This window comes from Phoenix dactylifera, chromosome 2 (assembly GCF_051530095.1).
Source record: "Phoenix dactylifera cultivar Ajwa chromosome 2, Ajwa_hap1_PhDact_Kaust_v1.1, whole genome shotgun sequence".
Classification (NCBI taxonomy): Eukaryota; Viridiplantae; Streptophyta; class Magnoliopsida; order Arecales; family Arecaceae; genus Phoenix; species Phoenix dactylifera.
In genome coordinates, this window is record NC_143191.1 from 40,926,869 (window position 1) to 40,998,422 (window position 71,554).

Here is a 71,554-nt window from a genome sequence, read left to right on the forward strand (position 1 = left end):
GTGCCGGGCACGGCCCATTTGAGAGGGCCGTGCTGGGTCACAGGGTACTGGCCCGCGGGCCGAGCCCGGCACGGCCCGCTTCGGGCCTGGGCCGGCACGGCCCGCTCTAGGCCCGCGGGCCAAGCACGGCACGGCCCTCCTCGATCTCGCCCTCCACGCCCTCCTCCGCCGCGACTTCCCCTCCGCCCTCAAGCCCCACCTCCTCATCTTCCTCGAGGACTCGTTCCCCCTCCTCCCCCTCCCGTCCCCCGCCGCGGCCCTCCCCCCACTCCTTGACGCCCTCCGCGCCCTCCTCCAATCCCCATCCCCCGACGCCGCCGCCGTCCTCGACCAGGCCATCCTCTCCGCCACCGCCGTCGCCGCCCTCCCCTCTCCCCTCCCCCCTCCGCCGCCTCCCACCTCGAGTCCCTCACCGAGGTCCTCCTCGCCGTCGCCAACCGCCCCAACCACGGCCCCGACCGCCTCTCCCGCGCCCTCGCCTGCGAGTCCCTCCGCGAGCTCGAGCGTGCCAATCCCCTCCTCCTCTCCGACGTCGCCGGACACCTCTGGGTGCTCGCCCAGGCCGAGCGCACCCACGCCGCCCAGAGCTATCTCCTCCTCCTCGCTGCCGTCGTCCGGAACATCGCCCTTCACGGTCTCCTCTCCTCCCCCTCTTCCGTCCTTTCCACCTCCACCCCCCTCGTCCCCTTCTCCGCCCCCCAATCCCTCTTCTCCCCTCCCGACCCCAATTGCGAGCCCGTGTGGTTTGGAGCCGTTGCGGGCCGTGCCTGGCACGGCCCGTTTGCGCCCGTTACGGGCCGTGCCTGGCACGGCCCGTGGCGTGCCGTGCCCGGCCCGGCCCGCCAATAGACGGGCCTGGGGCCGGGCCGGGCTGGCGTTCCGTGCTGAACGGGCCGTGCCTGGCACGGCCCGCTTCATAAGCGGGCCGGGTCAGGCACGGCCCGTTTAATCCTCGAGCCCGGTGGGCCTGGGCCGGGCCGGCCCGGCACGGCCCGTTGCCCAACTCTAATAGGGATCTTCCAATTATAAAATGTTGTGACCACATGTGCCTCGAAGTTTCTATCATGTGGTTGGGAGCAAAGTGCACTGCATGATTCACCATTCGTGTGTCGATGTCATAGCATTTTCCTAGGCCCCATCTAACTTTTGGTTTGAAATCCATGGGGAAAAAGAGGGGGTGTGTGGGATGACTCCAGTTACAAAAGAAGTTGTATTTTATTTTTGCAAAGTTAAAAACAATATAAGGTTCTCATCTAAGAAAGGCTAGTCAAGAGAGATTATTTTTGGTCCTATATAAATACCTAAGATCTACCTAGTGCATAGTCGATATGAAACTAAACACACGCTCATATGGATCCTCACATACTTCTCTCGTTTAAGCCTTGGTTAAAAATTCGAATCTAATCACAAGCACTACGATCGGCTCGTGGTCAGCCTCAATAGGCCTATACTATAGCGTTTCTTAGTCCACATGAGCCATGGACTATATTCGCTCTGCTACTATTTGTAACAATTCAGATCTTCATCTAAAAATGCTAGCCAGAAAATATTATTTAATTTTTTTTTTTTGGTATAAGTATCTAAGATCTATACAGTGCATAGTTGATATTCAGGCATGCTCTAGTGAAAGGATGAGAGAGCATTAAAAATAATGATGTTGGCTTACTTTTTTTTCAGTGGGTTCCTAAACAATGCCCCGTGCGTTTCCAACGTGTTGTCCTAATTCTGTTATCATGTTTGAAGCCTTTTCCACCACCTCATTCATGCTTTTACGTCAGAAACCATTTGTATGCTGAAATCCTTAAGCGGAAAAGATTAAATAATTAAGAAAAAAATATTGATTGACCAGAAAGACTTGGGTTGGTTGGCTAGGGGATTGATCATTACTTATTAACTTTCCCCTCTCCCCACTTTCTTTCAACCATCAAGCTTGTATGTTTCATCATCTCCCTTCCTCCACCGCATTGCCTTACACCACCGCTAAAGTTGCACTTGCCTTAGGTCTATGACAACTTCATCGTAATGTTTTAGCAATTTCCACCATATATTTCTTACCATGACTATTTTTGCCTCATCTCCTTGCTGTCATCTATTTCTTTCTATAATATTTTAGGAAAAAAAGAAAGGAAGAGCAACTATGCGAGTTATATTAAAACATTAATTAATACTTAACTTAATGTGCCATTCAATTGAGATTTTTATTCGAAATCTAATCTAGATTATCTATATATCCATATAACTAGATCCAAATAATAGGTTAATTCGAGTGTCCTGGTGGATCCACCAAAGATGTAAACCTAAATTGGCTAAAACAATTAATATAATAATAAAATGCAATCCCAACTTTACATCCTTGCTTACTCATTTTTTGCATCCGAGAAATTAGTGCTTTCCACCATAGGCGCGGTGCATGCAGCCAATCACAGTTATGGCTGTAACCTGTAATTCTTATTCATCCAACATTTATTTTGAAGCATCATATAAAAAAAATAAATAAATCAGTAGCTGTATGCGCGCCAGGTGGTGCACCCAATGAGTCACCGTCCCGTTTTGGGCTCCAACCACGGGCCTCTACTTGGTCAATTACGCACCGGGCAAAGACACGATCGAATAGTACACCTCCAACACACAGCACGGCAAACAAGTTTCTGTTTTCTGCCACGTCTTAATAGAGCGGGCCCCACACAAGAACGAACCCTCCCTGCCGTCATACATAATCCGGGTGTCAGGTTTTATATTCGGACCCCTTATATTTATCAAATCACCAAAAAAAAAAAAAAAAAAACCGATAGAAATAAAATATTCAAAAGTAGCTAGTCAAATATTTTATTTTAAAAATCAATTCGATTTTACCATTTTATCCTTTCTTTATTTAAAATATTTATTTATTCAACTCTCCCCTTTCAAGATGGAGCTTGAGCGGCTTGAAACTGAGAGGAGGAGGACGGTGACCTCTCGGCGGCCCGCCTTTCTTGACTGCAGCCTTCATCCTCCCGGCCCTAACCTTAACTCTAACGCTGAAAAATAGCGCTAGTGGTAGATTTGGTTCTCGTTTCCTCTGCGGATCGGCCGCCGGGAGAATGGGGATGGCCTCCCAGGACGCGATCAAGCAGCTCGCTGCGCTCATGGACCAAGGTTCGCCCTCTCTCCTCCCATTGTCGCATCTCTTTGGGGTTTTTTGAGCTCTTTCCAAGTTTGGCTCGGTTTCTGTTCTTCATAGCAACATTGATCCTTTCTTCGTTGAATTCTTGCAGTGGAGGAGTCGCTGAAGAGCACATTTCAGGTTAGGATCACTGTGGATCTGTAGATCCGTGCCTTTCTTGCTCTATTTTCGTATATTTGACGGATCTGGACTTTCTTGTATCTAAATACGGGTTAAAGTTTAGATTTTGATCAGGTTTTTGGGTTCAGGCAATCGTAAAAGCTGTAATCGGATCCTGATTCTTGTCATAATGTTTTTGAGTTTCAGTTGTTAGTACTGCTTGGAAGCAATACTTGTTTCCTGATCTAATTAATAAATAGGACAGTAGATTGACTTGGTTGACTGCAGTTCTTTGTATAGTGTTTTAGTTTGAATTGGATTTTTATGAGTTCCGTCTTTGTGATTTCTGCTAAGATTAGGATCATGCATCACAATTGAGTGGTGCAATGATGGGAATTAGGGTTTGCTGGCATGAAGTATTGCAGCTGTTGCCAGTTGTCGTGGTTTTGAAGGGAGAAAGTTGTATCTTGGTGAGATCTCGAACAGAAAGCATTACGGAGTTCTGGAATTCAGAGTGGGGAATGATGGGCTTCTGATTTCAACTGAGACGAGAGATTCTAATTTGTCTTCAAGTCAATGCAGCATCTGGATATGCTGGCAGTGTTGGTTGTCACATTGGTTATGCGACATACAAACCGTTGGAGTTCAGTTGCTTTTGTCATTCTGGTGGATTTTTGCATGATATTTTTTGACATATTGTGGTTTGATATAATTTCCTTGTTGTATGCTTGATGCTGTTATAAAATTGTACTTGATGACTTAGGAAACTGCTGCTTCTTCGTCCTCATATTATGTTAGATCAGAATGTAAATGATCCACGGTTACGGTATGCTGTTTGACATCTAATGTATCTTAGCCAATTTTTATATTGCCTTTTGGTCAAGCTTAAGCTTACAAATTTATATCAGTAAGGAGTGGTTCTGTATCAAGTTTTTAAAACCCAAGATATTGGTCATCGAGGTGGGTGATTGAAACTGGGATGAACTAAGATCTCGGTTTACCTTGGTTGAAATGGAAAACGGAAAAGGGAAAGATCGAAGACCTTTGGAGTTCTCGGCCAATATTGGTAAATCCAAGATTAACAACTATTTTGAAATTTATTAATTGAAAAGTTATTTAAGGAAGTGAAAAGTTGTTTGAAATATATTGGCTGATATGTTTATACCATATCAACCAGTATCTCAGAATTTATTGGTTTAATATTGGCTGAGGTTATAGGGGTCAAGATTTTCTTTATGTTGCATTGGGGAGTTTTCCAATATGGATACAAACCTGGATTGTGGCTGAGATGAAGACATTGTTCTGGATTTGTCTAAGGTTTTCGATATACTGGTGGCATTGCTAATCATATTTAAGATAATGAGGATGCCAAGCATTGGATTTTCATTTTGGTAGTTTTTCCCTTGGTATTGTTTTGTACAGTAACTGGTGGGGTAACTTTACTGGCTGGAAGTTTGGAAGCATCCACTAACACCTACTTTTGTTGTGTTTTGCTGGCTTCATTATAATTTTAATTCTGTAACGGTGTTTAAATTTGCTAAGGCGGGCCTTGATGAGATAGTAAGGTTGCTCCATTATGACCTGGGTGTAATATGGAAATAGCTTATCCACACACAAGGGTAAGAATGTATACGTTGACCCTCCTCAGACCCGTAGTGGTGGAGCCGCATGCATTGGGTTGACCTTTTTTAATGGTTTGAGAAATTTGAACATGTAGGAACATCTGTGTGAATTAATAAACTAATTTTATATCTTGAAGTTTTTGAACTTTATTCAAGAAAAAGATCACATGGCTCCTCGGCTTCTTCATGCAGGAGGAACAGAAAATGATGTTGTAGCACTTGGAATGATTTCTCAAACCATACTTTCACTGTATTTCATGTAATTGGAAAGTAGATGCATGTTCTACTACCATGTGTATGTCTAGATGTTGGTTTACTAGGAAACTGGTCTTGTTTTATGCACAATGTAATTTATGCTAACAAAATTTAGAAGATATTGAGAGGTATTGAAATATATGCTAGATGCCCGAAAGGTGAAAGAGCTTGAGGTTTATTAGCACACAAATAGCATGGGGAGAAGAAGCGTCACCAATGATGAAGATTGATAGTTATCAATATAAATGATTGATATATAAATTCCATGATAATATTATCTGATCCCTCATATGGACTCCTAACATGGGGCTTGGAAAATCAGCATATGCCAAACAATTTGTTAAGAAGAATTTGAATATTTTTGTTAATTATGTTATCAAGAAGCGAAATTGAGCTATTTATTAAGGCCTTGTGGGTATATGAATTTGTAACTTTTGAAATTCAGGAATGATCTGACAGTTTTCAATGGTCCACTATTACTGGCCTATGGAAGGAGATGGATGGGAGAAAAAGGCAATGCGAGGTTGGCTTTTGTCTAAGGAAAGGATATATTTAGTACCAAGGTTCGCTGTCTCGATACCGGCCTTCGTACCGGTGCCACACCAGCATAGTATTGGTATGGTATGGTATACAGTTTTTTTGGCGTACCGAGTGTCGGTACGTCTCCGGTACCGAACCGGTATGGTACGGTACGTCCAATACCATCCGGTATGGTATGGCATACCATGTTTAGTACAGTCTGGTACAACTTGGTTTAGTGGGGTCTTGTGGAGTCATCTTCATATGTGTGTCAAAGTCTAGGGGCATAACACTTCTCATTATACTGCTATCTTCTCATGGTCGGTGGTCATGCACAAGGCATTGATAAGTAGCTATAGACAGTCATTTGATTTGTCATGGTACTTCTTGTATTCCTACTTTATTATGGGGCTTTTCCTCCAATTGCTTAATGCGGGAGTTGTCTGTCCTTGAGACTCTGGACTGGTTGGGTATTGTTCTGGGACTGCAAGGGAATTTATGGCTCTGTTGCAGTTTTGGTCATATGAGAGTCTGTATGATAATGACTTGCAGCCCTTATTGATTAAGGGAAAAAGGTCATGCTAGTTGATTAGACGAAGGCATGGCTCCTTACCTTTGCTTCATTTGCAGAACATGCACCAGGGATATCCAAATGAAACTTTCGTGCGCTTTCTCAAAGCAAGAGAGTGGAATGTCGGTAAAGCTCATAAAATGGTAAGACTGCATTTCAGTTACCTTTATCGAAATTCTGGTTTTAGCACATGAGTAGATATATATCATTTATTTCTTTGATTTAAGATGCTTATCCCTGTTGCAGTTGGTGGATTCCTTGAATTGGAGAATTCAAAACAGGATTGACAACATTTTGTCTGTGAGTATTTCCCCCTTAATGTAAAATCCTTTGTGGTTGAAATATTAATATTTTGATATAAATCATCTTCTCAGCATATTTAAGCCTGATATCTATAAAAAAGTTGATTAAGAAAAGTTTTTAAGGAGAGCTTATATCCCTCTGAGTTTTGCAAATTTGGCAGTTGTAATATCTAATTTCAAATAAGGTTCTTTTCCTGTCAATTCTATAATTGAAATGGACCAATAACTGCATGTTAGCTCTGGTTTCCATAGATTCCAGAATTACTATGATGCAAATCCAGAAGTTAACATACTTGCTTATGTCGTACTCTACAACTGAAAAATTTATCCGATGGCTCTCAGTTAAAATGAGGCTAATTGTCTGTCCTTCCAAGGGTGTTTAATTGTCAAATTTGTCAAATATGAGAATCACATTTCTAATGTGACGGTCTTAATGCAGAAACCCATAATTCCAGCAGACCTATATAGAGCAATACGCGATTCACAGCTCATAGGATTGTCTGGATATTCAAAGGAGGTACAACTATCCATCCTGTATTTATAACAGTAACCATGTTCCTTTATTCTTGTTCTGTTATTACATTTCAATATTGTTTTTTTGATACTTGGATAGCCTTATATCTGCAAACCTTTATTGTATCGTGATCAATGAACTTTCTAACGCATGAAATGCCTATGCTGGTTTCAGGATCAGGGATTACTTTGCAATTATTTATTTATTTTCTTTTTTCTTTTTTTTTTTATTGGGGGGGGTGGGTGGGTGGGTGGGTGGGTTGCATTATATTTTGGTACATATTCTCTCCTTGATCAGAATGATTCATTCTAGATTGGAACATGTACACTATATTATGCTATACTCTAGAATAGGACTAAGGCACCCTCTTTTTCATCAAAATACAATCCAAAGCAGGACAAATGCTTCCTCTTTTAATTCATGTGCCTCCTTTCCTCTTTATGTTCTACATGCTAAAGATCAGTAAAATTATAGTTGTTGTTAGAGATAGAGAGAGATGATGATGGTTGTTCACATGTTGCTTCTCTCTCTCTCTCTCTCTCTCTCTCGTCTTTTATAGTGAAGCATAAAGACTTTTCAGTTGCTACTTACAGAGGCTCTATATTGCTCTTTATTTCCTTACCTATATTACAAGCTAGATGCTGTTTGTTAAAAAAAAAAAAATGAAAAAGACAATTTTTTTCTGTCTTTGTTTTTGATAAGGTAGTGCTTCTTAATTTTTGGCATTTCTAGAATGGGGAGAGGGAACTAGTAACTTAGGGTTGGATCTAAGAGTCCAGGGTGTGACCTCTTTCCAGAGATCAAAAGGGTAGCACAAATAGCAAAACTGAACTAGCATTGTTTTTGGCGTAGGGTTGGGGAGGAGAGAGACTTGTTTATGATATGTCAAGGGGAGAGGTTATATGCATAGGATTGGAAATTAGTTGCCAGAAGTAGGTGCAAGAGTAGATTTGGGTGCGGTTATGTAGAAGTAGGTCTCTTAAAAATTTATTTGAAGATGTTGACGGTGCAAATACATTCCGTGCTTTTAACCAAGAAATTTCAAAATTATCAAATTAAATTACTAGATTTAATCTACTCCCATTAAAAAAATGGAAATAAAATTTATATAATAAAAAGAAATCGATCAAAAAAGGGACAACAAAGTGATACAAAAAGAACTCTGTTCTTTGTTAGTCCTATCCATAAGAGGAGAGTTTTTATCAATCTTTACTTCACGTGTCACATCACATAAAAATTTTCCATTCTTAAATGGGGATGGGGAGTGATGGCTGAGTGGACTAAAGCGGGCAGCCAACGACTTCGGACGTACTCCGTCTTTCGAGCCTCTATTTAGCTTCAAAAGAAGGCGCTAGTACAACGAATGCTGCTTATGTCATGTTTAGGAAGTGGGTTTCCGCATAGATTTGAAGCAGGTGGAAGATTTCTGCTACTGAATATAGAAACGCATATGCATATATATGGTAGGATGGAAATGCCTTAGGATAGACGAAACCTACATGAATTTATTCAAATTGGTTAGTCTTGTGTCATTTTCTTTTTAATGTGTGTTAAAAAGTATTGGGTCAAGCTTTATTGAGTGTATGACTGTAAGCATGTGAAAGGTGTTATCAGATCAGCTAGGAGTTGCCCATCCCTGACCTATCCTTTTTTACCATGCATGATTAGGGATGCAAATGGATTGCGCTATTTATGGACATCATGATTTTGGCTCACTAATTAGCTTTTCCATGTTTATTGGATTAGAAAGTGAGACGAGCTCAAGGCACATTTTGTGCCTGGCTAATAAGTCAGCCAATCTTGAACAATAGTCAGGTCATGAAAACAAGTGTTAATTTAGGCTAAATTTTGGCATGACTTTGAGAGCTCGCTCATCTGAGTGACTCAAGAGCCAATTTTGACAAGTAGCTGGGCTCAACTCAAGCTAGACTATTGGGATAAAATAGCTTAAGGATGGGTTTAGCTCGACTCAATAGCAGACCTTGGCATGCTACACATGTTTAAAATACATTGATTTTTCATAAATGTTCTTTAAATAAAAGATATAGGCACTTGTTTTTAATAAAAAATCATGGACATTCAAAACCTACTATGTAAGCTACCATGTTACTTGTTGTTTATTATTTTTAGTGGTCTTTAGTTGTATTTTTAACAGCTAATTGTCATAACACTTCGTTGTTAGACTTTATTAATCAAAAGCTGATGCTTTATCATTCCCTTTTGGTCATATAGGGCTGTTCATAGGTTCATATATATTGAACTTTTGACTTTTCGTTGGGTTGTTTTTGAATTAGATTGGTCTGAAAGATTTTAAGGTGCTCTACATTTTAAATAAATATATTTCTTACTAATGTCTTATATAGACATAAATGATAAAGTATATCTATCTCTTCCATAACTGCATATTTATCTGTAGTTAATATTTTTATTTATTTTGTTTTTCCTATTGAAGTTTAGGATTATATAGTGTTCTTAACCTGATCAAGCATTTCCCCCTCCTTTTGGTATATTTTATTGAGTTGGCTTTTTGTAGAGATTGGGATGCAAAGCCAAATTGGGAATGACCTGCGTTGTGCGAGTGGACGCTAGGGATTAGATAGCTTAGGGTTTAAAATCCTGAGAACAGGACAACCAGTAATAAAATTGAATTTAAGGCAATGATAGATCAAAGTAAAGATGTTGTTTAGGGTTTTGAAGTGAGGGAAGATGTAGAAAGAGGTTCCTAACATATTTAAGCCTCGGTTGAAAACTTGGTTGTACTGTTACAATCAGGTTTCAGCAAATAATAATTGCAGACATAAACAGAACATGACAAACTGAATTTAGCAATCGATAATACAGAATCCATAATAAAATTTAGTGGGAAAAGATTGATATAATTCAACCTAGAAGTTTATAAAGCAAAGATGAAGTTTACTGACTCATACCTGATGACCAATTAGATAACATGGGCAGTAGCTTGTAAATAGAATAAAATGAATAGAGATGAAGAGCAGAGTTAATGGAGAGAATAGAGGTAATAGAGAAAGAAAGGAACGATATAGAAAAGAAAGGGGAGAGAAGGGTATCCGAACCAGGCTCCATAGAAACTTTTCTTTCATTCATAAAAAAATTCTGCATATAATGCTCTTTTCGATGACTCTTTTTGGACCACAATGTGCCATACCGTACCGTACGGTACCGGACGTACCGTACCATACCGGTTTGGTACTGGTACCGGTATGGGTGGCGTACCGACTCTTGGTACGAGTGGTGTACCGACTCTTGGTACATCAAAAAAAACTCTGTATTGTACCGACACTATGCTAGTGTGTCACCAGTACGGGGTCCGGTACTGGTACGGCGAGCCTTATTTTGGACCAAGGTAGGTTGAACCGGTGCCGGTAGGCGTACCGATCGCCTACCGGACTGGTTCGAAATCGGTTCGTACCATTCTCGTGCCTCCTTTTTTTTTCGGTTTCCGTCTGCGCGCGGACGCGTGGATAAAAACTGGCCACAAAGTGGCATTAAATGCCACTTTGCCAGAATCGGTCCGGTACGTACCGATCTCGTGCCTCCTTTTTTTTTCGGTTCCAGTCCGCGTGCGGACGTGTGGATAAAAACTGGCCACATAGTGGCATTAAATGTCACTCTGTGGCATTTATGACCCCTGCGGGCGGAGGAACTTTGCACGGGGTGGTTCCCGACACGGGGAATTGTGCTCGTGCGAGGTGGAACCGCGCGCGGAAGAGCGCCCTGCACCGCGCACGGAAACGCGCAGGGCACTCTATCCCGAGGGAAAGCGTGGTCCTTTCGGGCCACGCACTCTGACACCACAGCGCGCACGCTGTGGTTAAAAAAGAAAATCGGTACTGGTGCGAACCGGCCGGTATGGGCCAGTACGAGGCCGGTACGCAGCCAGTACGCATGCGTACCGGTTAGTACCAGCTCGAAAACGGCTGGAACCGGTTTCCACACTGTCCGGGTACCAGTTCCAAACCGAACTGATCCGTATCGGGCCGAACCGGCCGGTACGGTCTGGTTCGGCAGACCATGTTTTGGACCCTTTATAATTTCAACCATTTGAGTCGTCTAGGACTCAATACAAATTATAGGAAGAAATCCCCTTAAAATCCCATTAACTGCCACTTATTTGTCTCTTGGTAAGACTCCTAAAAGATCATGATATCTGGAGCGCTACTGTTCACACTGCATTAGCGCGAATAATAACTCCTAGATACTTTTCTATCTAAAACACATCCATTGTAAAAATAAAATACATAAATTAGACCTAAACAATTTCTTAACCAAATAAAATAGAAAAGTTTGGAATGTTGGATTTTTAATGCTCCTGCATTATTTGCTTCCACTGTGTGGATCTCACCCCTGAGATCTTTTTCCAGAAGCTTGATCCTCCATTGAGTCTTTATGATTCGATGACGGAGGCCCACATAAAGTTCTCTTGCAATTAGATTGTTCATTAGTTGTTTTGATATACGTTGTTTTATAAGCAACAAGGTGTTGTTTATGGCGATCTTCGAGGAACCAACAAAACAATAGGGAATGGATCTTCATATAGCTTGATGTTGATCACTGACTTAGATTAGTAACTTGATCTTGCTGTATATGCTTCTCACTTGCATCTTCATCATTTTGATATTTTGCCCTTGAGAAGTCCAAAAGATCATCAAGTTATGGATTCTCAATTAACATTATCTTTGATGATGGCCTTGTTGCATGACAGTTCCTCAATCATAGACTATTCACATGATAAAGCATCAATTACAGGCTTTTCAAGCATCAGTTCTTTGGTTTCTTCACCTTTAAGATCTTTGATCTGTAGTTCAACCTCAGGGAGCTTTTAGCTGCTGCAATTGCTTACAGTATCGCCTGCATTGACATCACATCATTGTTGACAGATGCCAATTTATTGTCCATCTGGCAAATGATCTTATCATAGTTGACATTCTCATGGAGATCATCAAGTCTGAAACTCATCTCCCCATATGATAACATGATTAAAGGGGAAGAAATGATGAGAACTGAAAGGGATCGAGAAAGAATGGAAGAATAAAGTAGGACTCTTAAGCTCTGATAGCAAATTACTGGACCAAATTGGGATGTCCTGTATTGCATGAGGGGACCCTAGGGTATAGAGAGCTTGGGGTTTAAAATCAGCTTTATTGCTTGCAGTTCAAGTCCTGATAACAGGATAGCAGGTAATAAAATTGAATTTAGGCAACAGTAGATCAAAAATGAACATATTATTTAGGATTTTGAAGTGAGGGAAGATGGTTGAAAGAGGTCTCTAACAGATTTTAAGGCTTGATTGAAAACTCAGTTGTAGAGTTACAATCAGATTTCAGCAAATAATAATTATAGAAATAAACACAACGTAAGAAACTAATTTTATCATAATAGCAAAATTTGTAGTGGAATTTAGGGGGAAAATATTGATATATTTAAACCCAGGAGATTAAACAGTGATAAAGTTTATTGAATCAAATCTGATGACCAATTAAATAGTATCATCAGTAAATTGTGAATTGAACAAGATAAATAAAGGAAAGAATAGAGGTAATACAGAAAGTGATAAAAGATATGGAAAAGAAAGGGGAGAGAGGTAGCTGAACCAGGCCCCAAAGAAGTTTTTCTTTCATTCGTAAAAAAATTCTGTATACAATGCTCTTTTTGTTGACTCTTTTGGGACCCTTTATAATCTCAACTGATCTCGTAGTTTGAGTCATCCAGGACTCTTATAAATTACAGAAAGAAATCCCTTTAAAATCCAATTAACTTCCAGCCTATTTGACTCTTGTTAGGATTCCTAAAGGATCATGATTAGTGTACTGCATGCTGTTCATGCTACAGTGGCATGATTGGTAACTCTTAAATACTTTCGTATCTAAAACACATCAATTACAGAAATAATATACATAAATCAGACCTAAGCAATTTCTAAACCAAATAAAATAGCAAAGTTTGGACTTCTGGATTTTTAATGCTCCCGCATCAGATTGCATTATATGCTTTTGGATTAAACAAGGTGGCATGTATAGTGAGCCATACTACATATAGACTGTTCCACTGGGACAGTTATGAGGCTTTGGTCTTTGACCCTTTCCGCCAACCTTCCATTGGTTGCTATACATAGCTTTGGAAGGTGTAAAGGACTAAATTAGTTATGTCGGGGTGATATTTTCAGTATTTTTAGTTTGGAATTAATTTATCGTTACCATTCAAAACTATCTTGGAAGCTGGTTTCTTTATAAATTTATGCTTTATTGCTTCATAATATCTGCTTACAACTTTGTTTATAAAATATTCATGCCAAATTGAAATCAGTCTTTTTCCCTATAAGTAGATGACAAAATAATTAGATATGTTGGTTAAACTAGCTACTAATGCCTATTCTGCTGGTATCATATTTATTTGCTCTGAAGAAATATCATAATATTAGAATAGTAAATATAGTTATAATAAGATATCCTAGAAACTTTTTATCATTGTGCTTACTTTTTGACAGGGGCTTCCAGTGATTGCAATTGGTGTTGGACACAGCACCTTTGATAAAGCATCTGTAAGCATTATAGTGTTTTTGGTTCTGTTGATCACTAGTTTCCTGATGACTACATAGTACTAAGAGAACTGCAGTGATGACAGCGATGTCTCAAGCATGCTATCTTTAATGTGCTGCAGTTTTGTCATTGTTCTTGTGTCATTGTTTTACTTGACACATATTTGATGCATAGTTACCAACATGGTTGCTATACTGTTGCCATGTCCAGTAAAATTAGAATGAAGGTATTGCTTATCATGTGTGTATGTAAAATGATAGGCAGGTAGTCTTTTTAGGTTTATTTATCTTGAGCTGTATTTTTTCTATGGCACCCCATATTGTTACTGGTATCATTTCTTCTGCCATATCTAACCAACTGCATTATCAAGACTTTTGACGTAACTTAGGCCATAGTATTTGCCTCTCATGTACTTCATAAGGTTATTCATCATGGTGAATACCCTTGCTAGTTTCCATATCCAATGCTTATATGAGTTGTTTCTGTTTGGTTCTTGTGCTATACTTTCTCATTTTATTATCCTTCGCAAATTTGGTTGCCAGTTCTTAATGAAAAGTTGGAAACAGCAACTGCAGCAAAAGGGTTTTATTTATGAAACGTTGCCTATTTAACATTATATATATTTTTTCAGAAAAAAATCTCTACGATGGAACAGAAAATTGGTAGCATAATTAGGTAAAAATATGAAAGAAAATGTCATGTTTTAGATAGTGAAGATAAATACACCAATAAGAAATTTAGATCTATGACACACATTCCTATATTGATTATAACATTCCGATCTCCATTCTTTAAGCCTCATATATATGCTCCTGCATGGCAGTGAAAAGGAGTTTCACTGTAAACAAGAACTTCTTTCATAATATGTTTTATTATTTGTTGTTTGTTGTATTGACAAAGCATTTGATTATGTAGACATGACTGCCCTAAGACATGTTGCTTGGTACTATTATGGGTGTTTGTTCTGGACACTAATAAGGACGGGCAGGTTACCCAGACTACAATATGTAATATTTGACAACACATCAAAATCTATTTCTAGGTATGGTATGTGCACTAATATGTGTGTCCTTTCAATTTATATCAATAGACAAGTTAATTTAGGTGTCAAAATATGTCTCATGAATTGCATACAATAGTTGAGAGGGATATAATTTCTCGAGAACCTCTATAGCTAATTACACCCAAAACTAACTTTTTTTTTTCCTTTAAAGAAGCATGCTGTATAGGGAAATATTTACTTATCAAGTCATAAAATTATCTAGACCTTAGTGGATGTGATTAAGCATGACGAACTTATGATGTTTCCATGCAATTGCTACAAACAGTTGCTTTTGACTAGTTAATTGCAAGAGAGGGTTTGCTTAGTCATGGATGATAAATTTACCTTCATCATTAGCATTATACATAGATTTGGAAAATTTTTAAGAAAATTTCGAGAAGTTGGTACTTTGGCTTGAAAAAGTCACTAAAAAAATTGTTTTTTAAAAGGTATAAAAGGTTTTTTGTGGGTCTTTGAGAGACTATTTCAGGGTAAAGAGGAGAAAAGATGCCTATTGTATAGATTGAGCCCACTGGATAGTGTATAGCACCATTTAATCTCAGGTTTGCTGGTTTTTTACATAATTGTTATTTGGAATTTAGATAAGATATATCTAGTTGTAGTCTTTATATGTTTTGCTAATTATGAGTTATGTTGGTACTAGGTACTTGATATAATAATAATTGTTATATCAAGTTGACAATAGTTCTATAGTCACAGAAGTTATGTTATTGAACAATAAAATGTATTTTATTTTTTTAACATTTTCATTGGGTTAAAAAGGAAAGATGAATGATAAGCCTACTCATGCTGTAGGCTTGCCACCTGTCAGGGTAATGACCTTCCCTGGTTGGAAGAAGTTTCTTTGTCCAGGAAGGGGTCACATTAGATGTTTTCAGCAAAAAGTTAGGAGAGGAGTTCTGATGGCTTTCCTTGTTGATCCAGCTCTTTTTTCTGGTGGATCACTGGCATCAGCTTCTCTTTCACTGCCATCAGCACCAGCCTTCTGATGGGCAGTCTTGCTCTTGTCTTGAGTACGAAGATCAGAGAAGGTAATCAATGAAATGAGTATCATAACTTTGATTGGCAAAAGTTAAAGATATCTTGCTCGAGCATTAAGATCAGAAAAGTTATGAAGATCAGAGAAGTTAATCAATGAAATGAGTATCATAACTTTGATTGTCAAAAATTAAAGATGCTATATTTAATGCTATAGGAATTAATAGAAACTTACAGAGGGATTATTGCTGCTATTTTTCTTAAGCAAGTTAGATGTAAGAATTGGCTTGAGATGGAGGAAGGCATCTGAAAAAACAGTCATGATTCAATTCTGGAACTATAGGTTCAGATGTTTAGTGAAAACAAAGCAAAAGCAAAAGCAAGTGTGAAAATGTATCTGCTAAAGCAAGGTCCTATTCTGTCATCACGTTCCCATGATACAAAAGAAGTTGGAGAACCTTGAATTCACTGCAAGATTTGTGATTAAAACACTTCATTCTCTAAATGATCCAACAAATAAAAGTTTGATGAGATCACAGATTTACTGATTGAAGAGTTAGAATTCTATGGATGAACTAAATTATCAAAACCAATTAACTTAATTTGGATTGGATGCATTTCACTGAAGTGCACGAGCTGCATTTCACTGAAGTGCATGAGCATACAAGGACCTTATAGGTTACCTTTTGACAGACTGTCAATTTGAAGACACCAGACTGTAATTTGTTAAAATTTGCTGCTGCTGCTATCTTTGCCTCTTGGAATTTTGTATCAGAAACCCAAAGAAAACTCAAAGTTGGAGCTGCGACCATCTCCCTAAGCATGCTGCAAGTCCCCATCGTATTTCAACTGTTACATGTATCACTTTTTGGTCAGCAGAGGCATTGAAATAGAGGAATAGAATGAATTTCACCTCTCTATGATTTATTTTCCAGAAAAGCTTTGTGGGGGGGGGGGGGGGGGGGTGCGGCGGGAGCAGCACCCCTCCCTGTGCATATAGCGACAAATTGGCCTTCACAGGTCAAGTATTGACCTGATAAGCACACAGGAAGGCCAAGGTTTCAGAAGATGGAAGATAGAAAAGAGAAAGAAGTGAAAGAGGCTTATATTCATTGACATGATGAGCTCACAGAAAGGCCAAGGTTCCAGAAGATGGAAGATAGAAAAGAAAAAGAAGTGAAAGAGGCTTATACTCAACCCTTCCCAACTTCCCAATTAGTTAGAAACCTCTCCTAACTGGTGAAACGGGTTACCACAACTGGTTGCAGGCCTACAGTGTGAGTACACCATTGAGGCCTACATATATGTGTAGGCCTAGTGCTTTTCTAACAGAATGTGTGACTTTTCATATTTTTCAGACTCGATGAAATTGTGAATCCAAAGATTACGTGAGACAGTATGCTCATTTGTGTGATATATAATTCTTAGGCTTGTTCTATTTTTCTCTTATATCTTTTGTTTTCTATCTTTGGCCTGAAATTGTGAAACAGCCAAAATTGAAAGTTTTTAAGCTCAGTTGAAACCAAAACCAAGTAACTGCATTTTTTTGAAATATGCACATCATTTTCTACAAACCTTTATAAACTTTTAACACTTATCATGATCCTTTTGTCCAATTTTTAGTTACTCTATTTTGCATCATTTAGGTCCACTACTATGTGCAGTCACACATTCAAATTAATGAGTACCGGGATCGTGTAGTTCTGGTAAGCAGTCATTTATATGTTCTCCATAATTTAAGCGCTTGCAGTTTCTTTTTCTAATTTACTTGTTCCTCTTTTAGCCTGCTGCAACAAAGAAGTATGGGCGGCATATAGGCACATGCCTGAAGGTCTTGGATATGACTGGGCTAAAGCTTTCTGCATTAAGTCAAATAAAGGTATGTCTTTGTATTTTTAAAATTTTTATGTATAAATGTATTCTCCAAAATAATGTTTGACTTGTGCTAATTGTAAATTTTCTCTCATATCTGTTATGATGGTTTCAAGTTTTAGATGCTAATGTTAAGATCCTTTACTTAGGAAGACAAGAACTGTTGTTTTGTTTTCATGTGATGTTGGATTATATGTTTATTATTGGTACTTTCATTTAGAATGAAATAATAACCAGTAAAGATTTGAAATTCAGATTATTTTGCAGAATTCTGTTGAAATTAGTTGAATTGCAATCCTTCTATATTCTACTCTGCTGAGACCCCAGCATGAATTCTGACATAATCAAATTGCTGTATAACATCTTCTCAGCATTTCATGAAAATTGTTCCTAGTTTTGTGGCTGATAAAATTTTCTCAGTAGTTTTTCTTATCATTTATGTTTCATTACCGTTGGTGAAATTATGCGCTGCATTATATTGCAATTTTCTTTTATTTAGTTCCTAGCTAACAAGTTGCTTTCTAATTATAATAATCCTTTGTAAATCATGTTGTTCATGCTTATAGTGCCAAAAGTTATGTTGAAATATCCTTTCTTGTTTTGGTAATATATTGCAGCTATTAACCATCATATCTACTGTTGACGACCTAAACTATCCAGAGAAGACAGGAACTTACTATATAGTCAATGCTCCATATATATTTTCCGCATGCTGGAAGGTAACTTTCCATGCCTTGTGAATTGAAATTTCCATATGAAGTCTTCATGCTTCTCTAATTATGCTAATTTCGATGCTTTTATTTTTCTACAGATTCGTGCATTATTATATTCAGTTGCTATCTTAAGCAATAGATCTAGTCTGATTTCTATTCCGACTTGTGTCTCTTTTTGCTTATCGGCCAGGTTGTGAAGCCTCTTTTGCAAGAAAGGACAAGAAGGAAAGTGCGAGTACTGCAAGGTTGTGGCCGAGATGAGTTATTGGAGGTAAGAATTTTAAATTATCCGATATTAACAATTTTAATATTTTTTTTAGAGTTTTTGAAACTATGCAAAAAACGGAATATTTGGCAAGCAAAATAAAATCAGTCTGCTGGAACTCAGCACATGATTGTCCAAAAACTAAACCCTGTTTAACTGCACTTTTCCCAACATAGAATTTTCTAATTGTTATTATATTTGATTGTCGACCATTAAACATAAAAAGTTCAATTTATGGTGCACATTATCAGCAATTTGTAGTATCAGTCGAAAATAATAAACCTCAAACGATATTTCAAAAAAGAATGATAAAATGTGGCTTTGGCATTGGATTCGAGCATTCATAGACCAATGTGCTATGTTGAGTTTCTCTCGCCCACATCCTAGCCTGTGTCTAGGACGTTGACAAACTAATCACCATGTGGTAGATGATAATGGCATTCCAGTACTCATGGTGTATTTGTGTTAGCTGTCTTGCCAATCTTATGCTATGGCAGCCCAAGACATAACAGTCAGACTCTCTTTAAACTCAATGGTAAACCACTTTTTGGAGGTTCTAAAGGGACAAACCTTGTAGATCTTGTACTTGCTTCTTGACCATATTATGCTGTGCAAGGAACAAGGGTTTATGTTGAACTTTACTTTTATGCTGTGTAACGAACAAGGGTTTATCTTGAACATCACTTTCTGTTCCATGGTGAGAATCCAAACGGGTAGTATTCAAGCTAATCTTCTTTTTGGGTTAGTCAAGTTTGCTAAACTTGTCTACTTATTGGCTTCCTGAGCATCTGATTCGCATGTGGATCACATTTCTGCTTTCTGCTCATTTTGCTGTTGTAGTATTCATATCTCGTAAGTACTCAAAAAACTTCCTTTAATTGGTACATTGTAGGTAATGGAGTATGAGTCCCTTCCACATTTCTGTAGAAGAGAAGGATCTGGATCGTCTCGTTATTCTCCAGGAGCTGATGACTGCTTCTCCTTAGATCATCCTTTTCATCAACAGCTCTACAGCTACATCAAGCAGCAAGCCTTACACCAGGAATTCGTTGCTCCCATCAAACAAGGGTCCTTCCATGTAGATGTGCCTGAATCAGACCTTGAGGGAACAAATATTGTTAAAACTATAGAGTCTGAGCTCCATAACATTGATGACCGAAATGGGCTTCCTCACTCTATGAACAAGCTTAAAATTGACAGTGCATGAAAGTGCACTTGGTAGGGATAATATTTAAAACTACAGTTTGCCCTTGCTAATCCCCTAACAAAGGTTTGTGCAGTAAATCAGTTTGAGTTCTGTTGTTTTTCCGTCCAGACACAATTGTTGATGTACAAGAAGTGGGTGCGCCCCCTCAGTGCTGGCTCTATAGGAGGGTGGAGACAGCAACAAAGGCCCTCTAATATTTAGCCCGGTAGGGGGAGAGAGTTGCAAGTCATAGTGTAACTTAATCTGAAAATATATCGCAAATGTTCGGTAGTCTAAATATTTATTTCTCTAGGTTAAATGTTACCAGAAGCTTGTAGTATTTTGCATATTGAAGTATATGTTGTATGTCGTATGACCTGCTCTAATTTTCAGGGCATAATAAAATGAATTTTTCTGATAACACATGAGAGGCTTTCTTTTATTTCTTAAATGGTTTGTTGGACTCTTAATCCAGCTGAGATATAAATAGTAGTTTTGTCTGAAGGTCTATCTTTTGTTGCTTCCAGGTCAGTAATAAGGATCATTTTAGGTTTGTTTTTGTAGTGAGATCTCATTTGAGGTGGTCTGATAATGTAAGATCCCAATTTCTTCTCCAGTTAAATATTCAGGGTGCTACGCCATGTCCCTCATGCCTAGGAATGCAATTCTTCAGAGGTCCAGTTCTCCAGAAAGCAAAACTCCCTGAACATGCTGAGTCTATTTAAGACGTCAGGGATTTCACGTTCATCCATCATTCATCTTATGTGGTAATTAATAGTTTCCTGTCAACGTTGAGCATGGTAATGCCTCCATCAGAGCACGGTCCAAGCAGCCAAAACTACCTCTATCGAATCCAAAGGCGAAAAAAAAAATTACAAATTACGGAAGGCCACACCTTTTAAATTGTAGTGTCTGCTCGTGAACATGAGGCCACCACTTGGAGGGACAATTTCATGAAGTTTGCCAAGGATGATGCTTTTTTATTATTATTATTATTATCTTTGTTTCTGTTTATTTGAAACAACGCAGTATTTTGTTCTCTTGATGATTAGGATACTCTGGTTCTACGGTTAGAATCGCACATATGGTCTATGCTTGACATAGGCTTTGGGGCACCATAGGAACAGTCTGGTGACCTGGTGCTACAGAATCGTTGGCTCGATCTAGTTACTGTCATTGGATGATCGGGCAAACCCATCCACTTGTTTTTTATCTCTTTTGTCCAATAAATGTATTGTAATTTCTTTTGTCCTATAAATGTATTGTAAGCAGAGGGTTAGGATCTCGTGAAATACCTATCTATTTAATACCTTTTTGCAATGTCTATCCTCGAGCATTACAGCTCTCTGCAATTACATTTGAGGGAAACTTCTTTAATATTATTGAGGACTTGCCTAACCAAACAAAAAAAAAAAAAACACAATATTATTGAGGGTGGAAGTACAATACTAGAGGTGACAAATTTGATCCTCAATTAAATGTATTTTGACGTAAGATAGTTTTATTTCCCGCACTCCTTGTAGACGCATAGTTATTTTGGCAGGCAAAGATGCCCTAAGGAGATTGGCTTTAAGGAATGTCTTCTTCTGTGGCTGTCCTCTTAAAGCTATCCGTAGCAAAGAATTTCCTTCGACAGAAAAGATTGAAACTAAGGTTATAACATGCAACAATTGGACCGACTAATTTGCCCAACGTAGCCGGCACTGCTTTGGCACGAGAGGCTAATCATGATGCATGAACCGTGGAGCGACCACTATTTTGCTTGAAAGCAAATCCATTAAGTATGAAAACCCACAAATAAGAGCTATAAAAACAATCTCACCCTTTAGCCCTCACAAACCTCTGAAGACTATCATGGTTCGGTGAATCATGGAACCTTTAGCCATTGCAGCCTTCACCTTCACCGGTGGAGCCGTAGGATACCATCTTTTCTTCTTTTTCTTCTTCTTCTTCTTGCTTGAAAAAATGGAAAGGGGGAAGGAAGGGACAAGCCCACCCCCGCGTGGCAGCTCCTACTGGACCTCCATCCTATCAGGAGAATGTTCGATGCGGGCAGAAATGACTGTGTGTTGGACATCCCGGCCAGTTTTACTCATACCCTCCCCACCTATGGGTCTGGCTCAATTACCCCTCTAGGCTCCGACACGAATACCACGTGTGAGTACGTCACACCTGGCACCACCGAGGCTACCAACAAAGCGATACGCCCTTCCAGACTCTGTGTCCAAGCAGAGAGTATCCGGTCTCCACAATTTAATCGACGCCCATACGTTTCGAACTCGGAACTACTTGGTTGGAAGTAAGGCCACGCTCCTACTGGGCTACCACCTCAATGGTGATACCGTCTTTTCTTTTGTTCACCGACTAGTTGACTGTCTTCAGCACCCTCGGCCTCCTCCTCCTCCTCCTCCAAGGGTAGTCACCGCCGACTCAATTGTCGAGGCTGTAGAAGAGCCTGGTCGCAGACATGTTTGAATCTCGTAAGGGCTTCTTCCACCACAATTTTCCAGGGAATTCGGCAAACTATATAAATGGTTTTTTGTTTTTGTGTGCGCGAGTGTTTTTTGTCTCTCATTTTTGATGAGCCGATGTAGCAAGAGGAGAAAGCTGGTGTTACCATGTCCCCATCTAAATGAAAGAGGCACAATCAGCCACTGGCATAATCTCTAATAATAGTCCATGAATAGAAGATTATCCTATCCCCTACTTGCTGTATACCAACACGAGCTGACTTTGGAGCATTTGCGTATTTAATAGCAGCTGGTCCCCTTATTTGGAAGGACTACAACTTTTAATCCCTGTCGACCGGAACTCTACCACCAATCCCAACTTTCAAAATTTTCTACTTCCTGATCCCTAGCAGCTATACACAGTTATATTTCAATATACACATAATTATAAATTTCAATATATACATAGTTATAAATAACTATGTACATGCACACATAAATATATGTAAGAACAATATAATTATATACAGAAATAATACAATCGTATAAAAAAATATTTTAATATGTATAGATATTGTATAGATAATATACAGAACTAAAAGTAAATACTAATCATTAGTGTCAGAAAAGAATCACCAAGGTATTGCCTCAACAAAGTCCTGTGCCTCAAAAATACTCTTTAAATGTGCAATGCAACGAGAAGCCCAAACTGTTTGTCTCGATTCAAAAACAGCATTACCGAGCATTTATATCAGATTATACCGTCTGAACCGTGCGATGATGTACATAAGCAGAGTAATAGGATTATCTTTCCAGCCTATTAACATTTAAAAATAGGTCTTAAGCATCGGATATCTTCTTATCCCATAACTGTGTGCGGATGTTTTGCTTTGACATGGAATTATAATTGCTGATATCCATTGTTAACACACTTTGATAACGTGGTACCTCAGTATCGTGAGGGCTATTTATACCGTCAGCCAGCAAAAGTTTTAGTTATGATAGAGCTGAATTTCATCTCAGCTGCCTATAGCAGCCGTAAGCGACAGCAACAGAGGCGACGGCTGCAACAACCGCAAGAGCTGCATAGGTATCCTCCCGTTCCCAGCTCTCAAACCAGGTGGGCATCGCACAGATTTTACGAGTGCAGGAACCAGCTTTGCCGCTGCTGGCCTTGGGTTCCTTGTTGCTCTTCTTCTGCCCGATCTCCTGAGTTCTCTGTTCGCCAATTTGATCATTTTCTGGTTTTTCTTTTGGTGGCATGTTCTGGCAACAATTAACCTTGCTAGTGCCCTGACAGCATCCACCTGCTCCAACCATTGAGCCATTCACAACGCCATCAATTCCTGTAGTTTCGACAAATTCCTCTGCAGTATTTTGCTCCATTCCGCCGTTCAGCTGGAGTCTAAGGTTGTGAACATTTTTCTGGTCCTCCTCGGATAATCCCATCTGCCCCCTGATTCAAATGGTAATTTCATCCAGATTAGAAAAAAGGGCAACAAAGAGTTTATAATATGTAATCATCGTTCTCAAAGATTGGATTGTATTGAACCTAAAAATCATTGGTCTTAGTGTTCATGCATTAGGATACAATGCGCTAAGATATCATGTCATAGTTACTTTGTGTCTAAACACTAAATCTAACAGTAACTTATCGAAGAGGAATAAGGAAGGCTCAAATAAGGAGAAGGAACTACCTCCACAGATGGTCCACAATCTTTCCTTTCCCGATGTGCTGTTCAAGCAATGTAGGCACATCATCTGGAGAGACATACCCATACCTTACAAAGACAGAACATGAAAACCGATTGTTAACTTGTGCAATGAACCAGTAAAACTATGTGTTCCTCAATAAAGAATTTTTCACAGAGGTGGTCATAAAAGAAACACAAAATATCTTATGATGACATGGGACTAGTAATTCAAATGCAGCATTTTCCTCCTTACCAATGACCAGTTAATTCTCCGTGCATATTGGGACTAAATATAATGACATTTCCTGCATACTTATGACCACCCACATGGGAGCAGGGGCTCACAGACACTTGTCCCTGTAGACCACGAAGGTCTATCTCTTCTTTGAATTTTTTAACAAGAACAGGGCCACAAACACCGCATCTCCGATCGCGGCTTCCGTGAGCACATATAAAAACATATGAACCAGTCAGTTGTTCAGCTGCTCCAGGGAGCCACTCAATGTCTTTCACGAGCACTTCTTCAATAAAAGTATCAACATCAAAGTGTGTCAATTTCCTGACACCAATAACAGCACTCAGTGGCATTAAATTTAAAATGTGAGGCTAAGGCTAGAAACTAGTAATTTGGTCAACAAACTAACTGGCAATCAAACCTGTATCTAATCATGTCTGGAAAGATCAGAATATCTCCATTTGATGAATCAGTACCATCTTCTCCTTCACATATGGTCAAACGAGTCTGCAGGAAAATTATCAAGGCACTGAGACAACTTGCTCGATTTTTTGTCTAATTTATCAAGAGTAACAATAAAATTTTCCAAGGCCTAGATTGTCCTGAACTTAAAAGAGCAGTGTGTGTGAGAGAGACTGGATGAGGGAGAGAAAGATGGTTTGAATTATCAAAATGAAAATAACAAACTACTAAAAAAAATTAAATTCATCGTTCACAAAGTATCAGTAAGGTCACCCTTGACTTGCATCAGAGGAAGCATATATAATGCAATGGTCCATAAAGAATAGGTAGCCAGATCTTTGGCAGAAATAATTTCACCAATGTATCCTTCTCTCTGAAAAATATCATTCAAAAAGGAAAAAGCTTCACCACACCACTCCCTTTCCTACTCAGTGCACCGGCAATGGTGATTGGTGGACTTGCATGTGGGGCGCACTTGTCACCTATGTGACCCCATGTACTACACCAACCTCCGACTACCACAAGGGACTGGTGCGCCGAGTGGGGGAGGGAGTGGTGCTGGGAAGCAGCATTCATGGAAAAATAAGAACAAATTGCTTAAAGACATCTACTACACAATATATGCTGTGAGACACACCAGTTACGTCCTTGAAACCAATAGATCGCCAGGCACCATTCAAAGATCTTACAGTGAGAGAAAAAATTAAGATGATTCTAGCATGAGTCTCAGAGATCCAAGAAAGCTAGAGTAACAGGAGGAAAATGGATTTATTTGTAGATAAGGTCAGGAAAGAGGGATGGGGCCCATAAATAAGGTATCCAAAAGCTTGATTAAAAAAATACATAATTCTTGGAAGAATGGACAAAAAGTACTCTTAATCCTCCCTCCTAAGAATGGGTTGACATTGTTACTTACATCTTTTGTTATGGATATGATTATAAGCAGCTGCAACTCCAAAACTTAGAATAACTTCCATGATTATAATCTTAATCTGAATTTTAGTATCACAGCTTCCACCTTTATCACAGAACTATTCTCCCCCATCAATGACTATGAACATAACATGCATATTGTTTTTCTAATGCGTAAAGTGCTTCCAAGGAAGTAGTGCATAGCATACATCTTGATCTATGTTGTCATGGGCAGCAACTTTGGTGCTAAGGTAGGTTAAGCTGTCTGGGTACTTAATGCGTAATAGTCAGAATAAAAGGTCTCCTCGAGGGCTGGGTTAATCTAAGATTATCTAATAGATGATTAGTTAAACCATACTGAGTTTTAGTTATACAGAAGTTCTACAAAACAAAGCCAAAGTTAAAGCAGTTGATTAATGTGGTATAGAGAACTGAGTTAGGACTTTCTTGGTAAGATTGGGCCCAAAATTAATGATGGCCAACCAAACTGAAGATCCAAATTGTTCATCACAACTTACAAAATTTCAAAACCTAGGAACAAAATGAATAAGTTTTTGAGGTATCTTATACAATGAGTATGCTCAAAATGGATAGTTTCCATAGTGCTATTGTATAGAATGTGTTTTAGGAAATCCACATGTTACCAACACTGTTGATCATGATCGAAACATCTTAAACTAGTGGTATTCAAAAGGTAGCTATGGGATGTGAGCCATTGGAGGTGGCATAGTGCTCAAGTAGAAGATAAGCACTTAGGTGGTTTGTACAAGAGATTATATTAAAAATAATAAAACTAAAATAGGATTCACAAACATATGAAAACAATTATAAAATTTGAAACGGATGAGAAGAAACCAACTGAAATAGAAGATAACACCAAGTAAGCACTTCTAGGTTTACTATAAGACAATTTAGTATAACATGACATGTTTACTAGTAAGCTTATAATTGTTTTCCAAAAATAAAAGTTTAAATTGACTATATAAGGAACACGTTTAATAGTCCAAGTTAATGAAAAAAGAAGCTTACCAAATAATGGTTAATACAAAGTTGAAAACATACAGTTAATCGAAACTAGCCCAATTTGGAAATTAAGATGTCTGGGCAAATGAGAAAGATGGTGGGGTTCATAATCTAACAACTGCCTGATACTCCAGCTGTCCAAAAGATAAGGTGATGTAGATCGAAGAATTGCTAAAAATTTCCATGAAGAGTCCCCTGTTGCTGAAGTTTAGCTGGCCTGGGAACTGGGTGGGAATGGACACGACGAAACCAAGGAAGACGATGCGAATGGCATGCGATCCTTAGATTCCAACAAATTCCACTTGATCTCCTGATCCGAGAGATCAATCCCACGGTCTACAAGATCCTGAATGTCAGTTTAATTGAGTCCTATTTTGTTTAGAACTTCTGAACTTGAGTCTGTTAAAGTCTGAATTTTGTTCTGAAATCTGGTCTGATTTTAGTTTGATTACGAGTCTGTTTTAATTCAAATTTGGTTAGGAATTGAGTCCTTATTGTTAGGGTTTAGAGGGAGTTCGTGGCCCTATAAAAGGATTGGTGTAAAGGGCCGTCGTCTTCTTCCTTTTGGTTGGTGTTTTTGCTTATCGTGAATAAAAACATTGAAGCTCTGTTTTCCTGAGCCCAAACTCCCTGGTTTTCTGTTGCTGTAATTTGCAGCGGGCAGCAGGAGATTGAATCCCATGCTTCCCCGCATCAGGTGGTATCAGAGCAGGCTTCTCCTGTTTCGATGGCGGATGACAGCGTCGCAAGCGTTCACCCCGTCGACGGTGATCACAGGGTGCCGGCCCTTTGGGCAGCGGTTCGAAGCCTTGAAGGTGCTGTGTGCGACATCCAGCACGCGCTTCAGAAGCTGAGGATTAGAGACAATGGAGATCTCAACTGAGAACGGATGCCGGCCGGCGAGGCCTTCCCTCGTGGACCACCAGCACCGGCGCAAGATCTTCCCCACCGGTCTAGGCAGCAGGCCCTCATGGACTCGTCTGAAGAGGAGAAAGAAGGACCCGCCTTCTTCGAGTTTGATGGTCTATGCCCGAGAAGAAACCTCGAGTAGGCTGATTTCAGGCATGCAAGAGGTGGACGGAGACGTCGATCCCCTGATGGAGAAGGGGTCTACGACAGCGTTGGCGGGTGGCATCCACGACGGAACCTGAAACCAGCGGGTTTCCGGCGTGAAAGAGGAGACCAAGGCTCCTCTGATTTCAGGCTGAAGGTGGATCTTCCAACATTCAGTGGCAACCTCCACATCGAGGGATTTCTAGATTGGCTGGCCGAGGTGGAGAAATTCTTCGATTACATGGAGATCCCAGATCAGAAAAAGGTGAAGTTGGTTGCCTACAAGTTGAAGGGTGGAGCCTCCGTGTGGTGGGAGCAACTACAACACAACCGCTTGCAGCAGGGAAAGATGCAGATCTCTACCTGGCGCAAGATGAAGCAGCACTTGCGGAGTCGTTTCCTCCCACCTGACTACGAGCAGGCGCTTTACCACCAATATCAGAATTGTCGATAGGGCCCTCAGACGGTGATTGAATATACAGATGAATTCAACCGACTCAATGCCCGCAACAACCTGTCGGAAACAAAAAATCAGCAGGTGGCGAGGTACATTGGCGAGTTGAAGCCGGCGATCAGAGATTAAGTGGACCTACATCCAGTGTGGAGCCTATTTGAAGCCACGAGTTTAGCCTTGAAGTTGGAGGCGCAGGCGGCACGGCGGGTGAATCAATTTCAGCCCACAAACCGGGTTGCTCCTTCATGCCCCACCATGGCGAAGTCGAAGGGCGTTGATGGTGCAGCCTCGTCGAGTCAGCCACCACCTCCAATCACATCAAAGGGCGCCGGAAATTCCAACAAGCAACCTGCGGCACCGAGGGGCAACAATCCTTATGAAAAGCCTATGCCCATCAGATGTTATAGGTGTCAGGAGATTGGGCACTGTTCCAATGAGTGACTAAGGCGGCAGACTGTCAACGTAGTAGAGGCAGAAGAGGATGGAGGGGTGTTATATGAGGAAGAAGAGCAAGAGGAGCGGTCGGAAGAGGAGGTGACCGTGACGATGCCTGATCAGGGGGTTTCGGCTTCTTTTGCTGTTCAGCGAATTTTGCTTTCTCCAAAGGCTGAAGAGAAGTCCCAACGCCATAACATCTTCAAAACTCACTGCACCATCAATAAAACGGTATGTAATGTGACTATTGACAGTGGCAGCAGCGACAACATTGCTTCCTTGGCGCTGGTCCATGCAATGGAATTGAGGGCCGAAGATCATCTGTCTCCTTACAAGATCGGGTGGATTAAGAAGGATGCCGAAACAAGAGTGGACAAGGTGTGCAAGGTTCCATTATCCATTGGGCATCGGCCGCGGGCGCCGCGGGCTCTTCAGGCAACTCAAGGTTAATTAATTCTTGAGGAGATGAAGACAACTGAAGAAGAAGGTTAGAGTATAGTGCTTCGGTTATTTTCTTTGCCTATAAGTTCTAAGGGGGCGGAAGGTGGTGCGGTGGTGGAGATGAAAAGCACGAGTTTCGAGAGCTCAAGGAGAAGCCCTCCCAAGGTTGATAAGGTTGAGGAGGATGGCAAGGATAACTTGAGAAATGGAGGGAGCTCGAGCAATAGCACCGTGGAGGAGAGCGATCAAAAGGCGAGCTTGGGGATTGTGAGGCAGTATGTCAAATCCAAGAACCCAAGGCTTCGGTGGACGCCGGAACTCCACCTTTGCTTTGTTCATGCCGTCAAGAGGCTTGGTGGCCAAGATCGTGAGAGGCTCGCTGGTGCTGGAAGCTTCTGGAGAAACCGAGAAGAAAGGAGAAGGAAAGAAAAAGAAAGAGGTGGAGGGAATGGGTTAATGGGTTGGGTTCGGGTTAACGGGTTGAGTCCGAACCTGAACCAATCCAATCCGATTTAAAGAAATTAAATGGATTTGGATTAGCTCAGGTTGGGTCTGATCTAAATCCAACTGAGTTCAATCAAATTGGGATTTAAATTGATTAAGCTAAATAAAATTTAATTGGGTTGAGTCTAAGTTTAATTAGGATCCAATTAAATTGTTAATTGAACTGAGCCCTCATTTGGGCTCGTGAGCTGCTCGAGCTCGAGCTCGGACTCGGGCTCGGGCTCGGGCTCGGGCTCGGGCACAGGCTTGGGCTCGAATTTAAATAGGCCTCATTTTGGACTCGGGCTCGTTTGACTAACGAGCCAAGCTTGAGTCGGGCTTTTATGAGCCGGGCTCGAGCTGAGCCCGAGCAACTCGGCCCATTGACAGCCCTACTCATTACCGACTAAGTCCTAAGAAGAGCCAAATTTTGCAGCAGCAAGTTGAAGATCTGATGAAGGGGCTGATTCGGGAGAGTATGAGCCCATGCACAGTGCCAGCCTTGTTGACACCAAAGAAGGATGGAAGTTGGCGCATGTGTGTGGACAGCCGTGCGATCAACAGGATAACGATAAAGTACCGATTTTCCATACCCCGCTTGACTGACATGCTGGACATGCTGGAAGGAGCAAAGGTCTTCTCCAAAATTGATCTTCGAAGCGGCTACCATCAGATCCGGATTCGGCCTGGTGACGAATGAGAGACGGCGTTCAAGACGAAAAATGGACTTTACGAGTGGATGGTCATGCCTTTTGGCCTATCCAACGCACCGAGCACCTTCATAAGAATAATGAACCACGTATTAAAACCATTTATTGGAAAGTTTGTCGTCTATTTTGATGATATCCTGATTTATAGCCGTAATGAGATTGAGCATAAGGAACATTTGAGGGCAGTTTTGCTTGCATTGAGGAAAAATAAATTGTTCGTCAATCTTAAGAAGTGCCACTTTGTGACTACCCGCCTGGTGTTCCTGGGGTTTATTGTTGGGGCTGATGGTATACATGTTGATGAAGAGAAGGTGTGGGCCATACAGGAGTGGCCAACTCCCACAAACGTCAGTCAGGTCTGTAGCTTCCATGGGTTAGCAATATTCTATTGGCGCTTCATTCGGAATTTCAGCACCATTGTCGCTCTTATCACTGAGTGTATGAAGAAGGATCGGTATCAGTGGGGAGAGCCTCAGCAAGCCAGCTTCGAATTGATAAAAGAAAAATTATCTTCGACACCAGTGCTAGCCTTGCCGAGCTTTGAGAAGCTGTTTGAGGTAGAGTGTGATGCTTCAGGAGTCGGCATAGGGGTTGTTCTAACTCAAGAGGGGCAGCCCGTGGAGTACTTCAGTGAGAAGCTAAGCGAAGCATGACAGAAATGGACTACGTATGAGCTTGAGTTTTATGCCATGATCCGGGCGTTGAGGCACTGGGAGCACTATCTAGTTCAAAAAGAGTTTGTCCTGTATAGCGACCACCAGGCCTTGAAGTACATCAATAGCCAAAGTCACGTGAACCGCATGCACATTCGTTGGATAAGCTTCCTGCAGAAATTTTCCTGTGTTGAAGCACCAATCCGGGTAGCATAACTGAGTGGCCGATGCATTGAGTCAACGCAGTACATTATTGACCACCTTGCACACGGAGGTTGTGGGTTTTGAATGCATGAAGGAGTTGTATGCTGAAGATGATGACTTCAGAGATGTGTGGGCCAAGTGTTCCAGCAATCATGCAATGAAAGATTTTCACATACAGGAGGAATATTTGTTCCGGGTTAATTCATTGTGCATTCCAAGATCGTCACTGAGAGAAAAGCTAATTAGAGACCTTCATGGTGGCGGTCTCAATGGGCATCTAGGCCAGGACAAGACCATTGCTAGTCTTATGGAGAGGTATTATTGGCCACAAATGCGAAGAGATGTTGGGAAGTTTGTCCAGAGGTGTTATATTTGTCAAACAGCAAAAGGACAGTCTCAAAACACTGGTCTCTACATGCCTCTACCTGTGCCGAATGACATTTGGGAGGATCTATCGATGGACTTTGTATTGGGTCTTCCCCGAACGCATAGAGGTGCGGATTCAGTCTTCGTGGTAGTGGACAGGTTCTCCAAGATGGCGCATTTTATTTTTTGTAAAAAGACATCAGATGCATCCCATATTGCAAGGTTGGTTTTTAGGAAGATTGTCCGTTTGCATGGAGTCTCACAACCTATCACATCGGATCGGAATTCAAAATTTTTGAGTCACTTTTGGCTTACTTTATGGAGAATGTTTGGCACTTTCTTAAAATTCAGCAACACTGCACATCCTCAAATTGACGGACAGACAGAAGTCACTAATCGAACCCTTGAAAATCTGATTCGTATTAGTGATATCATAAAATGCTACGCAACAGAACCTTAAAATCAACACACCATACACAACACAAAAGTTAGTAGCGGCGAGCGAGAGCGGAACAAGGGTTTGAATCAAAAGAAATCTGAAGCGGTTTCTGTGTATTTGTGGGAATAGTCCGAAGCATTGGGATTATGCATTGCCCCACGTAGAGTTTCCTTACAATAATGCTGTTCATAAAAGCACCGATAAATCACCTCTCTATTGTTTATACAAAAACTCCAAAGCATGTTGTGGATTTAGTTCGTCTACCAAAATTTTTCGGAAAGAGTGTAGCAGCAGAAAATTCAGCAGAGGAAGTTAAAGCGACACAGTTGGAGGTGAAGAAGCGCCTGAAAGGTATGAATGTCCAGTACAAGGCCAAGGCAGACGAACATAGGTGACATAAGGAGTTCAAAGAAGGAGATGAGGTAATGGTTTACTTGCGAAAGGAGAGATTTTCAGTGGGAGCATATAGCAAGTGGAAGCTACGAAAGTATGGGCCATACAAGATCTTAAAGAAGATCAATAATAACGCATATGTGGTTGACTTGCCGAAAGACATGGGAATCTCAAAAACTTTCAATGTTGCTGATCTCTATGAGTATCATGATCCGGGAGAGCCACTGTATCCCGAGAGCAACTTGGGGATGAGTTCTTTCCAAGTGGAGGGGACTGTTGTAGATCGAAGAATTGCTAAAAATTTCCATGAAGAGTCCCCCGCTGCTGAAGTTTCGCTGGCCTGGGAACTAGGTGGGTATGGACGCAACGAAACCAAGGAAGACGATGCGGATGGCGTGCGATCCTTAGATTCCAACAAATTCCACTTGATCTCCTGATTCGAGAGATCAATCCCATGGTCTACAAGATCCTGAATGTCAGTATAATTGAGTCCTATTTTGTTTGAAACTTCTGAACTTGAGTCTGTTAAAGTCTGAATTTTGTTCTGAAATCTGGTCTGATTTTAGTTTGATTACGAGTCTGTTTTAATTCGAATTTGGTTAGGAATTGAGTCCTTATTGTTAGGGTTTAGAGGGAGTTCGTGGCCCTATAAAAGGATTGGTGTAAAGGGTCGTCGTCTTCTTCCTTTTGGCTGGTGTTTTTGCTTACCGTGAATAAAAACATTGAAGCTCTGTTTTCCTGAGCCCAAACTCCCCTATTTTCTGTTGCTGTAATTTGCAGCGGGCAGCAGGAGATTAAATCCCACGCTTTCCCGCATCATAAGGCAAACCTGATCCACCTTTGCCTAAGCAACTTAGTCACCTGCTAGTCCACATTTGCATATAAGGGATGCCAAGGTGGTCAGGGCCTAAGTAGGGCAGCCATCACATAACCTATAGGAAATTGCTTACTTGAACAATGTTCAGTCATAGACCTCCAAAACAAAGAATTATCAATCTATACAGATTTTTAATATTGTTGTCTTTCTTACAAACATTTATTCATCAATTTAGATGGTTCATCATTGATTTTGCAAGGATAGTACAATCTGACGCACACAGTTACATGCATGCACACACTCATACAAAACATTATGTATGAAGATAGCATATGGTAGTACCTAAAAACAGAAAAAGGACAACTTGTTCCATCTCTAATGCAAAAAAAGACATAATATATCAATAAATGTGCAGAGAGACTTGGGAATATTTCAGCAAGTTTAATTAAAAGGCGGGCTCTTAAGTAACATAGAAGTCAACTTTTACAAAAAATATTTGTCCCCGTCCTCTATATGATCTCTGCTCTCCAACACACACAAGCCCCGCACGCGCACAAACCCACACGCACACACACAGTGATAGCGAGAGAGAGATCTCAAGGATTTAAGCATCATTTGTCGTACTTGTGCTGGTCACCGACTCTCACACGGCAGCATTCACACCACACCACCATGCCATGCTGGTCACACACCAAGGCCTAGCAGAAAAATGGGGATTGTAATAATTGACACTCATAATACAATGGTCCAATATTTTTGTCTGATGCCCCTATTCTGCTAAGAAGTCCATAGCATCATAGTGAGAGAACCTAATGCAATGCAAACCTAGGAACACCATGAGCAAAGACCAAATAAAGAACTACTAATGTCTCAAAAGTATCCCATATGATTGTTGAAAATGTATTGCGAAGTAATCTAGACAGCACCAAAAGGCACTTTGATTTAAGCCTGGGTCTTTAGGATTATAGGATTATTTCCACTTAGTCCTATATAAAGTATTTCTGAAAAGGGGAAGAAACAAACATGGAGGATGGCACAAACAGTTTACTATAATGAACCTGTATAAGAAAGAGAATTGAAGGATCAAGATAGCAAAAGACTTCCAACAGAAGCTTCAACGAAAGATGGTGAAGCAAAGATTTAGTGTACAATGATCACAAGGAAGGTACTTCAACAGCATTATCAACACATCATCAGAATGGAAGCAACAAGCCAGCACAAATGATCTAACTCTATTTTTTTGAATGTGGTTAATAAGTAAATAGTCGCACTAAGAGATATCTAACTCCACTCGTATAAAAGCCGATGCATTAATTTTTGGCTTTCCTTGGTCCTGCCACATCCAACAGCAGTACCTGCCTAAGAACTTGAGTTGCATAAGCCACTTTATACAACAACTGGATTTTGTAAGCTTAAAATTCATGAAAGCTCTCAAATGCAGATAATTTCCTTGTCTCATTTAAGAGACAAGGCATCATAAACCATGGCCTGAATTCAAGCCCAATTACATCACACGTGCCAACAAGTATAAAATTAAATGCAGACACTTTTCACTAAGATAACTATTCTATAAAAAAAATAAAAAATCATTTAAACTAAAAAGGATACCTAATAAGTGGATCGCGACATATTTCTATGCGCCGAAGATCTTCAATATCATAAAAATGCAGAGAAATATATTCAGATGGAGCTAAAATGAATCTAATTATATATAGCCAAACTCAAGTTAAAAGAAACCTTGACATAGCCATGACAACAATACCTAATGATACAAGCATTAGAAACATTCAGAGATCTAGCAGGACATGCTAAAGATAGGTTGTGGTCACAAATTTGTGAAAAAGGTGCAGTAAATGAGCTCCTACATTTGCAAAATTAAAAGAGCATATGTCTGCTTAGTTCAGCTTGCCGTTAATCAATACATCAGGGCAAAGATCCTAGATAAGAAGCACCAATGCAACAGCTAAAAGCATTAAAATCTAAAATTTAACTCTGAGCACAGAACTATAGCTACATTACTTTGATCAACACGGATGAGTGTATAACCAAGCTTGACATGAGAAACAGCATCTCATATTTTAACAAATGCCTGTATCTAAGTAGAAGGCTGCTTTTCAAAATACTTTGAACTATTTGATACCTCCAAGGTAACCAAACCAAATCCATCAGAAAGGAAGATTTCTGGTCTAAAGTTGATAACCTAACAAAGATGAAAATTGGAGATATTTAAACTTCCACAGATGCCATATACACACATAAATAGGAGATGCTTCTACCAAGGCCGTTACACACTATATGACGAGCAGTCAGCAGTTCGAGACATGGTGGTAGTTAAGCAAATACGAGCGCTCCTCAGAATTTTGAGAAGTATACAAATGAGGCAAGGCTTTATGGTTGCTGCTAAGTGCTAAAAATGTCAACAACTCGTACATGAGATATGCCACTGTGAAAAGAGTTTGGTAGACAAGTTCATGACCCTGGAGAGATCATGATGACTTCTATATAAAAAATCATACACCATACTACGAATAACTGTGTTAGCACTGATTTCTTCTCCATGTATAAAAACGTCATCAATATCTGAAGCAATCACGTAGAGAGCATAAACATCTCAAATATAGATTAAAACCCAAAGAATCATGCATATGAGTGCAAACAAATCTAAATTAATGATCAATCTTCAAAACAGTTAGCAATTAATTAACTCATCATAGTAGAACCGGACTGCTAATCTGAGGAATCCAAGACTGTTATTAAAAGAAATTTATTTTCAGAATTATATTAATCCTCACAAGATCTCATCGTAACGTACTACTGATCAAGGAATTTATTCCCCTAATTGGTAAAAGAACATTAAGAAAGCCCTTCTTTCAAAGGGATCTACTCGAACAAAATATACACCCAATCTCATCCGCAGTACTAAACCAACACAGCCGCAACACTAAAATGATAAAGGTCAGCGGTTCCAAGCTGCCAGAAAACAGGCACGATCAAATCTTTGAAATAATTGATTTCCTTCTCCATTCACTTATAAAACCAGTAGGATAAAAACAAAAAAAGAGTCGAATTCTACTAATCATCATCAGAGCCCAAATCCTAATTCCTCTTAAACCCCTCTCAGAACCTCAAATTACCGTAATCTATTTGGGATTAAGAACTAAAAACAAACGCAAGATTAAGAAAATCTATTGGAAATAACGAACAAAAGACAACCCTAGATTGTGAATCAAGAAGAACAGCGAACGAAAAAGAACTCACCCGCTTTTTCATGTCTCCCTTCCGGGCCTTGAGGGCGGCGAATAGGAGGCGCGGGAGACGGTCGGACTCCGCCGCCTCGACGTGCGACGGCCAGACGTCCGGCGACTTGTAGCAGAGGAACACGTGGCGGTCGTAGATCTGGACGGTTCCCACCAGCGCCTGTCGCCTGAACTCCGGCCGCTGGAACCCGAACTCCGCCTCGCCTCCGCTTCCTCCATCCGCCGCTGGAGCGACGCCGGCCGGCCCGGCGAGGGGGCCCTCGCCCTGGAAGCTCCCGGCGGCGCTGCCAGCCTGGGAATTGGGGTCCAGCACCAGGTAGGAGTCGTCTCCGGCGGATACGGCGCCACCGGAGAAGGTGACGGGGGAGGAGCGAGAAGGGGATGCCATGGAAGCAGGAGAGGAGAGACGAGGGATAGAAGTATAACGGAGAGAGAAAGAGGGTCTCGGTAGGGTAAGAAGAGAAAGGAGGAGGTAGTTGCCACGGGAATCGAGGTGGCGAATCGATGTGAGAAACGGCAACGCGGACCGCCTCATTTTGAATTAAAAAAATTATCGCGAGAGTCGACCGAGTGCAGCTATCAGCCTTCTAGTTTCTTTGCGCCCGTCACGTTGAAATATGTGCAAATGGAGCGTGGCGGACCGGGAATTGGACCTTTGCGGCATGGTTAGAAGCCCGTTGTTGAACCTTTTTATGTTTTCTCCTCTTCTCTCTCTCTTTTTTTCCTCTTCTTTTCTCCAAGAAACAACAAGAATTCCAATTGCAATCCCAGAGGATGGTAACAAGAACGATTATTCTATCTAGTTCCAAACATGAAAGAGAGAGAGGGGGAGAAGAGAGAGAGAGAGAGAGACTGATTGATTGCAAAATAAAATAAAGTTTTAGTTTGTGAAGAAACAAAAGCATAAAATGAAAATGAGATAGGAGAATAGGTCAATGATTACGTCGTCTGAAACTGATTGCACGAAATAAGGGAAGAGGAGAAAGATAAATTAATTTGTGCTTCCTTTCGTTCTAGTTTGTGAACTCTATATTCGAGCTTTTGATAGTTCAAATCAAGAGGCTAATACCGAAGACCATTGGCTAGTGGACTGTTGAAATTTTTTTATTTTGATAGGATGGATAAAATTGACTTGTTCTATAACTTGTACCTTTATAATATTATAAGACAAAGCCCGGGAAGTGAGACCCGCACATCTTTACCTGCTTCATTTTATCTCCATTCCAAGAATTTCATTTCCTTGACTTCTAGAGCCTCCTAACTAAAATCCTTGAGCATGCCCTTTTTTTTTCTTTTTGATTTGATGTGTTCATCCCCTTTATGATGAATATATCCCAGCTTTCATCTTTATAATAAATATAAATATATTCCTTTATGTTATTCTAAAATAAATGAAATAGAGAAACGAAAAAAAGATGACTTGGACCCTGTTTGGGGGAGCTGTTGGCAGTAGAGCTGTTGGAAATAGAGCTGTTGGAAGTAGAGCTGTCTGAAGTAGAGCTGTTATAAAAAGTTGTTTGCTGTTTGGTAACTACATTTCTAAAGTGCTGTGGCACTTTAACATGTGTTTGGTAAACAAACTGAAAAAGTACTTTTGTATGACAAAATGACCATAAAGGACATTACTAGTATTATAAACAGAGCATAATAAAATATAATATGTATTAATACATAAAAATATGATATAGTATAATATTAATATTAAATAATATAATATTATTATAATATAGTACTATAACATTGTATACCATAGAATAATAATTTAATATAATATTAAATTATTTAACATAACATATCAATATATTATGGTATAATGTAATATAATATTATATTTATAGTATAATCAATAATAAATGTATAAAATATTATAATTATTAGTGTAAATTCATTTTTCATCCTTCTGATGACCATTTGCAGTTAGCCAGCGGCAGTCTCGACGGAAGGGAGCCAAGGCGGACGTACGTTGCCGTGGGCGGACGCCGCCGCCCAAAAGGCACCCCACGATTTCCAATATCATCAAAAATATGAGCATAAATTAATTTTCCATAATATAACATAATATTAAATTATTTAACATAATATATTAACATATTATGATATAATGTAATATAATATTATATTTATAGTATAATACATAATAAAGGTATAAAATATTATAATTATTAGCATAAATTAATTTCTCATAATATAATATAATATTAAATTATTTAACATAACATATTGAAGTATTATGATACAATATTATATTATATTTATAGTATAATACAATAATAAAAATATAAAAAAATTTAATTGTTAGCGTAAATTAATTTTTACTCTTCTGATGACTATTTATCTCCCTAACAAATTTTCTAGCTAGATGATAAAATTGGTTAAATAATTACTAATATTTTTATTTATTTATTTATTTATTTTATTTTCTCTATTTTTTTCATTTCCTTTTCTTCTTTTCTTTTTCTTTTCTTTTATTTTTCTTTTCTTCTCTTTTTCTTCTCTTCTTTCTTTTTCCTCCTTCCCGAAGCTTCTCCCCTCCCTTCTTCCTCCCTTGCCTCACTTCTCCTGCGTGGTCATGGAAGGGGCGATCAAGCTCCCGGCGGCACGACGACGGGGGATGGGCGACGAAGCCGAAGAGAGAAGCTTTGAGGAAGAGGGAGAGCGGTCGGGGGAGAGGGAGAGGTGGTCGGGCGAGGGAGAAGAGGCGGAGGGCGTCAGGGGTAGCGACGGGGGAGAGGGAGCAGAGGAGGATGGAGAAGAGGAAGACGACGTCGGAGGCGGCGGTGGGGGAGAGAGAGCGGCAGAGGAGGAGGGCGTTGGCGACAGCAGTAGGGGAGAGGGAACGACAGAGGAGGAGGGAGAAAAGGTGGAGGGCATCGAGGGCGGCGGCGAGGGAGAGGGGGTCGCGGCAAGGGAGACGGAACGGCGGCGGAGGAGGGAGAAGAGGGGGAGGGCGTCGTGGGCGGCGGCGGGGGAGATGGAGAGGAGGGGGATGGGCGGAAGAGGAAGAGGAAGAGGAGGGTGATGGGCGGAAGAGGAAGAGGCGGTGGATGGGCCACTTTGGGAGGAAAAAAGGGTTTTTAAATGGGGGTACTTTTGGTAAAATAACAACTTTCCGACAAAGCTGAAAACAGCTTTTCAGAAATTTTACCAAACACCTTTTTTTGTCTAAAAGTACTTTTGGAGGGCCAGAAAGTGCTTTTTGGCCCTCCAAAAGCTCTCCCAAACAGGGCCTTGATATGCCTCTGATCCAACTTCTGATATCATCCAACTGACCAATGGCAGCTCATCACGTGGCTTCCACCAAAGGTGTCATAAATCTATTAAAAGATTCTCCGCTGAAGTAGTATGGACTAGGCATCAATCACTCTTTTGATTTATCGTTTATTATTTGTGTGTTTCATAATGTTATTTACATGACACTTGGAATTTCATGCTGAGAAGTTTTTCAGAACTTTATTTAGTTTTCTGATAAATATATAGCATTGGAGCCGGAATGAGAATTGAAATGGCTATATTTCTTAATACGTTTAGGTCTTGATCGGAATCGGAATTGGAATTAGAATAGAATTTGAATACTATAATAATGAATGTTATTAGGCTTGCTCAATCTCCCTTCTAAACAAAGACAAACGGCTAGCTGTTTTAGGCATCACACGTGGCTGAGTTAGATTGTTTTCATGAAGGGAATCAGGTGGGTTAATGCTATTGTGGTTCGATCCTGTTATAAGAATAATATGTAGTCCACCAGACATGTGAGTTGCTATTGTAAGAGATGACTGAAGGTTGCGAAGATTGAAGAACAACTTGATTGAAGAAAATTTGCAAATTTGGTGTCATCTAACATGAATCTGATTCTAGCCATGCAAGATGATTCTTAAGATACGAGCGTTGGATAGAGACACCAGATGCCTTCTTTATTGATTTAAATTTCCAACATTTATTCGCTTAGTTTTTGTTGCAGAACTTAGCAATTGGTTGAATATTTCCATCTTCTGTAAGTCAATACCTTGTAAATTCTGTTTACAGGGCAGCTCTTAGATGTGTTTCCTAACCTAAGGTGCAAGCAATGCATTTGGAAAGTTCTCATTAGGGGGCATTGTTTAAGGTTTCAATGACACCAACATCACCAAATGAGAGTCATTCCCTAAATCTTTTTTTTCCTCTCCAATATAACGAAATAATGGTTTTATTTGTCCGGTTGAACTTGGACTAGGTTCATTTGGGAATTAAATATTTGTTGTTATTGTAGTTGCTTTTATCCGGTATAACAAAATAAGTGACAATAACCGAGGAATAATAGTCTTTAATTTTCTGAAATAATCATTTACATTTTTTAATATTTAATATAAAAAAATTCAAATTTGAAAAAAAAAACATTAAGATAAATACTTACATTGTAACATAATGACCAGCTATTCTTGTTATCACTGATTTTTGTTTTGTAAAGTAAGTTCCATAAGGTTTCCTCCTATTCTTTTTTTTTTTTATTTTTTTTTTACTATTTTAACTCTGCCTTGAAATGGCATATAATCTATATGATGTCTCTGGATTATCACAATACGCCGTGGAAGCATTTTGCTTAGAAGCAAGAAAGCATTTGCACTATTTCTATATCAATATGAAGCCCGGTTGTTTCTGAAATCCTTAGCTGACCATGTTGGTAATTGCTGCCATTCCCTTCGATCTCACCTTCATAAAGACCTATTATACTGTCTTTTGTTATTATCGCCAATAGATGATGCCACTAGCAGGAACAATAGCTATTATCAAAATAACTAATATGATTGATCACCTCTATATCTCACTTGTTGATTCACTTGTGAAGTGTATTTCTTTTTAGTTGAGGGCGACTTTGCTATAATAATTGCTTGGATTCAGGAGCAAGCCAGGAAGGTGAGTGCACTTCCCCTACTACAGTATATCTAGAGCCGATGAGAGAGGGTACCTTTCTTTGTTGCGAGGCATTTGTACTGCGAAGTAAATGGAATTGCGGACTAGGTGGCCTCCTTTGTAGCTTACCACTCTAATCATATATTTTAGATGGATTGTGTGCTTGCCCTGGGGCATTCTAAAATATGTTACCCCCCCCCCCCCCCCCCCCACTTTTCTGAGAAGAAAGCGTGCTTGTGACTTATTTGAACTGTCTTAAAACCAAATACATTCCATCACCGTTAATTAGGTTGGAATCTTAAAGAGAAATATGTTCCATCCTCGAGACAAAACATAGGAATTTTTCAAAGTACGTAAAACAAAAGGAATCACATCTGAAATAATACTAAACATGATTTCACAGACTTGTATGTAGATCTAAGAATAAGAATATAGATAATAAATTTTAACCACAAAGATACTATAGGGAACAGTAATTATAACAAGTCAATATTAAATCTAAGTCTTAAATCGAGCCTTGTTCTCTACTTTTAATGCTGCAACAGAGAGGTCATGTTGTTGGCGGCATGTCCACACTAACATGATCAAAGTTAATTGTGTTGATGGACACCTATAAGACCATTTGATGGTCCTATGCAATAAAGTCCACTGGATCTAAAGCTAGAAATGGGCCTGAGCCGCCTGAGGCCTGTCGGCCGAGGTAAGCTTCAAATCAAGCCTTAGACCATACCCAAGAATGTATGGATCGGGCTCACACTTGGGCCATTGCTTGGCCTGGCCTAAAAAGGTCTATGCTCCCCCCTTCTCCTTCCTAAGGCTGCAAATAGGGTCGGATCCTGAGTGACCCCGATCCGATCCGGTTTCTTATTTAGGCTGCAAATGGATCGGGTTGGGTCGGATCAGGTCCATACCTACAAATTTTGACTTGACGGGTCATTCGGGTCGGGTTGAGTTCGGATCCAGGTCCGAGTTTATGTATTTTTATATTCAAAGTTCCACTACGTACTAGTAAATAACATCAAGCAATTATTGCTCTAATAGTAAAATTTGACTCCAAAAAAAAGGGTCGAGTCGGGTCTAGGTCCGGGTCTGGGTCCGAGTTAAGATTGGGTGGACCCAACCCGAAAAATAGAACGGGTCCAAATTTAGGACCCGACCTAGCCCTACGAGTTCTAAAATTCGGGTCTAGTCGGGTCTTATGCAGGTCGAATCGGGTCACGGGTCAATCCGACCCATTTGCAGCCCTATTCCTTCCTAATCTCTATCCCCCCTCTCTCCCTCCCAATCTCTCTTCCCCCTTCCGTGCTCCCCCCCCTTCTGTCTCATTTGTGTTGGAGCTCAGAGGAAAAGCTCAAGCCTAATTTCAGCCGGTCCAAGCAGTCTTTCACCAATCTCGAACTCGGACTCAGGTTAGAATTTTAAAAGAAATTTTTAGCTACAGCCCAGTTTGAAGCTTGATTTCTTTTATGAACCAAAGCTGCACTACGTGGAAGCTAAAAATTTATTTTTACAAATTTTACCTTTAAAAAAAAAGGACCTAATTTTCTGCTATTGGATTAACATAATTCATCATGTTCCCCTTCAAACAGCATATATGTGAAATTTCATTGTTGGACATGCATTCCTTGCCTTTGGATAATTATACATATAATGCAATTATGCACCAATAATTCATTGCATCATAATAAACCATAATTAATCAAATAATACAGCTATCTAGAACCAGAGAAAACTAAATTTGGAGATTTACAAAGGAATGGCAAATTTGTCAAAAAGGTGATATTTTACTCTGATAATGATATTATCGCAATCATAGTTATCTTCTTCTTAAGGTCCAAAAGGGCATGGCATCCATCCAACAACTCTATTTTAGAGCTGTTGCTGGAAATTGGACCCGAGGGCGGCCGTCGGCTGGAGAAGAGGAGCTCCGCTGCCTGGGTGGCGGCGCGTCGGCGGGCGGCGTCCTCCTGGAGACCTGCAAGAAGCCGGTGGCCGGGCTCTCCGGCGCCGGCCCTCCGATGGTTAAGTCAGTCAGGGGTCTGTATGAGGAAAGAAAGAGTGAGACGGAAAGAACCCCCCCTTAAGTGGAGGAATTCCCCTTTTATAGGGAGGATCGGGCTACCTGTGATGTGACAGAGCAAATTGGTTGTCGTACAATTGGTCATTAATGCTTGATCATGTAAGTCAATGCTATCATGGTAGGAGATTAGGCCGGAGCCTGTCGTCGCGGAGTCGCCATCATTTGTAGGCATGCGGATTTGCCGTGAGAGACTTGATGCCCGTAGGCGACGGAAACCATACGCTTTAATTGTTGAGTAAGCCCAGGGGCCTGCAAGGGCCATGCGTTTTGACTGTTGAGTGAACCGGGTGTCTGTACGACCCTTACACATTAATTGTCTGTACGACCGTGCTGCGGGTGGACGTAATCTCAGTGTGCAACTCAGGCGTCCCCAGGTTGGTAAGACTGAGTATCCCCCAGCCGGAGGAGGTCTGCTCAGTTGGCCCCTGCTCGGAGGGGTCTGTCCGGTCGGCCCCTGCTCAGAGGGGTCTGCTCGGTTGGCCCCTGCTCGGAGGGGTCTGTCCGGTCGGCCCCTACTCGTAGGGGTCTGCTCGGTTGGCCCCTGCTCGAAGGGGTCTACCTACCAAAGTGTGGCGACACTTTCCCCCCGACTTCCGAGCTCGAGCTGTTCGGAAGTTCGAGCACGGGAAGTAGTATTAATGTGGTTTAGGGGATTTTGAATTATCGCGCATTTCGAGATGCTTTTAATGGGCAGCGCCTCTTTCTCCAGAGACGTTTTATCATCCCCCTTTTCGTTTTTCGAAGCGTCCTCGCGTCGTGGGCTCATGATGAGACCACACGATCCGACGCGATGCTTCCATATTCGAAGTGTCGGTTCGGATTAAATGCGGCGCCCTTAACTCTTAGGGTTGACGCGTGTCGTGATCCGAGCGGGGAGCAGCGCTCCGTTTCGCAGATCTGGGCCGTCAGTGGGGTTTATATATATATCCTTCGTCTTCTCCTACTGCCTTCATCTTCTTCCCATTTCCTTCTCAACCCGAAGTAACTGATCTCCGGCGAACCTCCCACAGGTCTTTTTCGTTTATTCGGAGCCCCCCTCTTTCTTCCTTCTCTTTTCCAATGGGTTCCGGTGCGAATGAAATTGGGTCCGCCATGAGCGAGGCTGAAGTCGAGATGGTCGAGGAGTGGTTCTTTCCTCGGCGAGGATTCCGATTGGAACTCGCTGGCTTGGGGGATCGAGTAACGAACCCTCCGGTAGGCCGGATCGGAGTGTACCTGGAGGCACTCTGGGCCGGCCTACGGTTTTCCTTCCATGGGTTCGTGAACGAGTTGCTCACAGAGTACCAGCTGGTCCCAGCGCAACTCGCTCCGAACGCATGGAGGACGATCGTCGGATTCCTGTCGCTGTGCTTGGCGTACGGGATTCCGACCTCCGTGAATGTTTTTCGGCGACTTTTTATGTTGAAGTGGAATCCGGAAGACGGAGAGTGGCTCTATGTCGCCCTTCGGGCGGGTCGGCCACTCTTCCAGGGCGCTCCGTCGTCCATTCACGACTGGAAGAAGAAATTTTTCTTTTTAGGTTCCGAGCGAACGTGGGGGTTTGACCCTAGGTGGAGGCCGAGCCGACTCAGGGCTATCAACAAAATCCCTAAGCTTTCTGCGCGCGAACAGGGGATCCTTGACGCCGTTCGCAGCCTCGAGGACGGTATCCTCCTAAGCGGCCTCATTAGCGAGGACGCTTTGGTGAATGTAGGCCTGAGCTCGGCACGTCCTAAGGGTAAGGGTAACAGTAGGAAGCCCCCTTTCTTTCTCTCTCTCTCTCTTTTTTTTTTTGCGTTTCTTATCTTGCTCGTCCTTGCAGACATCGCGAAAATGGTAACGAAAAGCGAAGTTCTGTATGCTCGGTTCCGAAAGAGGGCTGCAGAGCTCGGAGGAGAGCCGCTCGAGCCAAAGAACAAAGCGGCAAAGGTCTCCGCTCCTCAAGTCGGCCCCTCCGATGCTTCTAGGAGGGGAGGTCCGAGCTCCGAGCTCGGAGGCTCGGGAGGGGCGACCATGGCGCTAGCATGTCCGGCGCCGATCTCTCAGGCCTCTGGTCGGCCTCCCGTCCAACCTGCGGGCCCGGCATTTGAGCCGGGCAGCAGCCAAGGGGCTGCGAGGCCAGAGGCGACAGGGTCTGGCCTTCCCGACCCGTCGGAGGACCAAGAGAGGCGGTCCTACGTCGTGGAGTGGACACTGGCCGAGGGCGAGTTAGCCCTCGAAAATGTTGAAATGGCGCTGCAACTTTTTCGCGTTGCGCTCCTCCCAACCGACAAGGCGAAGATTCAGGCTATGAGCCTGAATCAAGTTTTGGACTCGGCCCGCTTTTCCGCAGTTCGGATAAGTTTGGTTTATAGTGATTCCTTACGCTTTTAACTTTTTCGTCTGTCCTCAGCCTCATTTTGGTCTTGCTTGCAGCATCTCCACGAGATCGAGACTTTGATCACTCTCGGCGCAGACTACAAGGAACGGGCTCGTCGGTGCTTACGAGCTCAGGAGGAGGCCGAAAAGAAGGCGGCGGAGCTCGAGCTCCACAAGAAGGAGCTCCTGCTCAGGGTGGGCGCCGCCGAAGACGAAGCCAAGCTCCTGTCGATGGCGCTTGATGAGGAGAAGGCCGCCCATGCTCTGACTAGATCAGAGTTGCGGGCCGCCGAGGCTCGCCTAGCCGAGGCGCGGTCCCTGCTCGTCTCCCGCGAGCAGGCAATAAAGGGTGCAGAGCTCAAGGCCGAGGAGCTCCAAGCTCAGCTCGGCGCCCGAGAAAAGGAGGCCCAGGAGCGAGCTCAGAATGCCGTTCAGCTCTTCCAAGAATCAGAAGAGTTTCGGGAGCTGCTCGAGGAGGAAGCCGTGAACGGTCTCATTCAAGGGTTCAACAACTTCCGTAATCAACTGCGCCGGCTCTGCCCTAGTTTTGATCTCAATCTACTTCAGCCCGGAGCTGGAGTCGAGGGCCTCATGGCGGAGCCAGTCGAGGCGACCGGAGGGGCAGCTCCGGAGGCCTCCTTGGAAGAGACTGCTCGGGGAGCCGCTCCCGAGATTGCGCTCAGGGGCACTGAAGGCGGCGAGCGCGGGGCTACTGCCGAAGGGGCCGAAGCCGAGGGCGTTGAAATCAAGCCCGAGGAGATCTCGGCTGTTGATGCCACGGCAGCCGCCTCTTAACTTTGTGTATATTTTTTTCCTTTCCCTTTTGTAGCAAGAGGTCGACCCGTACCTACCGCACGGTCGAGAATTTTGTACTTGCCCTTGGGCTTTTGAATAGAAATATTCTTTAAACTTTTGTTCTTTCAATTCTAGTTCATTTTTTGGCTAATGTTTCTCCAAGACTTTATTGCTCGGGTTCCCGAGCTGCTAAGACACTTTAAACTGAAAGAATGCCCGGGCCTGAGCTCTTGGGTTTAAGTTGCAATTTCACGGCCGTAGAACTCGGGGCCCCCGCTGCGGGGCGCCGTGCTCCAATCATCGTGTTAGGTGGCTAGCTTGGAGCTCAAATCGAACCCCCTGAGCTCGGGATTAAATTTCACCGGGCGGCCGAGAAACCGACTTAGGGTTCAAGTAGGACCCCGATATTGGTCGGGGTACTTTTTATTAAAAGCATCCAACGTAAAAATGAATGTAACGTGGACATCAAATAAAGACACAGGCGCCAATCAGAACGTACCTTCTCGGGGCTACATGCCCCGTGCCGCGAGCTGTTCGTCGTAGAACGGCCCCGAGCTTAATCCGAAGCATGGGGTTGTAGCCTTTTGTGCTCGTACATGAAGCTACCGATGGCTTCAAGGCACCCGGATCTCAATCTGGGTCTGGCATCGGAACCAAATATCGATGGTCGGTAAGGATCGAGCCGAGCCTGACATATGGAGATCGAGGCGAGCTCGAAGGTCGATGGAGGTCGAGCCGAGCTCGATGGCCGATGGAGATCGAGCCAAGCTCGACAATCGATGGAGATCGGACCGAGCTCGACAGATGGAGATCGAGCTGAGCTCGATAGAGAGCCGCATCTCGAACTTTTGCATGACCACGAACATTTATTTCCGGGGAGACCGCGAGGGTACTCCTATCATCCCGAAGTATCGGGGCATCCCGACCGTAGTCGAGGTACTTAATGGAGATCGAGCCGAGCACGACAGATGGAGATCGAGGCGGGCTCGACGGTCGATGGAGATCGAGCCGAGCTCGATGGTCGATGGAGATCGAGCCGAGCTTGACAATCGATGGAGATCGAGCCGAGCTCGACAGATGGAGATCGAGCCGAGCTCGATGGTCGATGGAGATCGAGCCGAGCTCGATGGTCGATGGAGATCGAGCCGAGCTCGACAGATGGAGATCGAGCCGAGCTCGACAGATGGAGATCGAGCCGAGCTCGATATCGGCATTCCGAGTTTTTCGCCAAAGGCGTCCGATTGTGCTCGGTTCTTGTCGTATCCAAGCCGAGCCGGGTCGTCTGGAAAACATTTAGACACCAGGAGGAATTTAGCACAATTAAGTGATTGCGAATTTAAGTCTTTGTAGAAAGGTTACATTTATGATTGAAACGGAGGATCCTTCAGGGTTCTATTGGTAGTACATTCGAAGATTTTCGAAACTCCAGCTTCGTGGAATGGGGGTCCCGTCAAGGAATTTTAGCTTGTATGCCCCGGGTCGCTGGACGCGTGCGATCTGGTAGGGCCCCTCCCAATTCGGAGCCAGCTTCCCTTGCTCGGTCGGTTGGGAGGCTTCTGTCCTTCTGAGGACGAGGTCCCCCACTTTAAAGGATTTGACTTTGACTTTGGCGTTGTAGTATCGCGCCGTCCTTTGCTGATACTTGGCCATGCGAACTCGGGCGGCTTTCCTTGTCTCCTCGATCAGGTCCAGGTTACTTATAAGCTGTGAGGAGTTGGTGCTGGCATCAAAATGCTCTACCCTTGGAGAAGGAAGTCCGATCTCCAGCGGGATGACAGCTTCTGCCCCGTACGTCAGATTGAAAGGAGTTTCGCCGGTGGGCACACAGAACATGGTCCGATAAGCCCACAGGACGTTGTACAGGTCCTCGACCCACTGTCCCTTGGACTGGTCGAGTCTGGTCTTGAGCTCCTGCAAAATAGTATGATTCGTTACCTCGGTTTCTCCATTCGTCTGGGGATGCGCGACCGAGGTGAAGCGGTGATCGATGCCAAGCTCGAAGCAAAATTCTCTGAAACGGGTGTTATCGAACTGGCGACCGTTGTCTGATATGAGGACGCGGGGGAGTCCGAATATGCAAATTATCGACTTCCAAACGAAGTCTCGCATCTTCTGCTCGGTGATCCGGACAACTGGCTTGGCTTCCACCCATTTAGTGAAATAGTCGATGGAGACAACTAGGAATTTTCTTTGCCCAGTCGTCAGAGGGAACAGTCCCAAGATGTCGATTCCCCATTGGGCGAATGGCCAAGGGGAGCTGATCGAGGTCAACAGGGCCGAGGGCCGTCGTTGGATATTGACGTTCCTCTGGCATCGGTCGCATCTCCGAACGAAGTCCAGGGTATCCTTCTGGAGTGTCGGTCAGTAGTATCCTTGGCACAAAATCTTGTGCTAACGCTCATCCCCCCAGATGATTTTCACAAATCCCCTTATGGACTTCGCGCATCGCGTAATCCGCCTCTGTCGGGCGAAGGCACCTGAGGACGGGAGAGGTAAAGGATCTTCGATAAAGCTTACCTTCGTATTGTATGTACCGAGCAGCCAAATGCTTGACTCGACGAGCCTCGCGTTCATCGCTGGGGAGGGCCTCATCCCGCAAGTAGCTGATGAGCTCGTCCATCCAGCTTGGCTCAACTTCAATGCAAAGGGCTGGCTCGGGCTCCTCCGTGCTGGGTCTTTGGAGGTACTCCAGTGCCGCTGCTTTTGGAAGCTCGCTCATGCGAGAGGACGCCAGCTTTGATAGTTGATCTGCTCTGAGGTTCTCCGTCCTGGCGATGTGTTGGATGCGGAAGGAGCTCAGGGTCGAAGTAAGATTCCGCACTTTCCGAAGATACTCCTGCATCGTGGGCTCTTTGGCCTCGAAGTCGCCCAAGATTTGGTTCACAACCAGCTGGAAATCGCTGAAGGCCCTTAGGTTTCTCACTCCTAGCTCCCTGGCCAACTTGAGCCCGACGATGAGTATTTCGTACTCCGCCGCATTGTTGGAGGCGGGGAACTCGAAGCGCAGGGCTTGCTCGGCGACCACTCCATCTGGACTGGTGAGGATGAGGCCTGCTCCGCTACCCCCCGAGTTCGAAGAACCATCAACATGCAAGGTCCATGTCGGGCTCGGGGTCTGCTCCACTGGCGTTGGCCCAGGCTCGGGCTCGTCTGGCACGGTACACTCGACTATAAAGTCGGCAAGTGCCTGTGCCTTGATCGCCGGCCTGGGCCGATACTCGAGGTCGAACTCCCCGAGCTCGATGGCCCGCTTTGTAACTTGACCGGCGCGATCTGATCGCTGCAGGATCTGCTTCACCGGTTGGTCGGTCAGCACGGCTACCGTATGGGCTTGAAAATAGGGTCGGAGCCTCCGAGCTGAGACGACCAAGGCATAGACGGTCTTCTCCAGCTTGGAGTATCGGGTCTCAGCGTCCCTCAAGACCCGGCTTGTGTAATATATCGGCTTTTGGAGCTTGCCCTCCTCCCGAACCAAGACCGAGCTCACTGCTACAGGGAAAACAGCTAAGTATAAGTAGAGGAGCTCACCCTGCTGAGGCTTCGGGAGCAGCGGAAGAGAGGCAAGAAGACATTTGAGCTCCTCGAAGGCTTGCTGACACTCGGCCGACCATAAAAAGTCTTTTGGCTTCTTGAGCGCCGCAAAGAACGGAAGGCAGCGCTTGGCCGATCGGGAGACGAATCTTCCGAGAGCTGCAACTCGGCCCGTAAGTCGTTGCACTTCCTTGACTGTTCTCGGGGGCGTCATTTCTTGGAGCGCTCGGATCTTCTCAGGATTGGCCTCGATTCCTCGCTGTGTAATTACGAAGCCATGGAACTTGCCCGAGGTGACTCCGAACGCATATTTGGCCGGATTGAGCTTCATTCGGTACCTTCGTAGTGTGGAGAATGCTTCACTGAGGTCGGTCACATGATCTTGCGCCATTTTGCTTTTTACCAACATGTCATCAATATAGACCTCCATGTTTCGGCCTATTTGGTCTTTGAAGATCCGGCTGATCAGCCTCTGATAAGTTGCTCCAGCATTCTTTAAGCCGAAGGGCATTACTTTGTAGCAATAGGTACCCCCGTCAGTGATGAAGGCCGTCCTTTCCTCATCCTCTGGAGCCATCCGGATCTGGTTGTATCCGGAAAAGGCGTCCATAAATGTCAACAGCTCGTGTCCCGAGGTGGAGTCCACGAGCTGATCGATGCTGGGGAGTGGAAAGCTGTCCTTTGGGCAGGCCTTATTCAGGTCGGTGTAGTCCACGCACATGCGCCATTTCCCGCTGGCCTTTTTGACGAGGACGACATTGGCGAGCCACTCAGGATAGGATATCTCCCGGATGAAGCCGGCCTTGAGGAGTTTGTCAACTTCCTCAGCTATCGCTCGTTGTCGCTCTGGGGCGGCGTTTCGCTTCTTTTGCCGCACGGGTCTGCAGGGCTTCACTTGGAGCCGGTGGACTGCGACCTCCGGATCTATCCCTGGCATATCTGCGGGCGACCAGGCGAAGACATCCATGTTATTTCGCAGGAAGTTGATAAGGCGATCTCTCTCGCGAGCATCCAGGCCGGAGCCGACCTGCACGGTTAGCTCAGAAAGATTTTCTCGTAAGAAAATTTGAATGAGTAGCTCACCGGGCTCCACCCGATTCTTTTGAGGGCCGACCCGTGCTTCTAAGGTCTCTGCTGAGAGCTTGTCCGTTGTCGGAACCGACGCCTTGGCTGGTTGCCTCGCCTCATGGGTCGCCATGTAGCATCGTGTTGCCACCGCCTGGTCCCCGCGGACTTCGCCGACTCCTCGGCTGGTGGGGAATCGCATGAGCAGATGACGGGTTGAGACCACGGCTCGAAGGGCGTTGAGCCCCGATCGTCCGAGGATGGCATTATAAACTGAGGGCAGGCGCACCACGAGGAAACCCATCCTCACAGTACTTTCTCGGGGGGCGAGCCCGACCGTAACCGGGAGGTCGACCTCGCCCTTCACTGGAACCGAGTCTCCAGTGAATCCAACCAACGGGGCGTTCACCCTCCGCAATTGCTTCTGTTCCATCTCCATTTTAGAATAGGCGTCGAAGTACAAAACATTCGCCGAGCTTCCATTGTCAATTAAGACACGTTTTACATCGAACCTGTTCACAACCATAGAGACGACCACAGCGTCCTCATGGGAAGTTTCAACTCCCTCCAAGTCTTCATCCGAAAATGAGATAGTTTCCAAGGCACGCAGGCGCTTTGGGGTGGTTCCTTCCTCTGGAGCTCCTCCGACCGAGGCTTCGCTTTGGATGATATTGATGGTGCCGGCGATGGGCCCGTTGGCATTTGGATCTTCGGGCTGTGCGGGATTCTCCGCTGGTCTTCCTGCAGGTCGGTTCCGCACGAACCGGTCAAGCACTCCTCGATGGATGAGTGCTTCGATTTCGTCTCGGAGCTGGAAGCAGTCCTCCGTATCATGGCCGTGGTCTCGATGGAAGTGACAGTACTTTCGGGGATTACGCCAAGCCCCGGGATCTCGCCTCGGGGGCAGGGGCCGGAAATAATTCCGACCTTCGAACTCTATGAGAATCTTGGTCCGAGGAGCAGTAAGGGGAGTGTAACTTTCGTACCTCCTGTTGGGTATGCGGGACCGTGGTGGAGACCTTGGGCAGAGCGGAGACCTCTGGCGAGGTGGTCCCCGCAATCGGGGCGGACTCTTCAGACGAGGCGGATTCTTGGCTCGGCGCGGGGACGGGCTCCTGAGATGGCCTTGCTCGCGACGCCTCTTTTGCTTTTTGGAGGCCTGCTCGGCCCCGCCCCGCCTAGAAGCGACAGCTTCTTCGGCCTTTGCATACTTCCGCGCCCGAATCAGCATCTCAGTGAGGTCAGCAGAAAAATTCTTCTCGATGGAGAAGAAGAATCTATAAGATCGGGCCCCAGTCTTCAGTGCTGACATGGCGATCGACTGGTCAAGTTTCCGGACTTCCCATGTTGCGGCGGTGAATCGGTCCAAATATTCCCTGAGGGACTCTCCCTCCTTTTGTTTTATATCGAGGAGGGAGTCCGAGGTTCGCCGCTGGGATCGGCTGGCAGCAAAGTTGCTGGCAAATTGCCTGCCGAGCTGTTCGAAGGAGGAGACGGTGCTAGGCTTCAGCCCGGTAAACTAAAGCCGGGCTGCTCCTCGGAGTGTTGCTGGAAAGGCCTTGCAGAGCATGGCCTCCGAGGCTCCCTGCAGGGCCATTAAGGCCTGATAGCTTTCCAAGTGGTCGAGGGGATCAATTCTGCCGTTGTAAGGCTCCACCTGTGGCATCTTGAATCTTGGCGGGACCGGCTCATCTTCGATTTGTTGGAAGAAGGGGGATCTCACGGTGAACTCGAAATCACCATCGCGTCCTGACTTCCTGCCATGGAGCGCCTCAATCTGGCGCTCCAGCTTCTCAACCTTCTTGTCAAGCTCATTGCTCTGGGGGATCGCCGCGGCGGTCCGCTCCGGCGCAGGTTGCCCTGGGACTGACTCGGCTTCTGATGGTTGCGGCCAGTCACCAGGACCCCTCACCGGGTGTTCCCTCCAGGGGGAGGCCTAAGCGCGGGGATCTTGGCCTGGGAGGGGTAGTCCACTTATAGGAGGCACCAGCTGAGCTGGGGCTGGAGGAAGTGGTGCCGTTGGGATGCCCCTAGGGTGCAGGCCTTGGACAGTAGCAGCCAAGGCGTGGACCTGCTGCACCAGGGCATCAAACTGCTCCGGCCGAACTTGGGGAGTCGAATCGGCCGGAGGTGGCAAGTTCTGGACAGAGTGTCCAGGGCTAGGTGGAGGACGTCGGGAGGCATTTGAAGCTCTCTTACTTCTCAACTTCATGGTCGCGACTCGGGCCCTTCCTCTAGCGCCAATTGTTGCTGGAAATTGGACCCGGGGGCGGCCGTCGGCTGGAGAAGAGGAGCTTCGCTATCTGGGTGGCGGCGCGTCGGCGGGCGGCGTCCTCCTGGAGACCTGCAAGAAGCCGGTGGCCGGGCTCTCCGGCGCCGGCCCTCCGATGGTTAAGTCAGTCAGGGGTCTGTATGAGGAAAGAAAGAGTGAGACGGAAAGAACCCCCCCTTAAGTGGAAGAATTCCCCTTTTATAGGAAGGATCGGGCTACCTGTGATGTGACAAAGCAAATTGGTTATCGTATAATTGATCATTAATGCTTGATCATGTAAGTCAATGCTATCGTGGTAGGAGATTAGGCCGGAGCCTGTCGTCGCGGAGTCGCCATCATTTGTAGGCATGCAGATTTGCCGTGAGAGACTTGATGCCCGTAGGCAACGTAAACCATACGCTTTAATTGTTGAGTAAGCCCAGGGGCCTGCAAGGGACATGCGTTTTGACTGTTGAGTGAACCGGGTGTCTGTACGACCCTTACACATTAATTGTCTGTACGAACGTGCTGCGGGTGGACGTAATCTCAGTGTGCAACTCAGGCGTCCCCAGGTTGGTAAGACTGAGTATCCCCCAGCCGGAGGAGGTCTGCTCAGTTGGCCCCTGCTCGGAGGGGTCTGTCCGGTCGGTCCCTGCTCGGAGGGGTCTGCTCGGTTGGCCCTTGCTCGGAGGGGTCTGTCCGGTCGGCCCCTGCTCGGAGGGGTCTGCTCGGTCGGCCCCTGCTCGGAGGGGTCTGCCTACCAAAGCGTGGCGACACTTTTCCCCCCAACAAGAGCAGATGAGTTATTCCTCAGATCCAGCATGATGCAAACATTAAAACTGAGATATCTGAAAGATCGATTCTAATCTCTTCCCACATGAGAAGGAGATGACAATCACGAAACTAGAGGAGATAGAGTACATCAAATTAATCAGGCATAAGTATTAATTAAGACTATTCTTAATAGTAGAAATTAATTCCCCACCCTCTTGATGACTCTATTATAACAGAGAGTCTCTATTAACTGAAACTAAAATTTTCGGTCCAAGGACTTTGCTAAGCTTAATTTTCGGTCCCTAAGAGCGTTTTTGTTTAAAATTTTAGTTCCGAAGATGCCCCCACGACCCCACAGACGACGTTTGAAGGCAGAAAATAGAGTTCGTTGGAATTCTATGACTCTGGCATCCCGATACTCCCTGAACCACTCCTCTTCTCTGTTTTCTCTTTGCCGTGAAAATAGAAGAAGTGGGATACTCGCTTCTTATCCCTTTGCTGAGAGTCCCTACTAACCGAAAATGCTGAGAATCCCTCTTCTTCTCTGTTTTCTCTTTGTCGTGTGATCCCACTTCTTCTATTTTCTTTTTGCTATGCGAAATTAATTCCTGGATTTTCTTCTTATCACCACTCTCTTCCTTTCTATTTTCTCTTTGCCGTGGGAGATGATTTCTAGATTTCCTTTTTATTTGTTTGCTGAGAGTCTCTATTAACTAAAAACGCCGAGAGTCCCTCTCTTCTCTATTTTTTCTTTGCAGTGCGATCCCTTCTCTTCAGTTTTCTCTTTGTTGTGCGAAATTAACTCCTGGATTCTCTTCTTATCTGTTTGACGAGAGTCCCTGTTGACCGAAAACGCCAAGAGTCCCCCTTCTTATCCGGGATATGGCTGCGCAGTCTCTCTGCCCCACTCTTCCTTTGACTTTGGTATAACAGAGAGTCCCTGTTGATCAAAACTCTCATTTTCAGTCCAAAGATTTTGGGCTGTTACCAATTTAGAGATACCCAAGCGGATTTCCATTAACGAAATCCTGATTTCCTGCATGCTCACTAGGTTCTTCTCTATTTGCTTTTGCCGCGCGAAGAGATATCTTGGATTCTCTTTTTCTCCGACTGCCATTGCTCATATCTTGTACTGAAAACAGTCCCCGTGGTAGCATTTCCTTCGCTTCATTGTTGAAATAGCATTCTATTCATCCCTCCCTCCTTTTCCATTGTCATGGCTTCAAAGAACATTAGTAACCCAGTTTTCATGGCTGTTTGTTCTTATGGTAACAAAGCTTTTGTTATTTTCATCTCTAAGGACTCAAATCTCAATTAAATTTATAAAAAAATAGTAAAAATATGGAGACATCTATCTTTTATAATGGTAGAAGTTAAATTTTATATTCCAAACAAGTTTAGAATGCTTGTTACGCTCATAGGTGATAAGGATATTCGTAATATGCATCAAATACACTCAACTTAAATGCGGCAGTGATCAAGATGGTTATTAGTCATTCTCCATGCTTGGCCGAAGCTGCTGATGTGGTAATCGATATGAGGTAATGCACAAGATATTTGCATTTGTTTTGTATTTTGCTATTCATAGTTTAAATTTTTGTTGTATTGCATATTTCAGTTCTTAGTTTGTGCATTTTAAGCGCAAAATTGTTAGTTAATATGCTGAAATTTTGTTTAATTTATTGTAGGGATAGTGTCCCATCCCAGAATATTGAATGTAGTTACAGATCCAAAAATATTTCAAAGGGTGGCTCAAGTAATTTCGGTTGAGTTGTTGATGAAATAAGGGCCGCAATTTAAGAGGAACCTAGTCAAAGAAATTCTTTGGATGCTCGAAAAATCTTTATAGAGGGCGTTGGTCTGGAGTTCAAGGATGTGGAAACTTTTCGTGATATAATTCGCAACTTTCGCATCGCAAATTGCAGAGATTTTGTGTTTATGAAGAACGATCGTTAGCGAGTGACTGTGTAATGTGCATATGAAGAATGTGAATGGCATATTCATGCCTTTTGAATTGGGAATCAAGAAAGGTTTGCAATTAAAAAAATAAACAGTAACCATGCATGCAGAGGAGGGTTACAAGTCCGGTCTCATCCTAAGGTTTCAAAACATTAGGTTTTGAATATTGTTAAAGATAAACTTTAAGATATGCCGTTATATATGCCGAGTGATATCGTAAAGGATATTCATCGAGAATATGATGTTGAATTGCCGTATCATCATGCTTGATATAGTAAGAAAGTGGCTATGAAGGAGCTTTATGGTCATATATCACTATTTTATGACTGGACATGCTGGTATTGTGACGCCATTCTTCAGACCAACTCCGGCAGCATAGCAGAGTATGAAACAATTGAAGCTCGATTCAGACGTCTATTCATTTCATTTCATGCTTCACTAACGATTTTCATAAAAGGATGTCGATCTTTGATTTTTATGGATGAAACATTTATAAAGCATAAGGACGGAGGTACACTACTTAGTGCAACTTCCAAAGAAGCCAATGATGATATGTTTTCTATATCTTATACTGTGGTAGATACAGGGATTGATTATAATTGGGAATGGTTTTGCCAGATTTTAAATGAAGCAATTCATAGTTTCAGTGACTGTCATGGTCAACAGTTCACATTTATGACGAATAGACATCAAAAAATTAAATTGGTGCCAAAGTACTTTCTTGATTGTTACCACTCATATTGTATCCGTCACGTAAAAAACAACTTCGAGAATCAGATTTGCATCTTCATATTCTGATTTTTTTTTAAACTAGAAGGTATCTACTAATTTTGGATGCCCTAGATCATAATTGCCAATATAGGCGCTTGTACATTATCTGCAGCTGAGAAAAAGAGGCTGCTTGATTTACTGAATATTGTTGTCTATACTTTAATCCTTAATTTTTTTTCAGAAACTAATTAGCAAACTTACATGAGAAGCCCTTGGTGCTACAACCTTCCTCTTACATGCAAACCCAGAGCATTGGGCAAATGCAGTCTTTCCAAGTCCACGTTGGAGTATTATGACATCTAACATGGTAGAGTATTTTAATGTGGTCCCCCACTTGATGGATCAATATGTTCTAACACGAAAGTGCCGGTTTTTTTTTTTTGTTTCCATTATTGACATGGGACATGAGGATTTGGACAAGCGGAGACACATCTCCAAAATTGTAGAACGCGAGGAGTTAGATCGATGATGATGGCACGGACGTAGCACTGATTATTTGTGCTAGAAATTTTATCCAACACCACGTGCATCATGTAGTGGTGCACCATGCCAAGCAGTTGTTATTTTTGGATCATAAATCAAGTGCTCATCTCAATAATTTATCTACAGGAATAAATATTTGTGATTTCCGTGGTGCACCCGTATATGTATGTGGTGCAGGATATAATTTGGGCAGCTTGTCTCCGCTTAGAAAAATTATCGATCATTGTCTTAGTTTCATAAATAGAACACAACGTAAGTGGACCTCTCTGTCAACTCATCTGGTTGACATAAGAACTTGTATTTTTACATGGATGATAGCCATTCATTTTCATGACAGACGATGTGGCGCCCATCCAAATATGATATATATCCACAATAGTGGGACTGAGAAGTTAGACAAAGTGTTGGCATGCCTTGGAGGTCTCCGAAAGAACAATCTTCGTCCATTCTTCCGGTCCCTGGTATGATGGATAGAAGATATGATTCCAGCCGAATAGAGATTCCGGTGCATGCATCCGAGCACGTAGCACTGTTAATTTGTGCTTTTGTCAACTATGGTGGGTGAGCTTTCATAAATCGAAGAAACAACGAGACAAGAGCAACTGTCCCCACCAAGAAAAATTATTTGTCCATTGTTTCACTTGTTGACATACCAGCTGTATTTGCCGTGCCAATAGGATGGGCAACTGCGAGATCCATTTTTTAGGTAGGTGATATGGAGCCCGTCTCAACTCAGTACTTTTTTTTTAAAAAAAATATTGTTTATAGTCTTAGTCTTTGCTCTTTTATATTACGAGATAGAGAAGTTATTGGTTGGATTGCATCAATCATTTCAGCAGTAGAATATTATTTTAACTATAAAAAATATGGGCCATAATATGCACGTTCTTTTGCAATTTGTTGGTCCATTATTGGATTAGGTAGATTTGATTCAACCAATAACTTCATCATGAACCGTGCTATTTAATAGAACAACGTTGTTGGTGCCAACAACGTTGTTGACGCCAAACACTTAAGTACTTTGTTTTTGGGTATTTTTTTTGAGTTACCCCATTATTGCCCTTCAAATAATGGAGCAACAAGGACAACCCACACATATTTGCTGCCAAAATATACTGAGGACCGTCAACAAGAATTAATTGTATAATAAAAGACTTGCTGCCAGTACTCCTTATATATAATAAAAGACTCAAGGCTCTATGTACGAATACAAACCATGTGCACCCGACTTTCTCCATTTTTTGGTCTTTCTACTATTCTATTTTTTAGAGCTCTATCAAATTTAAGCATCGGAGGCCTCTTCATTGGTACTTTATCTTCCATCATAGCAGATCAACGTCCTCGGATCGGATTTTAGCGGCACAATATGTATTCAGTGCTCCGATGACTTATGTTACCATATGTTGCTGGAAATTGGACTCGAGGGCGACCGTCGGCTGAGAAGAAAGAGCACCGGTGCTGGAACGGCAGGAGGAGGCGGTCCGTCGACGGGCGGCGTCCTCCGGGGGACCTGCAAGAAGCCGGTGGCCGGGGTTTCCGGCACCGGCCCTCCGAAGCTTAAGTCAGAGGGGGCTAATGTGTAAGGGAAGAAAGTAGATATGCTTTTCTGAGTTTTTTGAGTCCAACCCCCTCTAAGGTGGGGGGTTCCCCTTTTATAGAGGGGTATTGTATTACCTGTAAAGTGATGGGGCGAATGGTTCTTTTTTTGGTCATAATTGAACACGATTGTGTGCATTAATACAGTGTCGTGGGAGATCAGACCGGAGCTAGTGAGTCATCGTGGTGGATCGGACGTGGCGGAGTAGTTCAACTGCCTGCCGTGGAGGGCTTGAGATCCGTAGATAACACGTGCATTGATTGTTGAGTGAACCGGAGATCAGCAGAGGCCATACGCTTTAATGGTTGAGTGAACCGGAGTTCAGCAGAGGCCATACGCTTTAATGGTTGGGTGAACCGGAGATCAGAACAGGCCATGCGCATTAATTGTTGACGGCGAAGCAGGGTATGGTCTCCGGTTGAGCTGCGGAAGGGCGTGACGTTAGTAGGTGAGCGGTGAGGTTGGGATTTTGAAACTAGGCTCCTGAAGGAGATTAGACCGAGGTCGAATGCTATGACGGGGCATCTCGGAGTTCAGCATCTGGCCGGGCACCGAGCTGAGCTAGTCACCTTCAGGTTGGGCGCCTCCGAGTCGGGCGTCTTTTGGTCGGGCGCCCGAAGGTCGGGTGCTTTCCGGTCGGGCGCCTGCAGGTCGGGCGCCTTCTGGTCGGGCGCCTTCTGGTCGGGCGCCCTCTGGTCGGGCGCCCTCTGGTCGGGCGCCTCCTTGTCGGGCGCCCACAGGTTGTTCTGGGATAACTTAGTTTTTTTCTTAACACTACCCCCAACTTCCTAGTTCGAGCCGCTTGCGAGGTCGGACGTGGGAAGTAGTTGTTTAATGGCGCTCCACACTATTTAATGCTGCATCGGTGGGGCCAAGAAATTTTGAATTTTTACGGCGCTCCGCATGTTTCAAGGTGTCAATTATAGGAGAAGGCGGGATGATGCCTTTTCACCGTTTGAAACGGCTTCGCGTAGTGGGCTCATGATGGGGCTCTACAATCCGATAGGACGCCGCCTTGCTTTGGTATTCAAAGCATCGATCTGAATAGGAAACGCCGTTTTGGCCTCCTGGGGCCGACGCGTGGCACAATCTGGACGGGAGGCGGGATTCTGTCTCGCCGATCTGGGCCGTTGGGGAGGTTTATATAATCCCTTGACTCGGTTTCAGGGTTTCTATTTGGTTGTCATAACCTGGTGTTTTCCAGTATCCCCTTGTTTCTTCCGGCGGCCTCCCGAAGCGGTTACTTCGGCTTTCCCTACTACTCGTTGTCATCTCCGGCGAGGTTTCAGTAGGTGCTTTCTCCCCCCCTCTTTTGTCTGCTCGGAGGGTTTTTGTTTTTTGATTCCTTCTCCCTCTTTTGATTGTTTTTCTGGGATGGGTCGTGGTCCGGACGAGTTCAGGTCCACCATGAGTGGCGAGGAAGTGGAGATGGCTGAGGAGTGGTTTTTCCCTCTGCGAGGGTTCCGTCTGGAGCCTGCGGGGTCGGAGGATCGGATAACGAGGCCTCCCCCTGGTCGGATCGGGGTGTATCTGGAAACACTCTAGGCCGGTCTGCGGTTCCCCTTCCACGCGTTTGTGAACGAGCTCCTAGTGACTTACCAACTTGTCCCAGCGCAGTTTGCTCCAAACGCGTGGAGGACGATCATCGGTTTTCTATCTTTATGCATTGCGCACGGGATACCGACTTCTGTCAACGTCTTTCGGTGGTGCTTCTTACTGAAGTCCAACCCGGGAGACAGAGAATGGCTTTATCTTACCCTTCGGGGTGGTCGGTCATTCTTTCGGGGTGCTCCGACATCCATTCATGGGTGGAAGGAGAAATTCTTCTTTTTGTCCTCCGAGCGGTCATGGGGATTCGACCCCAGGTGGGGGCAGGCTCGGCTCAAGAATGTTAATAGGCTCCCCAAACTGTCCGAGAAAGAGCAGAGGATCCTCTATGCTCTAAATGGCCTCGAAGAAAATATTCTTCTAAACGACCTCATAAGTGAGGACGCTTTGGTCAACGTAGGCTTGAGCTCGGCACTCCCTCAGGGTAAGGGTGGTGGTGGTCTCTCTTTTTTCTCCCTTTTTGCTCTCTTTTTTTTGTGTCTCTTCTCTGACATTCTGACTTCTCCCTTTCCTGCCTCTACAGATGTTCCGAAGATGGTGACCAAGAACGCAGCCCTCTATGCTCGCTTCCGGAAGAGGGCGGCCGAGATTGGTGGAGCCTCGCCCGAGCTGAGAAAGAAGGCCAGGCTCTCGTCTGGTGCTGGCGCCGAGGCGAGCATGGCCCAGGGCGGGCCTTCCAGGCCTGCTCGGGAGGTTTCGAGCACCGACCACAGGGGCTCGAGTTCTACGGGAGCTTCGGCAATGTTGGCTTGCTCGGCTCCCATCTCTCAGCGCCCTGGTCGACATCCTGTCGAGCAGCGGCGCTCAATTCCTGAGCAACGACGCTCGGATCCTGAGCCGAGGAGCAGCCAGGGGGCTCTGAGGTCGCCCCCGCCCCTGCCTAGCCCAGCAAGGCCTAGTCTCCCTGGTCCCTCGTAAGCCGATTCCCAACCAGAGAGGAGGCCTTACCTCTCCTCGTGGGAGGTTTTCGAGGGTGACTCGGCCCTCGATGATCCTGTAGTAGCGCGGCAGATTTTTCGAGTCGCGCTGCTCCCGGCCGACCAGGCCAAGATCCGGTCCACGAGCTACAACAGCTTCTTGGATGGGATCTATTGCTCCGCGGTACGGGTAAGTTCACCTTTAGACTCTCGTTTTCATCTTTTAATTTTTAGCCTTGACTCATTTTTCCCCTCGTTGTTAACAGCATCTCCACGAGTTCGAGACTCTGATGCACATAGCGTCCGACTATCGGGAGCGGGGCCGAAGATGCCGGCGCGGGCAGGAGGAGGCCGAGAGGAAGCTCCGCCAGGCCGAGGTGAAGCTCGGCGGGGTCGAACTCCTGCGGAAGGAGCTGCTCGCAAGAGTAGAGGTTAGCGTAGGTGAGCTCCGATCGCGGACCACGGAGCTTGAGGAGGAGAAGGGCGCGCATGCCCTGGCTAGGTCAGAGGTGCGCGCTACCGAGGCGCGTCTGGCCGACGCCCGCTCGGCACTCGTTGTCCGTGAGCAGGAGGTGAAGGATGCTCACCTCAAGGCCCAGGAGCTCGAGGCCCGCGAGAAGAGGGCCCAGGATGAGGCTCAGCACACGGTCCAACTCTTTCGGGAATCGGAAGAGTTCCATGATCTGCTGGAGGAGGAGGCCGTGGATGGGCTCATCCGCGGCTTTGACGATTTTCGCAACCAACTGAGACGGCTCTGCCCCGAGTTTGACCTCAATCTGCTCCGACCTGGGGCAGGAGTCGAGGAGCTCGACGTGCCTGAAGACCCGACTGGGGCTGAAGTTCAAGCGGCCGAGGAGGGTGAGGTTCCCACTGAGGGGGATCTAGAAAGAGCTTCTGATGCTGCCCTCCAAGCTACTGATGTGACCCAGGCCGAGGCAACAGCTGCGAATGACCTCGGAGCAACATCCGCCTCTTAGGGTTTTGTTTACCTTCTTTTTTTTGTTTCTTTGTTTCTTTGCGTTTTCCTTTGTAAGCAAGGTCGGCTCTTGAAAGTGTATGGCCGAACCTTGGTCTTGTATTTAGCCTTCGGGCTTTCATAAATGAAAATTTCTTTTCCCTAAATTTATGATTGTTCTGTCTTTTCCTTCCACATGGATGAGTTTTCGATCATTTAAACTAGAATTCTCTTCGACAAATTTCTCGGGCTCGGCCGAGCCCCGTTTGCGCTTGCTAAGCATGGATCCAATAGGAAACGTTCCGAGCCTCATCGTTTCCGAGCTCGGGTTTGCATTTCGCCAAGTCCTTGAGCTCGGATTCAAACTCGCCGAGCCCTTGAGCTCGGAATCGAATCTCGCCGAGCCCCGGAGCTCGGATCCAAATTTTCGGAGCGCCAAGCTCGATCTTTTGCCCCCGGAGGGGTTTTGTCAGGCCTTAGGTTAATCTTCTGGAAGGTCTTGGCGGAGTCTTTAAGCTCGGCTTTCCGAGTGTAGGCCTGCAACAACTTTAGAGTCGGTCCCCGATGGGATCGTCGACCAGAGTTAAGCTGTTGTTAGGGCTTTCGTGGCAGTTAATCTTGACTTTGGATGGCGTATCAACTAGTAGAGTCGATACATAGTGACTCGGCGCGTCTGGGCTCGGCTAGAACGTTTAGGCTTGAGGTCGTCGCTGCAAGTAGGCGTCAACCTAGACCGACATTTAGATTCGGCCGAGTCATCAAGTAGGGATCTGCATAGATCAACCTGTAGACTAGTGGTGAGAGCATGCTTGAGGTCGAAAAGACCTTAGCTTACGGTTGGCTCAGATGGACATTTCAACCTTGATCGGGGGAGCTCCCGAGCTCAGTCGGAATTTTGTCAATCGTTATGGTATACAAACAAGTAGATGCGATAACATAGGCGCTAGCTGAGAAGTACCTTTCGCACCGTCGGAGCCGAGCACTTTGGGTAGAGGTAGCCGATTTCGCTCTGCGGTCGGCTCTTAGAGGCATTCTTTGGCCTGAGTCCGCTTCTTCGGGCAATATTGTTCGTTTGTAGAATGAGACGGTGCTTTGGTCAGGGCCTCGCACAACAGCGTAGCCCACTCCAGCCGATCAGGGGAGAATATCATGTAGTCTTGTCTTGGGTGCGCCTGCGCATTGGAGGGTCCGCGAAGTTCCCATCTCTTTGTTGTCTTCCCGAGGTCGAGGGGACTTATGCTTGTTGTCAGCACATGGGGGATCCCGGCCTTTGTCGAGGGATGAACGAGATCGAAGGAGCTCGGGCTTGCTGTTGACCCGATGATGCTTTTCGAGGTCGAGGGAGTTTGGGACTCTACTGTCGACTCACGGGGCATCCCAACCTTTGTCGGGGGATCGTGCGCAAGGTCGAGGGGTCTGGGAACGCACTATCGACCTGTGACGCTTTCCGAGGTCGAGAAAGTTTGGGACTCTACTATCGACTCACGGGGTATCCCGACCTTAGTCGAGGGATCGTGCGCAAGATCGAGGAATCTGGAAACGTACTATCGACCTGCGACGCTTTCCGAGGTCGAGGGAGTTTGGGACTCTACTATCGACTCACGGAGCATCCCGACCTTAGTCAAGGGATCGTGCGCAAGGTCGAGGGGTCTGGGAACGCACTATCGACCTGCAATGCTTTTCAAGGTCGAGAAAGTTTGGGACTCTACTATCGACTCACGTGGCATCCCGACCTTAGTCGAGGGATCGTGCGCAAGGTCGAGGGGTCTGGAAACGCACTATCGACCTACGACGCTTTCCGAGGTCGAGGAAGTTTGGAACTCTACTATCGACTCACGGAGCATCCCGACCTTAGTCGAGGGATCGTGTGCAAGATCGAGAGGTCTGGAAACGCACTATCGACCTGCGATGCTTTTCGAGGTCGAGGGAGTTTGGGACTCTACTATTGACTCACGGGGCATCCCAAACTTTGTCGAGGTATTTGAGGAAGATCGAGACCGAGCTCGATATCAGCGCAGCGAGGTGCTTCAGGCTTAACTGGAGCATCTGAGCTTGGTCGGGCATCCGAGCTTGGTCGGGCATCCGAACTTGGTCAGGATTTTCTGGGATTCATGAGCATCCCAACATCAGGAGTATGAAATAATTAATGGAGAACCGTAAGCAAATCATCATAAGTGGAGTGAGAGTGGCATTCCCGTTTGTCGATGACCTCCGAAGGGTTCATTGATAGTACATTCGAAGGTTATCGGAGTTCCAGCTTCGAGGGATAAAAGTTCCCTCAAGAGACTCCAATTTGTATGCTTCGGGCTGCTGGACTCGCGCGACTCGGTAAGGTCCTTCCCAGTTTGGGGCTAGTTTTTTCTGTTCGATGGGCTGAGAAGCCTCATCCCTCCTGAGGACGAGATCTCCTACTCTGAAGAGCTTGGCTTTTACTCTGGAGCTGTAGTACTATATCATTTTCCGTTGATACCTCGCCATACGAACTCGGGCCGCCTCCCTGGTTTCCTCGATGAGGTCCAGGTTGCCTCTGAGTTGGGAGGAGTTGGAGGTTGCGTAGTAGTGTTCCACCCTTGGTGAGGGGGCCCAGCTTCCAGAGGAATAACAGCTTCCGAGAGCTGTGGCCTTCTGTCTAGGCCCCTCCCCGGCAGTTCTCTCCGGGGAGACACTCGTTCTTCATTATTAGCCCTGGAGGAGCCATGAAGATTTTGGCCCTGGGGGATCGGGCCATTCGGAGGAAGCACCGGCTGGACCTGGGCCTGTGGGGGTAGCGTAGGTGGGGCTTTCTCACGCTGCAGGCCTTGGACAGCGGCGGCCAAAGCCTGAACTTGTTGCACCAGGATGTTGAACTGTTCCGGCTGGACTTGGGGAACCGGATCAGCCGAAGATGGCGAGTTCTGGACGGAGTGTCCAGGACTTGGTGGAAGACACCAGAAAGCATTGGAGGCTCCTTTACTTCTCAACTTCATGGCCACGACTCGGTCCCTTCCTCTAGCGCCAACTGTTGCTGGAAATTGGATCCGGGGGCGACCATCAGCTGAGAGGAAGGAGCTCCGGTGCTGGAACGGCAGGAGGAGGCAGTCCGTCGGCGGGCGGCGTCCTCCGGAGGACCTGCAAGAAGCTGGTGGCTGGGGTTTCCGGCATCGACCCTCCGATGCTTAAGTCAGAGGGGGCTAATGTGTAAGGAGAGAAAGGAGATATGCTTTTCTGAGTTTTTTGAGTCCAACCTCCTCTAAGGTGGAGGGGTTCCCCTTTTATAGAGGGGTATTGTATTACTTGTGAAGTGATGGGGCGAATAGTTCTTTTTTGGTCATAATTGAACACGATTGTGTGCATTAATACAGTGTCGTGGGAGATCAGACCAGAGTCAGTGAGTCATCGTGGTGGATCGGACGTGGCAGAGTAGTTCAACTACCTGCCGTGGAGGGCTTGAGATCCGTAGATAACACGTGCATTGATTGTTGAGTGAACTGGAGATCAGCAGAGGCCATACGCTTTAATGGTTGAGTGAACCGGAGTTCAGCAGAGGCCAAACGCTTTAATGGTTGAGTGAACCGGAGATCAGCAGAGGCCATATGCTTTAATGGTTGAGTGAACCGGAGATCAGAACAGGCCATGCGCATTAATTAATTGTTGACGGCGAAGCAGGGTATGGTCTCCAGTTGAGCTGCGAAAGGGCGTAACGTTAGTAGGTGAGCGGTGAGGTTGGGCTTTTGAAACTAGGCTCCTGAAGAAGATTAGACTGAGGTCGAATGCTATGACGGGGCATCTCGGAGTCCAGCATCTGGCCGGGCGCCGAGCTGTGCTAGTCGCCTTCAGGTTAGGCGCCTCCGAGTCGGACGTCTTCTGGTCGGGCGCCCGAACGCCTTTCCGGTCGGGCGCCTTTTGGTCGGGCGCCTTCTGGTCGGGCGCCCTCTAGTCGAGCGCCTCCTTGTCGGGCGCCTGCAGGTTGTTCTGGGATAACTTAGTTTTTTCCTTAATAAGAATTAATTATATAATAAAAGACTTGCTGCCAGTACTCCTTACCTATAATAAAAGACTCAAGACTTTATGTACGAACACAAACCATGTGCACTCGACTTCCTCCATTTCTTGGTCTTTCTACTATTCTATTTTTTAGAGCTCTATCAAATTTAAGCATCGGAGGCCTCTTCATTGGTACTTTATCTTCCATCATAGCAGATCAACGATCTCGGACCGGATTTTAGCGGCACAATATGTATTCAGTGCTCCGATGACTTTTGTTACCATATATGCTTGCTTGTGTTGTGCTGTGCGGCTCTCCCTTTATCTATTATTGTCCCAGCTAGAGCTAATAGCATTTCTATCCTTCTTACAGCAAAGGCGCGATGAACTCCTCCGAGAAGGCCACAGGAAAGGAGAAGGTGGAGACCATGGAAGCGAGCAAAACCATCAGTTCTGTTGGAGGGGAGCGTAACCCCAGTGCAGCAGGCGGCCTTTTCCCTGGCGATGTCGGAGCATATGCAAGCCCAAGGGACGAAGCAACGGACGTTTGGGCCCAAAAAATGCTGCATAAAATCGATGTCGTCCTTAAGAAGACAGATAATTACACTGCATCTAAAAGCATCAGCACAGCTCCTGCAAGCACTGAGGACCGTGACAAGAAGCTTTACGAGCCAAGGGCGGCGGCCATCGGCCCCTACCACCGGAAGACGGAGGATAATTATTTCAGAATCACAGATGAACACAAACTGTGGTGTGTGAAAGAAGTGATCGGCGATAGTTACAAACAAGACCTCGGTAAATTCCTCGGTAAGATGAAGGAGAGGGAAGGAGATGCTGTGAAGTTTTATCGTGCGCGTTATGGGACAGACTATAACTTCGGCATGGATTCCCAAAGTTTTCTGGAGATGCTAATGCTTGATAGCTGCTTCATCTTGTTGGCGCTTTCATTTCATTATGGTCCTGCCGGGGTACTCCCTGTGCTGATGCGCTTAACCAAGCCTGTACCATGGGCACAACGTGATATAGCGCGGGCATCGGAGCTCGTCAAGACTGACTTGCTGTTGCTTGACAACCAAATCCCTTTCTTTATCCTTGAGGATGTTTTCAGGATGAAGAATGATATTTGCCCAAAAGAAAAGATGCAAAATGGAGGCAATGAAGGCAAGGGCTCAATCAGAAAAGTTGCTCTCGAGTTTTTTCACATTCTCCATTTAGGAAGGAACAATTTGAAATGCCCAGAAACTACGGAGGTCGATCATCTGCTTCATTTGTACCACATGCATTTGGAGCCACCGTCGTTCTATGGTGCACAAATTCTTTTACGTATTCTTCCATATACCGATCCACATCGATCTCTCCCCAGCGCAGCAGAGCTCCAACGAAAGTCTGCGGTGAATTTTTATAAGGTGAAAAAAATGGTAGGTGTGTCGCAAAGCGTACTTGACGTAACGACGGGCAAATTTGGAGATATCCAGATGCCGTTGTTGCTCGTCAACGACCGTACCAATATTCTCCTCCATAATCTAATCAGCTTTGAGCAGCCTCTTGGCATCACGGGCTCGTACGTCACAGCCTACGCCGCATTCTTGCATCACATCGTGCAGAGAGAAGACGACGTGGAGCTGCTTGAAAATAGTGGCGTGTTGGAGCACAGATTGACCAGCCGTGCGGAGGTGGTCGCTCTCTTCAGGCAACTACATTATGTGATCGATAGTTCTAAGACGCCGGGTTACTTGGCTGGGGTATACGAGGAGGTGAATCGTTGTTGCAAAAGCAAGTGGCGCAGAACGTATGCCGATGGGAAGCAACGTTATTTCTCCAATATATGGCTGCGCATGTCGTTTGTTGCCGGTTTCACCATATCAGTTGCCACCCTCATCGAGGCCATCTACGCCATCAAGGACTACTATAAAAATTGAATGGCACCGCTGCTAGCTAGGAGCAGCGTTTGATGTTACTCTGAATAAATCGTGCATGTATGTAATCCATCGTGTATGATCCGTCCCACTTGTCTCAGATGTAATGTTCTTTTCCCTGTTATATGTTGTAAGCTGTCTGATGTCTCTCCCCTAGATTTCAGGGATCCTCCCTTTATCGGGGGAGACGAAGTTTTTTTTCATCCTCTTTTGGTGTAATAACTAATAAGTGTGGTGGTAGTTACTTGCGTGAATTCTCCCCCTTAATGTAAGTTAAGCTTCCAAGTGGAACTTCTTAAACCGTGTACCTAACTACTAATAGTTATTCTGTTGAACTGATGCTGGAAATAATGATGCATGCAGTATTTAACCTTGTTTCTGTAAGATATTATTGATTGAAAACGGTTATTGTTCGCTATTACTGGCTAATCGCATTCCGAATAACTGGCACCTTCTTTCAGGAGGGTCCGAGCACGACCCCACCGATCTCCTCGGCTGCATGCAGATGGAGAGTGTGCTGGACGGCAATCGATAAATCCGTCTATGGGTGGTGAGCAAATTCGATCACCATGGTGATGTGACGCTTTGTGCCGGCTGAAGCTCAGGCGCTCCCCGCCTCCCGGTCCCCAGCCCACGTGCATTGTCGAGTCCCGAGCCACCCGTTAGGTAAGTTTCGCCAGTTTTAACTTGTTTGCCCTGTGCCTTGAGGAGGAGAGAGTGGGAGAGAGGGGGGGGAGAGAGAGAGAGAGAGAGCGACCGAGAGATTTTCTGAGCCCTGTCCTTATCTCACAACTAATGATCCTCTAAGCACCGTTTCACTTGGTTAGCCTACTAGTATAATTTACAACCAATTAATACTATTATATTATGCTAATTTTTTATGCAAACATCATAAGTATATGACAATTGAAAGAGAGAAATATGGAACACCTTGACCTCAGGCCAGATTAATCCCCTACCTGAACCGAGGTGAATGACTTTAGCTCCAATCGAGAAGTCGTCAGCCAAGAAAAACCCTAATCTCTCGAGAGTCGTTGTAGATCTCCGAACCCACTCCACCGGAACTGCCTGCCGTGCTTGTAGATAAGGAGCAGTTCGATCTGCTCACTCAACAGGTGCAGGTGTTGACTGCGGCGGTCCATAGCCTACAACAGGCGTAGTGCAACCGGAGCCAGCCCGATCGAAATCCGACCAACCTAGCCATCATTGGCAGTGCCTCGAGCGACCCAACCCCTCAATAAGAAGACCATAGAGTGGCCACAAGTCATGCGCATAGATGGGTCATTGAGTCTGAGAGGCAGCAGGGTTGATCTCACGCTTACCAGCCCTAGCGGAGTAATCATAGAGTGCGCCATTCGGTACGAATTCTCCACCTCAAGTAACGAAATCGAGTATGAGGCGCTTAGTACCGGATCTCGGAACCCGAAAACTAGAGGCCTTTGGCGTACAAGACAGGAACCTCGACGGTGCCCTGAATTCGCGGGCTTGGAGCTACGGCAACCTTCATACCTATCATTAGTACGATTCACTGACGTCCGAACTTATTGCCAATATTCTCTCGTTTTGTTTGTTTTTCAGATCGGACGACCATGAAAATTGAATTCGACATGGGACACCCCTGAGAACACCTAGGGCCTCCTCAAGACCGCACCCACTCAAATTTTTTCTAGGAGTCAATCCCAAGAGATGTCTCCGAGAGCATCCTCTGGAGGTGAAACATTTCTCGAATCATTTTTCGTGGATTAGCATCTCGAGGTAAGAGGTGCTGGCCTCCTTAAGACCGAGCCCACTCGGATTTTCTCAAGGAGATAACTCTAGAGATGCATTGGAGAGCATACTCCCGAAATGAAAAGAATGGCTGCCACGCCGAAGGCTCAGCGAGTCAACCGATCTCTTTAGGTCGATAATAGACTAAGCAGGAGAACAGGCCACTTTACTTAAGCTCGGCGAGTCAACCACCGGTTGATAATGGCTCGAGCAAGAGAATCGGTTGCTGCACTGAAGGCTCAGTAAGTCAATCGACCTCTTCAGATCGATAATGACCAAAGCAGAAGAATTAGCTGCCATGCCAAAGGTTCGACGAGTCAACCAACCTCTTCAAGTTGATAATGGCTTGAGTAGGAAGACCAGTCGCCGCACCGAAGGCTCAGCGAATCAATCGACTTCTTCAGGTCGAGAATGGCCTGAATAGGAGAATCGATCGCCTCTTCGAAAGGTCGGCGTGCCAACCAACCTCTTCACGTCGAAAATAACCTAAGTAGGAGAACTGGCAGCTACGCGGTTGGCGTGCCAAGCAACCTCTTCAGATCAAAAATGGCCTGAGCAAGAGAACTGTCCACCGCGCCGAACTCTTGGGAGTGCCAACCAACCTCTTTTGGTCTAGAATGGCCCGAGCAAGAGAACTGCCTGCCGCACCGAACTCTTGGAATGCCAACCAACCTCTTCTGGTCGAGAATGGCCTAAGCAGGAGAACCGTCTGCCGCGCCGAAGGCCTGACGTGCTAACCAATCTCTTTCAATCGAGAATGGCCTGAGCAAGAAAACCGACCGCCCACCGAAGGCTTGGCATGCCGACCGACCTCATCCGATCGAGCATAGCCCAAGTAGGAGAACCGATCATCGCGTCGAAGGCTCGGAGTGCCGACCGACCTCTTCAGGACGAGAATGGCCTAAGTAGAAAAACTGACATCCACGCTGAAAGCTTGACATATCAACCGACCTCTTCAAATCGAGAATGACCCGAGAAGGAGAACCGCCTACCATGCCAAAGGCTTGGCATGCCTTCCGACCCCCTTAGATCGAGATGGCCCGAGGAAGAGAATCGGCCACTACGTCGAAGGCTTGACGTGCCAACCGACCACTTTGGGTTAGAAACAGCCCTAGCAGAAAACATACTTATCATATATGCCGCAGACAATTTTGGAACGAGTCCATCATTTAAATATAACTGGAAATAAATGTAAAGAAGTGCTCCACATGTCACAAAAACCAACTGATAAAGAACTCTTCTCAGAATACTGCTAAAGGTGGAATTTTGACCTAGTGTCTAGCACGTGGACTAGTAAGCTATGTGATGCAGCACCGATCACGGGAAGGCTGCCGCAGCGGTGTGGACGCGGATCCGAATAGGGATGGGTTGCTGTGATGTGAAATCAGAGGAACGGGAAAGAAGGGAAGGAGGAAGAGGAGGGAAGGAAGAAGAAAGGAAGTAAGGCAGAAAGGAAGAGAAGAGGGAAAAGAGGAGGAAGACGTGGGGGAAAAAGTTCTTAATCTTTCATTAAACCCTAATCATGAAAAAAGTTCCCTATATATAGGGCCCAAATAAACACAATTAACATAAAACCTCCTTACACAGAAATAACTCTAAATAAGCCCAAAACAACACAAATAAGCCCTAAAATGCAAACAAGCCCAAAAATAAAAATAAAATAAATATGCAAATAAGATGGTGGACTAGGCGGGTAGATAATCAGCTCCGATGTCCCCATCAAATCCTTCCGGATGAA

General features: G+C 44.5%; 3 protein-coding genes across 3 annotated transcripts; 2 read left to right on the forward strand and 1 right to left on the reverse strand.

Moving 5' to 3' along the window:
• Positions 1-2,900: 2,900 nt before the first annotated feature.
• LOC103712851 (phosphatidylinositol/phosphatidylcholine transfer protein SFH9-like) lies at positions 2,901-20,102 on the forward strand. Its single transcript, XM_008799533.5, has 11 exons — positions 2,901-3,135; positions 3,255-3,283; positions 6,289-6,372; positions 6,476-6,529; positions 6,971-7,048; positions 13,551-13,604; positions 17,290-17,349; positions 17,427-17,522; positions 18,133-18,234; positions 18,419-18,499; positions 19,386-20,102. The coding sequence occupies exons 1-11, from the start codon at positions 3,081-3,083 to the stop codon at positions 19,698-19,700; spliced, it is 1,008 nt and encodes a 335-aa protein (XP_008797755.1). The 5' UTR covers positions 2,901-3,080; the 3' UTR covers positions 19,701-20,102.
• A 2,689-nt stretch (positions 20,103-22,791) lies between these two features.
• On the reverse strand, positions 22,792-36,628 carry LOC103712852 (uncharacterized). Its single transcript, XM_008799534.6, has 5 exons — positions 36,162-36,628; positions 24,480-24,565; positions 24,077-24,382; positions 23,827-23,910; positions 22,792-23,585 (listed from the first exon to the last, which is right to left on the reverse strand). The coding sequence occupies exons 1-5, from the start codon at positions 36,546-36,548 to the stop codon at positions 23,144-23,146; spliced, it is 1,305 nt and encodes a 434-aa protein (XP_008797756.3). The 5' UTR covers positions 36,549-36,628; the 3' UTR covers positions 22,792-23,143.
• A 29,630-nt stretch (positions 36,629-66,258) lies between these two features.
• Positions 66,259-68,052, forward strand: LOC148714821 (UPF0481 protein At3g47200-like). The gene has a single exon (XM_088714693.2). It carries the CDS (start codon positions 66,517-66,519, stop codon positions 68,050-68,052), a length of 1,536 nt encoding a protein of 511 aa, XP_088570819.2. The 5' UTR covers positions 66,259-66,516.
• Positions 68,053-71,554: the final 3,502 nt, after the last annotated feature.

Bases quoted from the DNA above. Each gene is read 5' to 3' on its own strand.
- LOC103712851 (XM_008799533.5), top strand. From the start codon at position 3,081: ATGGGGATGGCCTCCCAGGACGCGATCAAGCAGCTCGCTGCGCTCATG. The intron at 6,530-6,970 runs GTGAGTATTTCC...GTCTTAATGCAG, and splicing joins GGATTGACAACATTTTGTCT to AAACCCATAATTCCAGCAGA. The intron at 18,235-18,418 runs GTAACTTTCCAT...CTTATCGGCCAG, and splicing joins TATTTTCCGCATGCTGGAAG to GTTGTGAAGCCTCTTTTGCA.
- LOC103712852 (XM_008799534.6), bottom strand. From the start codon at position 36,548: ATGGCATCCCCTTCTCGCTCCTCCCCCGTCACCTTCTCCGGTGGCGCC. The intron at 24,566-36,161 runs GTGAGTTCTTTT...ATTTTCCTGCAG, and splicing joins AGGGAGACATGAAAAAGCGG to ACTCGTTTGACCATATGTGA. The intron at 24,383-24,479 runs GTTTGATTGCCA...TATTGGTGTCAG, and splicing joins CCAGACATGATTAGATACAG to GAAATTGACACACTTTGATG.
- LOC148714821 (XM_088714693.2), top strand. From the start codon at position 66,517: ATGAACTCCTCCGAGAAGGCCACAGGAAAGGAGAAGGTGGAGACCATG.